The 72089-nt window shown below is 37.0% G+C and overlaps 1 protein-coding gene across 1 annotated transcript; it reads left to right on the top strand.

The window, feature by feature from the left end:
- The first annotated feature begins 38677 nt into the window (after nucleotides 1–38677).
- LOC126830208 (uncharacterized) lies at nucleotides 38678–69619 on the top strand. The gene is made up of 17 exons (XM_050560546.2): nucleotides 38678–38769; nucleotides 47413–47793; nucleotides 48266–48428; nucleotides 48704–48912; nucleotides 49279–49605; nucleotides 50539–50913; nucleotides 52832–53155; nucleotides 53814–54188; nucleotides 55318–55665; nucleotides 58756–59082; nucleotides 60380–60742; nucleotides 61214–61549; nucleotides 62734–63120; nucleotides 64177–64482; nucleotides 65361–65463; nucleotides 66930–66994; nucleotides 68349–69619. The coding sequence occupies exons 1-17, from the start codon at nucleotides 38727–38729 to the stop codon at nucleotides 68432–68434; spliced, it is 4518 nt and encodes a 1505-aa protein (XP_050416503.2). The 5' UTR covers nucleotides 38678–38726; the 3' UTR covers nucleotides 68435–69619.
- The last annotated feature ends 2470 nt before the right edge of the window (nucleotides 69620–72089 follow it).

Genomic DNA, 72089 nt, shown 5'->3' with positions numbered 1-72089 from the left:
ATTAAAATTTCGGCTAAAACTCAGCGATTTAATTTAGTTGATTGTATATTGTAACGGTTCTCGGTTCAGCGTCAACTCATGTAGTTTCGTCCTGTTTCTATCTTTTAAGCTCAATCTCGCGGCAACGTACCGACACTGCAAGACTGTGAAAGTTATCTTTATTTAACCGTAAGACCCTGCTGTTAGCTGCCAAGTTAGTGATTTTAGAAGTTACATTGTTGCTAGCTCTAAATACGCAGAAAAAGATTGAGACTGGAAATTGAACGAAATGTATTTTGCTTAGTCTCGGTTAACCAGACGTGCATGATTCTAATCTTGTTAGGGCGCTGCGAATTTGGCTAGAATTGAACGAAATGTATTTTCCGTAGTCTCGTTTAACTAAACGTGTATGATTAAAATAAAATTACGGTACTGGGTAATTTTGATTTGATAATATTAGATTGATTTTAGTGCTTAGCCAACAAAATCGAAGTATCTACTAAGATATGGATTTTATCTTTAGTTAAGATTTAGTCACAATCACAAGACTCGAATTCTAATCATGTTAGGGCGCTGCGAATTTGACCTCCGGTTTGGGGTCAAATTTAATAGGATGATGTGGTGTACAAAACGCCTATGCCATTAATTGTGTTTAGCATGCTTACGTTTTCGCGCGTAAAAAGTGCATTTGCAAAGACGCGCATTGATTGTTTATTGGAATATCTGTCATTGAGTGTAGTATTTCGTGGCTATGATCTGAAGCGTGTGCGTGCCTAATTTCGATAATTGTTTGCCAAGTTGTTACCTAGCATTTGGCCGAGACGGTTTTACCAACATTATTTATGATGTCCATAGTAGTTTATTTCCAGTTTGTTCAAACTGTGTTTCTAGGTGTTTGGTCTGAATAACCCGTATTGGGGTCTGGGAATCGAACCCCAATCGTATAGACCTCATGGACAATCTTATCGAGATCTTAGGTGGCGAGTTAAACATTTTGGAACATATTTTATTATAGATTTTTCGTAAAACTAATTTTCATCGTGTGCAATCTTTAAACAAACACAACTTTAAACAATCAGACCACCAGTAGGTACAGTGCAATTTGTTCAAGCTGCATTTTGCAACTAGCTGAATGAGGTCCAGTACAGATGAATAGCAGTAGACTGGCAGGTTCATGACCCAGTCCGTACGTCTTATCTAACCAAGAGTACTATACAATATAATAATTGCTACATTTTGGACAGACTAGTAGGTTTTAGCAATATTTGACCACATCAAAACGTGGGCCTATAATATCAGATCTATCGTATACAGTGATTAATACAAATGACGACACCTATCTGATTTACTGTGTAATATTTGTATATTGTAGGTTGGGTTGTTTACAGTAAGACTAGTATCGCCACCTACCGGATTTACAGTCTATGAATTGTTTGCTATTGATACGGCAACTATACTAACGGTAGGTTGGAGTTCATAAATAAATAACTTCAATAAGAAGGAAATGATATTTTATTCACTACTACAAGAAAGTATTAACCGGGTGTAAAGGATATAATATCTTAGATGTTTTTTCTATTTAAATTTTTGTTGCCGCGAAAAGCATATTTTTATTTGTTTTATACTATTAATTTTAAGACATTGTAACTAATTATTGTACCTTTATTTGTATTGTACGATATGTAGCTAATTAACATACTGTTATTTTCAGATATTCGGCACGTTTTTAACGTACATCGTTGTTATGATACAGTTCGCTCAAACACCTGATGATGGTACTGTATCCTGCTCAAATGGAACGGGAACCTTCTGATAACAAACATTCAAAATGGTTCTCTACCCAGTTCAAACCGAACTTTGACGATCTTATTCTAATAAAAATAGAAGGAGAAAATAAATGTATTTTGTAAATCTGATTTTGAAGATTGGAGCTAAATTTCTTATTCTTTGGGACCTAAAATGGGTTGCAAAGCACATGTTACTATAATATGACTGTATACAAACTGATTTTCATTCAATTTCTATGCGTCCACATTTTAATGATATGTGAACGTATTATGCCGTCGCCCCTGTGTATGTGTTGGGGGCGGGGGCGACTACAGGGCGCAATTCTTAAAGGATTGTCTGGAAACTGTGTATACGTATTCTATATACCCTAAGGGTGACCCCTATTGCTTTTGAAGAAAGCCCAATCCCCAGTGGCAGAGCCACGCTCATTTATTTTTATCTGTTTGTCGTTTACAAACCATAATTCTTAACAGATCCTTTTGGAACTTTGCATACTTATTCCTTATATCCTAAGAATCACCCCTATTGTTTTGCATGCCCTCTATCCGGGACAGAGTCACGCTCGTGTTATCCTTGTGTGTCTGTGTGTCGCCTATAGACTGCAAGTCTTAATGGATCGTCTTGACAACTGTTCATACTTATTCCTTGGTGCATGATCCACCCCCGTGGACAGAGCCACGCCCAATATTTGTGTGTGTGTGTGTGTCTTTGTGTCGCCCACAGGCCGCAATTCTTAACCGATTTTTTTTTAACTTTGCATACATATTCCTTATACCTTAAGGATGGTCCCAATTGTTTTTGGCGAATGTCCGTTTCCTAATCAGGGGCTGAGCCACAGCCAGTTTTCTTTGTGTGTCTGTGCGTTGTGTACAGGCCACATTTTTTTTAATGGGTCGTCTTAGAACTTGCTATATGTATTCTTTATAGTCTAAGGACGGCAACTATTGATTTCGTTGCATGACCCGACTCCCAGAGACAGAGCCACATCCAATTTTTGTGTTTATCGTATATTGCCACATCCACTTTTTGTTAATATTTTGTCTGTAAATAATCTGCAGGTTGCAATTATTAACAGATTTGGATCCAATTCACAAACATTGGGTAGTACCTATTTACATTGGCCCATGTCCAATCCTCAGGGGCAGAGCCACGCCCAATTTTTGTGTTTTCTATCTACGGGCTGGAATTCTGAATGGATCATCTTGGAACTTGGCATATTTATTCTTTATACCGTAAGGTTAGCAACTATTTTTTTTCGTGCATGTCCCAACCCCCAGGGTGTGGTACCACACCCACTTTTTTGTTAATTATTTGTCTGTAAATACTCTATGGGTTTCATTTATTGACAGAATTTGTTCAAACTCAGCATATCAATCATTCCAATAACATTGTATCTATTTACATTGTTCCATATCCAAACCACAGGGACAGAGCCACGCCTAATCTTTGTATTTATCGTCTACAGACCGCAATTCTGAATGGATCAGCTTGGAACTTTGCGTATTTATTCCTTATACCGCAAAGGCAGCAACTATTTATCTTGGTGCATGCCCCGGCCCCCTGGGATGATGTGACACCCACTTTTTTTAATTAATATTTGGTCTATAAATTTGGCAAAATAAATCCAGGGCCAAGCCTGCTTTGCCTCTTGTCATATTACAGTAATTGCAGCCATTTCACATTTCATGCTGTTCAGTTTAAAAAGTACTATATCAATCGAAGCAGGAATGTGGACGTATATTACAGCGGTAGCGATGCTCTTGTTTTAAACAAATTATTGTAATTCCGTATCAGTTATATTGGGTGAAATACTTGAGTCATGTTTTTAATGACGAAGATTATAAATGTATTGAATTAAAGATTTAGCTACTTTAAATATGCATGTGCTTCGCTAAATTGTAAATGTTCTAGTTCAATTGTATAAAGTTAAATTATTGTCACCCCTGTCAGATTATTGTGTAAGGATTTGCCGTCATCCTTTTCTCTCATTTTTTACAGGCTCACCTCACATTTAATATTGACATGTATTGTCGCCACTTAAGATAGCTTGTTAATTGGCCAATTGTTGTCAACTGCCAGGTGGTGTAGAGGTTGAACACCGTGAATTAGCATTTAACGTCCGCTTCCACCGAAGTCATTTCATCACTTACACTGTAATAATTATTATGTATTTTTACGCTTTTTTAACTGGCAGAAATGTTGCCATCGTAATAACTGTATTTTAACATTGCATGTTATTTCACAGTCTGTAATGCAACTTTACCTCTAGCTTTTATACATCCAAGGTGAATGGAATATATTTAAATTGGTACAATAACATTAAAAAAAACATGTGTATTTTGAGAGTTTATGAATTAATACTTCATAACTATTGTAGAATTACATAATATGTAATTTGCCACGGTAAAATTACTAAAAGGAATATGTTTGTCCCTGCTTGGCTAATTATTCTTAGGTTCGATCCTGGCGAACACAGAAATTATTGCAGACCTTTCAGTCAAGCATGTGAAACAACATTCGATAATGGAAAGAAATTAAATAAAATGGGGTTTAATGTCCTACTGTTTTGCTACTTACAATGGAAAGAGTAGGTGGCATAACACAGTCCAAGCAAAATGTCCCACACAACCGAATATATGGCACATGACTGCCTTTATTAGCCAGTTCGGTGCATTCAGATTTTGAATTGTCTATTTCTCTAAAATGGATCGACTAAAATGACTGACAAAACACTAAATATTTGATATGTAACCAAAGGGGAATAACTGATGTGACCACTATTTGACAGTAAATTTACGATTTTCTGTAAAAAACAATATTTCAAATGACATTTCTGTTAATATACAGATCACATAATGTAAACTGACATATTATATTATGATTGTATTACAAAATTCATTTTGATGTATCTTACATACGCCCTGTATTCATATGCATAGACATCGTTTTAAATGTAAGTTAACAAACCATGTGATTTAACAAATCCGACACTGTATTTTTGCTATACTTATAACTGTAAATATACATTTAATTTAAACAGTGTAAAACGCTTATTGTTGTTGTTTATTAAAAACTTAACGTCCATTGCATAATATATAATATTATGGACAGGTAGATTTAATTAAGTTATTTACAAATGAAGGAGTAATATATAGCAAATGGGTAAAACACTAAAAATAAAAAGGTTCTTGTGGATCAAATAGTTACTTTAATACACAGTTTTAAAATCGCTATCGTTAGAAGAAAGGGTGGGTCATCTTATCTCTTTGTCATAATGAAAACAGGAGGTGCAGTTGATTGGTGTTATCAGTGCGGATTGAAAAAAAAACCTGTGGGAAAAAGAAAACGCTTGTTTAATATGGAAAGGCGAAGTGCTCGCAGTAAAAACACACATAGCTGTGTGGAGTATTTGCATATAAAAATGTTCATGTAGTTCTTTTCATATAATTAAAAGTTAGTTAAAATTCCTTTGCCACAGATCACAACTTCGTGTTTTAACACAGTTTTACAGCACTGACATGTATATATAATTAACCCTCTTAATTATATAGTTTCGGGACTAACTTATGGTATATTGTTAATTTCAATAACTCGTGGCAGAAATTAAAAATGAAAGTATACAAACAAACATCCCACAAAGATACTCATCAAAGAAAACGCTGAGTCGGGCAACTCTTCTTCTTGTTATTATTGTTACGTACGGGGAAGGAGGAAGGGGGGGGGGGCTACCCATGCTTTGCATAGAAAAATTTAACGTGTAGGTCTATTGTCCTATAAACTTTGCCATATTGAGAGAAATTAAATAAAATGTTTTTATGTCATTTCTGCACCGAATGGGCAAATGAAAACGGACATACATCGTGCAGTAAGGGGGGGGGGGGGGTCACGGTTAGACGGGCCCGGCATCTAAACACTAAACTACATAGGGGATTTGTACCAAACTGGCAGGATAGTGGAGTAAGGGGGAATCACGATCAGACGGACTCGGCATCTAAACACTATTCCACCAAAAACAGACACCAAACCTACAGAGTGGGATAGTGGAGTAAGGGGAGGTCACGATAAGACGGGCCTGGCACCTAAACACAAACCCCACAAAGATGACATCTACCCAACTAGTAGGATAGTGGAGTAAGGGGGAGTTACGGTCAGACGAACTCGGCACCTAAACACTATTCCGCAAATAAAACTGATACCAAACCCAGAGAGTGGGATAGTGGAGTAAGGGGAGGCCACGATAAGACGGGCCTGGCACCTAAACACTAACCCCAAACGATGGCATCTACCAATCCAGAAGCAGACGAGATCATCTACCAAACGATATGTTTTATATTAAATAAAGGGAAGAACTTCCCACTAAACCAAATCCATGGCCTAAGACCAAATGGAAAGATTGCAAAATCATATTCTAAAAAACAGGAATCAGCTTCGGCTCTCCTATGTCTTGTCTGCGATATCATTTATGTGGAAGCAGACGTTAAACACCAAGAACTAACTAACTATCGTTGTCCAGAATGCAGCGTTACGGCCTACTCTTTATTTTGAATTCCATCTGTCAATGGTTCCGATAGGTGTGCACACGGAACCTTGGTTGTTCGTCCCATCCTAACGACTAGACACTATCTTTGCCAGGCCACCCAAACCTGTCAAGAGAGAGCCACAGTGGGGAATCGCGAGATTTTGATATCCAGCTTGTGCTTGACATGGAATAGGGACGTATGCCCAAGCTCGTGGGTTGTCTGTCGGTCCCCCGGTTTCCTCCTACTGCTAAAATACCCTCGAATTGTTCTCAGGTCCGCCCCCATTTCGCATTCCACTTGTTAAGGGCTCCTTTAGGTCCAATGTCCATACGGAACCTCGGTTGGTCGTAACCCACAGCGGAAAATTCCGATATTTTGATTTCCAGCTGGTGCGTGACATGGAACTGGTGCAACGTACAGAGGTGCTCATTCTTCAATTGAGTTCACCATTATTTTCTAATTTTTGAAACAATTAATTTCACATATGCATATTTTATTTGACACATTCAATATACACTGTAACAATAACATCGATAACAATTAATAATATTTAACAAATTCAATTAACTTGCATCCATCTCAATAATATCAAAAACCTTGCTTAACATTTAAAACACGTGACAATTATAAATACAATAAATTGTACATATATTTCGTCGTCATTATTCCTGGATAGAGCAAAAAAGTAGGACATGAAACCCCATTTCATTATATCCTTATATTGACTTTATGTAAGTATTCACAACACATTTGTTGTGAATAGTTAGAAATAAACGTTAATTAAAATGCATTTTTAAATATCTTTTTGATATGTTTTACTTTTAAATTGTTACTCTGTAAACTGAACACATCTACTTTCAAATGCCATCTAAAGAATTATTTATGTAAGCTCCGTTTTTTATTTCAGTTGGGTTTTTTTTTATAACAATAGTCAATTTTTACATCATGTTAACAATATTTTATATAAATAGCACTTTGTGATTTTACGGTTATAGTCTTTTTAATCTAATGTCTGTACCATTTGTTTAAACCAAAACCTATCTTGGGATTAAAAGATGGCAGGATTTCTTCCTCTTCTATGCTGTCACAAGTAGCGCTGTCATTCTTCTTGGAAAACAAACTATCGACCGACATGTTATTTTTATCACTGGACAACTCTGATTTCGGTAGACTCGGTGATGAAGTAAAATCCTGCTGATTGTCTTCATAAAAACCACTGGTCTCTTCGCTGGATGATGCTGTTGATGGCGTTGGTTCTTTTACATATTTGATAACCACATATTGTTGACTCGAACAAGAAGACCAGTTTGTAGAAGCAGTTGATTCTTCTGAAAAGTCGCTAGAATCACAAGAAGTATCAAACCACGTTTCTTCGATTCGTTTTAACATTTGTCGTCTGGTGTTGATGCTGATTCGGCGGCATCGTTTGCTAACACGTGTAGGATGTAATCTGCTGGTTGTGGTGGTTGATGGGATATCTTCACTAGATGACCATTCAGGGATATCATTTGCTTGATGGCGTCCTGAACTGTGCGAAGTTTGATTTATTAACCATTGTTGACATTTTTCTCGACATCGCCTGGTTCTCGGACTGCAATCGGAATCTGGACTTTTGTTTTCGCTTGGTGTGCTGTCTTTGGCGTTTATCTCTGTGTAAATTGGTTCACATTGATCAACATTGCTACTGCGCGTTGAAATTGTATCATCTTCCGTTTCATCGCGATCGTCTTCTGAAACATTTTTCTCTTGTTTCTCGCCAAAATCCAGTTCTATCTTCAACGTCAAGCAACTGATGGCTTCGGCCAGTTGGTCGATAGCACATGGCGTCACAGTGACGTCATCAATTTCTGCGTAGGTGTGATCTGCAGGGTCATCAAATGTGTTTTTAAATTCTTCAATGTCGGGCTGGTGATCAAGTTCTGTAACTGCAGCTGGCTTTTGTTTTCGACAGACATATCCATAATCACAATCATCGGAAACCCAGGCGTTTCTTGTGGTATAGTATCGACTGAAGGCGGGAGTATGTTGATGTCTGCATCGTTTCTTCAACCAACTAAACATTTTGATATATCCTGTAATAATAAAAGTAAGAAATATAATAAATTTATGCGAAAATTAAAAACGAACTAAATTAGTTCGGGAATAACATGGTAACATTGTATTTCAATAATTCGTATTTGTCTGTAGCAGTTGGGGGGGAAATCAGGTGACCCGGTGAAAACCCACGATATCAGACTCTACGCCTTTTTACTTGACTAATTACAGACCTTATGAAAGTAGGTGTGCGACGCGTTAGAACATTGGGGAACCCAACACCTTTGTATACATATCTACACCAGGACAGGCTATATAGCCAACTGCCTATAAAAATATCATTAAAAATTATATATCGAAATTAGTAGATAGGCCTATATATTATATATTCTGTAATTCAATAAAAAAAAGTAGACTTTAAAATGAATCCAAAATACCCGAATAATAAGAGACGTCTTGAAAAAATCTGTGAAAAATTATAACTCTGTGTGGTACAAGAAGTAAATCCAAAAGCAGAATGATAACTTCTTTCTAATTACTGTCGATTTTATATGCCCATATCTATTTCTGCCATTATTACCTCACATCCAACTGACGTCATCGAGACACGACTCCATCTTGTGCATGTCGCCGTCTTGTAAAAACATCATTGAGTGATCAATGATGTTAATGACACGTCTGGTGTTCGTAACAACATTAATGATTGGGTAATTGCGTTCATTATTGTAAAGGGGAGAGAATCTGTTACTTGATTGAAAGGAATAATCGGTTGAGTGGTGTCGTCCGGATTAACTAATCCTCAATTAACGTAATCCTGTCAATAGTGGGTGGCAAATAGAACGGTGGCATGCCGATTTTGTTTGTCACCAAAGTGTGCCGTGTATTGCCAAGAACAGGGTAGATAATCTGTGTACCGTGTATTGCCAAGAACAGAATTGATATGTCCCATGAGAAAATTTTAACGTTTCCAATTCAATAACTTAATGATATGAGATTATTGTATTATCATTTATTTGTGAAAGACAAACGATCCGAGTATTTTTAAAGTTCATTAATTTAATAAGTTGATTTGTATAAAATTGTCTGCGATATAACTTAATCGTGGAAGGTAACCGTAAATGGCGATTTTACACACCTAAATTGTTAATATTCATTAGAATAAGTTAATGCTATCAATTGTCCCCTGTTTTTCCCGCCCATATGTTCTTACACGCAAGCATATTTTTAAATATTACATTAAACGTTTTTCTATTGAAAACGACTTACTTAGATGTTGTTTAACTGGCATATTTAATGGTAACGATAACTGGATTTGTAACCTTAAAAGGCAATTAGATTGTTTGGGATTGGGGTATAGGTGGCAAAATGTTGACACACATTCATTGTTAATTTTTAAACAGAGAATATTTGCCAGTCTTGTAGAAGTTATATTTGCCAGTTTCTTAAAGGAATCTATTTTCAACATGTTTTAAACTTTACACTTCAGTCTTACCTTTTAAAACCTATAAAGCCTATATTTTTTAAAAATATTAACACGTGTACGCTTTTCAGCCCATAAATAATACATAGAAACTGGCCGATATACTAAAGTGCTACGTGATCAACGATTATGTAAATTTTGTCTGCTTGAAGAACCAAAAGATGAATTTCACCATGGTTTTAATTTGTCCGTCATTTGAGGATATTATGCACTATGTTTATCAACCCGTATTATTATCCTGGATCTAAAGATAAGAAATATTTGTTAAAAATAATATAACTAAGATATATTATGGAAAGCCTATGATTATCTCCTAAACAGTGTTCTTCATCGTATTTGAACATATTTATAACATTATAGTAGATATACATGTATATAACAAAAATACGAAATTCCCCTTTTGTATTATAATTTAAATTACCACTCTCATTTTTTTTTAAATTTGTTATATTGAACATACTGTAGATTATGGTAATTTTGTAATTATATGTATACTAATGAGTTCCATACTCAAAGTAAATAAAGAACTTGAACACGAACTTCTGGTTGGGTTGGGTGTCAGACCATCATTAAAAGGTTCAGAAACAATACTCAGAGAATTATCAGTAATAATCATTTTCCTCTGAAGATGAAGTCAACTGCCACCCAGATCTCATTATTGTTTAATAAATAGGATAAGAAACGGGATATAATAGTTCTTTAGTTATCAATATCGTTTAATAGACTTTTTTTGTAGGTCATTAAAAGAATATTAGCGGTGTCTCATTTCGAGAAATAATATTAAAAGAAATCAAGGAAACTGTGTTTTATTAGTTGTCCATGGATGAGACTGACACCCGTTGACAACGAGTGGTTAATAAATTGGATTACTCGAGAGATATAATAGACGTGCACGCAATGTAATGATCGGAGCCGTATAGTTAACTGTAGAATAAGCAGATTAATCAATGCGTTTTCGACTGGACAACCGCTTACTGTCAACGGGGGTTCATCAAAATATTTTTAAGGAAGATAACCAGACGACGTTGATTAGATCTGAGTTTTAAGAAATGTTTAATATAATTTATATTAATTTCTAAAATATAGACTAAAGAAGGATATATTAAACAAGAATAATTCAGTAGAATTGTTATTACCCCCCTCCACAATCCCCCCCCCCCCCAACAAAACAGATATAATATATGAATATAAAGTGTATCAGATACTGGCATTATACTCGGCTTCGCTCGGGGCCTAAATCTACATTCACGGGGTCATGCTATTTAGTTTGACAATACATATGTGGGGGTGGGGGGGGGGCGACGAAGCGTGATGTCCGAACATGCAGACATACCCACTTTGATTTTATTTATACAGATATATCAGTATTTATAAACCAGCAGTTGCCACGCAAGATACATTTCGCAAGAGATGGATAGAGAACTAACTAATAACAAATGCGATTTTTCGTATAATCAGGAGCCATAATCCAGAAAGTTATGGTCTGAAATGCACAAATACTGAAAGGAACCAAGATCTTTGGGTTATAAACATACATTTTAAGTCTTATTAAAATTGTGACTTCTAGAGGAGGGTCCACAACCTTGGTATTACATACTTTAACATTATTTGTGTACAAAGAGCGGCCATTTTGTCCCGCAGTTCCAGTCCAATTTTCAAGAAATTCCAACTCATCTGACCTTATGGTTTAACGGTGATATATTCGAGCATTGTTTTTAAATCAGATGGAAATTGTGACCATAGAGTGTCCACAAGCTAAGAACTTGATTTGTCGTACAATTAGGGGCCCTAATCCATGAAGTTATTTCCGATACATGCCAATATCGAAAAGACGCTGGCTCGCTAGCCTTACGGTCGGGTGTTAGATCCCTGCATTGGTCGAGAAAGTTCATCTAGATTTTCCGGTATGGTTCCCGCTTGTCAGTGATGCAGGACAGGACGGAGGGCATGACAAAGACAGCAGTCTAGTCGTTCGGATGGTACGAAAAACAAAGGTCCCGTGTACACATTGGCGTGCACGTAAAGGATCCCTTGGCAGTTGGAAGTCGCTATAAGAGTAGGCCGTAGTGGTGCTGACCGGGCAAAATTTCCCTCATAGCACACTGTATGCGGTATGCCCATCTTCATTAGCCCAGTTCGGAGCAGAACAACAGTAGCGCGTTAAACCCGATTTCATTTCATTTCGAAAGGAACCGAGATCCGTGGGAGCTAAATCTGTATTTAAAGGTTCGTCGTACGGACTGACATCCGGACAGACATATTATGATACGTCCACATGATGAAGGTGATTGAATAACAGTTTTTAAAAATGATACATACAATGTGAGATGTCAGATATCTAAGATGTTCTACACATTATGTTGAATAAATACTTAAAAATGATACATATAATGTGCGTATAATAGATGATTAAGGCAATTATTTCTTCTGGAAGCGGCCATGTTGGGATATTATATCTAGAATAAAGTTATGTCATATTAACGAAATTTTTGAATAGGCTTTAAAGTTGTTTGTTTTGGGGTTTTGTTGATCTTACCATTTTCTTAGGGGTAAACCGCATTTCTATATGTTTTTTGTGATAGTCATGTAATACGGATACGTTTTATTGTGATAGTCATTTAATACGGATACGTTTTATTGTGATAGTCATGTAATGTGGATACTGATACGATAGAAAATCTAACGGGACTTTCATGCAGTGGATTAATTAAACTCGTAGATTAAAACACCACTTAGGAAAGGTAATCAATTAAAATGGATTAATTAATTCCGCAAATTGTTTCTCAATAGTTAACTAATTAATTGATTGATATTAGCCTATTATTACAAATATAGCCAGTACATGGAAAAGTAAAAAATTTGATTACTTAATTAAATCAACCTGTCTATATTATCAAATTGTATAATATATTGGGCGTTAAATTTGTAATAAACAACAAAAAACAACAAAGTAAAAATACTGTTATTAATTGATTAAAAGCCGCCCCATCCGACCCATTCTTTGAATATGTGTAAAACATACTATCTCATGATCATCCAAAATTACTGAATATTACACATATGTTTAAATACAAGATTGGGAAAATTCTAATTCTGACACAATGCTTTTTTTTCATAGTACATGTAATTAATCAATAATATTGCAAGAGCCGGAATTTAAATTTTTAGAACTGTTAATATGCATACATATATTATAATATGCATATTTATCATTAATTTAAATTTCATCAAAGGTTGATTAATGACAACATATTAGATGAGCTGGAATATACTTATTGTGCATTAATACATTTACCCACGATACAACTAATAACCAGTAAGTATATTCCAAACAATTGTGACCTCTGTTCATCCTGGATAAACGGGATAATCAGGAAATGGCGTGGTTGTCAAAATCAGAATCAAGTCTGCTATTCTTAGTGTCGTGTGCAAGGCAGGGAATGCTTCCACTTTCTAGAACACATAATACCACATTTCATATCAGAAATTCATATAACGGATAGTTCCCCATGTATTAAATTTCACTGACATTTGCCCTAAGATTATCTTTTAGTCCAAACATAACCCACCCTTCTAGTTAGCTTAACATTTGTATTGTAAAGACCACCTGAATCGTACAGACATTGTCGACGCCAGTCAATAAAAACAAACTATAAAATTATCACAATATTTATCATAATATGTTATCAAAGTATCAATTTATATACTTCGATTAAGATGTAATGTGATTTATCTGATATTGTCGGTGTCATTGATGTATGCTTATTGCTATGTACCTAGGTAAATATTGATGTACACCAATATAAACAATCAAAGGGATTTCCAGTTATTATAAGTTGGGATTATTGGGATTATGTCGACCAATCAATTAAAGTAAGGTTTACATCTTTATTGGGTATAGTTTGGTTAAGATAATTGAATAACCTTCGTGTAATTTAGTGTTTGTTGATGAAGGTTTGCTCTTGTGTTTAATATATATTAGTACAGCCCAGATAGATAGATGATTGTTCAGAAAATATTTCAGAAAACGGATAAGTGAGACGCGACATTAGATTATAAACTGACGTATGGATTAAGCGTTTGGGGTTCGATTCCCCAGCGTGACATTAAAAATCATTCCATTTTATTCCATTTTATGCCCACCAAACAGGACAATAAGTCTCCAGATTACTAAAACTTTGATGTCAACGTTTCGGCTTAAAGGGTCTAAATCGCCAATATTCGGGACCTAGAATTTGACACAAATGGGTCGAAAGGTGTATAATAATGTAATATGAATGTATATGAACTGATTTACATTCAATCGTTTCTGTTTTACTGAAATTTCTAATCAGTTATGTACGGCGAAATATGCCAAAAGTGTCAATTAAAAGGCAATCTCTAGCGTCTGATTATTCCAGTCTACATCGATAGTATTTATTGCGCACGCTCTCCAGATAAGGATATACATGTATGTCGTCACGGTTTGGCATGACTTGTGGAGAATATATCTTGTCTCGTTTTTAGAGTCCCTTGTTACCTATTGTAAAATATTTATTTTGTCTTAAATATTGGATATCAGAGCCTATCTTTTCCCAGTAAGATCACAACATCAATGTTGATTGAAATTGACAAATAATTGACAATGTTTTAAATATCGAAGACCTTGGATGATACTGAGTTAAAGACTTAGCTACTTCAAATCTTGTGCGTTATTATCTCAGCAACCTGTAAATGACAATAAACTATAACATATACCTATGAAAAATAGCTACTAATTTAACTGGGCGACATATTTCGTAGCGCTTGATAACGTTGAGAGAATACCGTTCGAAAAGTCGCTCAAATAAATTTGTAGCTGTTTTTCCATAAGCACGTGCTATAGTCTATTAATCTATCCAGTTACTATAAGTCTCTAAAAGATTATTGTAAATGACAGTTAAAACAATAACTTAAAAAGAAGCCCACTGGTGATGCCTGTCCCACCCCAACCAGATAACCTTAACAGGCTCTCAGACCGGACATGTACCCTTTTTTTTAAAATTGTATTCGTATTGTTATTGTACACCCGAAAAAAACAAAAGTAAATGAAAGAGTTCAGTTTCAGTGTTCGACCAGAATAGTGTCCAGCTTGGTTTCAAATTGTCAACCATGCTGTAACGAGGGTCTGGTAAAGAAGAAATGAAATGGGGTTTAACGTCCTACTGTTGTGCTGCGACTGGGCTAATGAAGACGAGCATAAGTCAGGCAGTGTGCTATGAGGGAAATTTTGCTAGGGCAGCGGCACAATGACCTACTCTTATATCGAATTCCATCTGCCAAAGCATCTTTACGTGCACGACAATGTGTACACGTGACCTCGGTTTTCCGTACCATCCGAACGACTAGACAGCTGTCCTTGTCAAAAGAAAGCCATCGAGGAAAATCGCGAGATTTTGATACCCCAGTTAGTCGCATGTCCAGCCTCGTGGTAATTCCCGGTGAACTTTCTCGGTCAATGCAGGGATCGAACACGCGACCTCCAGACTAGCGAGCCAGCATCTTACCAACTTAGGCACCGTTGCTCCATCTGTTGAGAAGAACAATCGAGGTCTCATAGTCTGTATGCTTAGTCTGTCAGGAAGAAATGTTATCACAAGCATTGTGCGTGGAGTATGACATCTTTATTAGCATATACCGGGGACGTGCAACTCTACCTCATTTGCTCTTTAACACGGATGAGAAACGAAACCATGCGGCAAAATGAAATGAATTGGGGTTTAAGGTCCTATTGTTCAGTTCCGATTGGACTAATGAAGAACACGGACGACAAATATGTCTAGGCAAAATAATTATTTACAACGAGATCTTCACAAAATAGTAACCATACGCCCAAGAGCTAATTAACGGACACACATTTAAATCACAAAAAATCTGTTTCATTGCTTACATTTTAATAGGTGGACAACACATCATTAACGATCAAATGTTTTAGAATTAAATATAAAAATACAATGAGATGACGATTAACAGAGACCTTATTCCAATCATCGATTCAAGCCATTAAACCAGCCGCTTAATCACCATAAGAGACGAACGGTCATTGGAGTTATTATTTTAATAATATAAATATATACATAAATAAACAAATCGAATAGAATCGAATCGAATAGAATAGAACATAATAGAATAGAATGTCTGTTACCGTAGAGAAATCCATGTATTATTATATTATACATATACGGTACAATATTTCATTTAATATATGATTTCTATTATTCGTGGAAGATAAGGCGACAACAGTATTATCCAAACTGTGTAATCTTATTCGCGCGGTTTTCATGTTTTCAAGTTCTGTTTTCTGGACTAGAATCCAACAATGTCTAGACGTAATTATAGAAGATGGCGATTTATTTACTCAGTAACAGCAATACAACAAGAACGAATTTAATCACAAGAGATTATAATCAAATTCAATTTTAAAACTAAATAAATAGGTTACTACATCAATTAAACACTTTAATGCTTACACTTAAATGGTTCGTCTCTAGTTCATTAAAGATCAACTTTTGAATAAAAGGCGGCAAATATACAAAAAGGTAAACATGTTTTAGTTAAATACCTCATTAAAATATTGGTACAAGGAATTACTTAATACCTCATTATCCGAAAAATATAACTTTGTTTTTCGCGGCAATAAGCCCGAAAGAGTTAATGAATAGCACGTGATCGTTAGACGTTGATTTATTGGCTGAAATGTTAAACATCGATTAGCTAAGCGGATTATGGCTTACGTTTGGTATTTGAAGAATATGTATATATAATAGTTAACTGCGAATTTTCAGTATATCCATTCGATTCCATTTCCTAAACAGTCATATAAATCTACCAGAATTTGTTGTATTGTTTCTGATAGAACCAGTTTCATAAGTAAGTTTCAAGTAGATTTCAAAATTAATGGGCTGGGTTTTTTTTTGCAACTATATGAATGAATTTTGTATTATAAAATTTACGGACAATTCATGTTTAGTTTAATTATCTAAAAAAAACAACCTAAAACCGAATCACCCTGTGATAAATTGGATAGATTAAATTCAATTCGGTAATTGTGGTTATTTCGGATTTAGGAATAATAGGCCTATACACGACCGGTACATGGTAAACTAACATAAGAATAATATAAAAGGTTCAAATTGCATGTAACTGAAGGAATAAAGCGAACAGTCTTTTTGTACAAATATCTTATCATTATATTTTGTTATTTGTTTTAGCTTGCCAAGATGTTAAGTTGGATTAAGAAACGATGCCGACGCAAATCAGCGCCATCTGGCGGCATCAAACTACGTCGATCAGAGCCGACATATTTTGATCTGCAAGAAGATTTGACTCATCACGACTACGAAGAAATAGACGACGTCATTATACCCAGTGATTTGGCGTATGCGATAACCAACCTCACAGATCGCATCATCACAGAAAGTAGACAGACCGAAGCTTGTAAATCATCAAAATCTGTGAACATTTGTCCCATGTGTCGGAAAACAAAAACGGATGGTCAGGGCAGAAAGACTACACTTTGTTGTTGCATTAGTAAAGAGAAAGAAAGCGAAACAGATGATTACGAAATTCCCGAAAGTTTTATAGGCTTGCCGTGTTCAACACCCGAAAACGTTATACCCCACGTGACCAAAATGAAAAGGATGAAATCCGCCGATTTCTCAAACCGACCGTTGCCGGAAGTACCCGATGTTCTCCGACCAAGGTGCCGACAACCTATATGTAACTTCACGAACTTTGCCGAATTATCATGCAGTGACGAAAGCAGCGATAGTAGTGGTTACTTCGATTCGTCCTTCATGAGCCAAACTGAAACCAGTTCGGACGATAGTTTTGTTATTGGGTTTGAAAAGATGGCGATTAAACACAAAGAATTGTTGTGTCGACGTCAACAATCCAGCAGCAGCATGTGTACGCCAGCCCCAATACCTAGGATGGGATGCCGAGCCTTAACAATACCACAAATCATGCACAGAAGTCGTTCAACAGCTCGCGCCAATCAAGGTCGATTTAACACATTTGTGAATCCAAGATCGATTAGAATGGAAAGGTCAAGTCATTCAAATCTCAACCAGACTAGATATCCGAAGATATTGCCACGATCTATGTCTTCATCAAGATTACCATTGCTTCATGCTAGATCATCAAGACTTACGCTGTGCGCAACTAAACAACACGACGAGCAACCTTATGAAGATATATATTAATGTTGCCATTATTGTAGAAGTTCGAATATAATCTGATTAAAAGGGACATCAGACAACCAAATAACAACTACCTGAAATTGTTATACGGCAAGCTAATTTAGAAAACATTATTTATGGTGATATTTAATATTTATAATAATAATCGTTCATTTTACGAAACTGTGTTCGTAACGCTGCTTGAACACAAGGTTGGGTGGTGGAAAATTATCCGACATTTTTGAGAATGTTTCAAACGCCACTTATAAAGACTTTATTTAATAGACAATGAAGCAGCAACCCACAATTAATGAAATAAAATATATGATGCATTAATAGCGTGCATGTCAACAATGTTAAAATTACTGTTGATTGTTAACTCTATATTATTAGTTGGGGAGATAGTGTTTTGATTTAAAAAAGATAATGATTAAATAGCTAGTCAATATTATCTATTCAAGCCGCTACAGATTTTATCTAAGGCATAATAAGGCTTTTAACATTTATTATTTTGTTCCACCAAGAACCTTTTATTTGTGTGTAGCGATTTATTATAAAGCGAACAGCAATTATAACACAAGCATTGCTTAATTTGTGCTGAAAGTCGTCGATAAGTTTATTGTAAATTACCTTCTATTAATTGCTGTTAGAAATTGTAAATTATGTACATAGTTGTAACCCTGTTCCCTAGTGCTTGTTAATTTAAAATTAATGTATTGTATAAAGTGCTGTTCAAAATGAGATTTTTATAAATTAAAAAATTCCAATCCTGATTTTCGTTTTATTAATTGCTATAATATAGGCCATTGAGATGTTTGCATAAAAAGCAAATACTTCAAACGCCTGTATCAACTATACTCGGATATAATGATATTATGTTAAATTAGGAGAGAAAGTCTGCAGTGGAAGTTTGTGAAGAGGCAATATTCAAATTCCAACTATTATAGTAGGGTGAATTACGACCCAATAGTAAATGTTTAATATGTCGTGCTAATCCGCACAGTATTACTTAATTCAGTAAACTATATTTTAATGGATCCATCAAAGGTGATATCGTAAATAAACTGACATGAGTGAATTCTATGGTGTCTATTTCGGCCACTGTATACCAAGTTTAAATTATGATAGCCATATCAGTCCATACGGTGATGTGTTCCTAAATACAATTGAGAATAACGCGTTATGAGTTTCCTTTGATTTTGTCTCGAAAACGCCTCGATATTAAACCAAAATAACCTATTCAAATAGCATGATCGAACTCGGTCAAGACATTCACTGAATAACCACCTACACCAAGTTTCAACATTTTACCTCTACCAAAATTTGCCGGTCTGGACTTCCAGAGTTGGTCGATCAGCACCCTCGGGACCTTGTCAAATCCTGCCATGTATTTTCGAATTGGACAAAAAAAAAAAAAAAAAAAAAAATCTCAGCTGCAATTCGCAGAAAATAGCTTCCAGTATTGTAGAATGTATACAATGTGCAGATACACTAAGCGTAAGTCAGTAGTCATTGTTTGTTAGGATTTCTTATGTATTCTTTAGTCGTATATGAAACAATCTCCGCCCTATAGCCCCAGGTGCCCAATGGCTAATTAATCGTTTATTAGTTATGCTTCAAGTTCATGTTCGTTATTCCTTTAAGTAAACGACTCATCGAGTATAACAAAGTAAAAAAAAACCCAAAACAAACGATTAATTAAAAACAATAAGTAAAAACCGGGCTTAATTGGCTTCCAAACTTTATGCTGTTGGGTAGGCATTGCCATATATAATACATGATTGATAATGTTAGCGCTCGGATCATATTCTGTTTATGGTAATTACGACTTTATATTACAAACATAAATAAAATGACGTTTAACGTCTTACCTATCTGACACCTGCTTCACAAACTTGAAAATGAAATATGTTAAAAACTTTAGCCTCTATCACGTTCACAAGATATTTAGCTTAAGGGAATAAGTCTGGAACTTATGGTCGCGGAACGCTGATTAAAAATATCGATTATGACCCTATTCTCCATCCCAGAGACATGTTTACCCCTTGTTTATCTCTGAGAAAACTCACTTGCCATTTTGAATGTCTCGTGATGTATCCTTCCGTCGGTCACTTCACAAAGATGCAAGATGGCGGCTCAAACTTGATTTTCATTAAAAATTTCACGCATTTAGTTGAATCACTCGCATTGTGCGCTACAAATAGTTCCCAGTAAATCATCAAATCGACTGTTTTCGAATGAACTTTTGATGTCAAGACTTGGAGAACATTCCAAGGATCATAAATATGTAACTCAACCTGCCAATCAGTAGCCACTGGGGCGGAGCTTAGGGGCCGTTTTCACGCTGATTAATGGCCGGCGAGTTTTACCACAAACGAGATTGCCCAATTGTTTCAAACCAATTTTGAATAAAAATCCGTTAAAACTACAAGCTTTATTGCATAACAATTTGTCGACTAAGCGGAGTAACTCCGGAACATATGGTAATGAAATGCTGATTTTCTACAGGGTTCATGCTCTCATCTTCCAAATTCATCAGGCTAGAACCCCACAAACTGTGTTAAAGGCATGGGCTATAATCCAAGAAGTTGGGGTAATATGTCATTTTTGAGCGTTGTCGATCCATAAAATATATTTAATGTATCATCCGAATCGGACAAAATGTATATATTTCACATTTTGGGTAACCGAATAAAAATTGTGACATCTGGAGGCCCCATAATCTATGTGGAGGCAGACCACCATTGATTTCCCCATTGACTTCAATGTTAATTCTGTCCTCTTTTCCCGGCTAAACTTTTCCCCAAATTTTTGTTGGGCTGAATGCTTTTCACTACAGACAGAGAAACAATGGTCATATCTTTGACCAAAATTTGTATGAGGTTGACCACCAAAATTTTGAGATGACAAACTTGAAGCATATTGAAAACATGTAACTATTCGCCGTACATATAACCGTAACCAACCTGATAACTTTTTTATCCTTCCGCCTCTAAATCATGAATATTTACCAAAACCTGTAAGAAAATGTTAATTCAAACCCTCTTCGTCCATCCTAGACCAAACAATCAACAAAAATGGGCATACAAAAGGGGATAAAAGAGACAGAGAGAGAATTGCTATAGACGAACTACAATTTGTGAGATGATGAAATTTAATGGTGGTCTGCCTCCGTGTGTGTGCATGTGTGTGTGTGTGTGTGTTGGGGGGGGGGACACATACTCAAACGCGAGGGCTTTAGTTAATAAGATCCGTCAATGAGTCAAGTGGCATGGTTTGGATATTTGGCAGTAGAGTCGTCTGTTAACCCGGGTCCACCGGTTTCCTCCCACTGCAGCTAACGCCCCAGCTCCTCCTTCCAGAGGCGGATCCAGGGGCGCCCCCCCCCCCCTAATTTTCGACAGTGCCCTTTTTTACTGCTGAAAGTGCCTTTTCTCAGACCCAAATATGTCCGTTCCCATCCCGGTGCAGGGATCCGAAATGACTCAAACCATCCACTCAAACACACCAGTCTGGTCTAATTAATGCTTCCACTATCAAACAAATTCTTGTTGTTTAGCTGACGATGCCCTAATCTTATAGAGTGACTATAGACAGACATCAGTGATAGCATCTTGTGGAATCGGCGGCGTATACACTCATGCCCATCACCGACGCGCATGAGTGCAACTTGATGTAGCATTGTTTCATGTGTGGACAGTACACAGCACAAGTTACAGGGCTTAAATAGTGAAGTGGCTAGGGAATAGATTCGTCTTTTTTCCCATCATAATGCCTCGCTCGCCTTTACAATTTTCGAGTCGCATGTTCAACTGGCTTTTTTGCTCGATTTTAAGGCTCTTTTTAACGATTTCCGAACGTTTACTTAGACGAAAATATCAGCCAAATAGCTCTTGGAATGGCTACAGATGCAAGGAAATGACGGATAGTTTTCTTGGGGGGGGGGGGGGCACTCCCCACCCCCACCCTCTTAGTGGCGTGCCCCGTCTCCGCGGTCAGTGCCCTCATTTTGCGGCGCCCCCCCCTTCCTTTTCAAAATTCCTAGATCCGCCCCTGCCTTCGGTGTTTAATTAAACAAATTAAAACCTGGCTTGTTATTAGTTGTATTTTCAGTTTTAAAGATCTGCATGATAATAGCGTGGTAACGGATATTTACAAGTGGATACACAGCGCAGTTGTATTGAAGGATGAATGCGAATTGATATGGTATCTAGAATGTTTTATATATCATAGGAAATCAAAACTATACAATTCATTGAAGACTGGCTATTAGTATTTTGATATAAATCAATTTTATGGAACAATAACGTCATTTCAAAGGAGATTGGTTGTTTGAGAGGAGTGGGGGTAAAATACCCTCGACACAAACACGTTCATTTTGGGCCTGTAACGTTGTATGCCTTTGTAGCTGTTGTGAGGAACTAACAATCCAAGGCTAGAAAAACCAAGACGTAACGCAGGTTACCGTACTACTTGACACGGTTTTGAAACCAATATACGGACGGTTTTTGTTCTCCCCCTCGACACGGATTCGTTACTACCTGTTTATCGATAAACATAACGGCTGTTTTAATTGAGAATATTGTAGTCAATAATAAATCTTCAGATTTAAACGACTGTTTGTAATTTTCGCCTTGGATTTAGAATACCCTTCTTGTTCCTGTAACGTTTTGTCAGGCAGTTCACAAGTTTTTAGCACAAAATGTTTTTGACAGCTAATAGTGTGAGTTCTATAAACTATCTGGTTTTGTGTTTGTGTATAATTGGGTGTTCTAGTATTATTACACACAGACACTGGATGAAAACTTACATTCCTTCCAACTATCCACTCAACATATATTATATCTTACAATCAAAATCAAAAGGGGATTGTGCATTATGTTGTCAACAATATCCACAATGTTCAGGATTTACACTTTATAAAGCAAATGGAACAAAATCATGTTATCTGTTGTCTAGTGATCCTGGAGATAATTTGGCACCATGGAATGGTGGGTATCAAGTCTTCTTGTTGTCCGGAGGTAAGTCTTGTTTCCAACCACTGATAAAGACCCATTTGAAATATTGAAATATAATATACTGTATGCTAGTCTGAAAATGACCTAGTTTATCTTTTTCAATTATTTTAAGAGTTATTGTCCTTGTCATTGGAACCTTAGAAATATTTAAAACAATTCCAAACTGTTCTGATATTCTAGATCAATTCTCGGACATTCTTTTTAAAATTTCAAAATCATTCAAATACTAACCTGTAGGTAGGCCCTGGGCGTGTCTTTTTTGTCCACCTATGTTTTTGTGAAGAAACTTGAGTCATTTTTCCTGCTCGAAGCACAGTGTTGCTGGATTGATGTTTGGAAATTCCAAGCCATTTAGGACTTTAACTGACATGCGATCTGGAATATGTTTCAACTCTGAAGTGAGACTAATTAAACTTTCTTAATCAACGCTTATACGTATACATTGTAGCACAGAGGTGTTTAGAAAAGGGTTACATTATCCATAACGACTTAAATATTTGTATCAAGAAGAGTGATGTAATGATGGACTGGTGGGCTGGAAGGAATGTGTGTCTGGCTGATGGTGGTGACTTAATCAGCGTCAATACACAAGCCAAAGTTGACCTCTTCGATCAAAGTTATTTTACAAATGGTGAGATTATTTTGTCGCTTTCTGTTGATTTTACACATGCTTTTCAAATCCAATTTGATATCTGTAATTCGATTTTTCGAATGGAAATCAAATCATATTCGTTTTTTGATAGTTCAAAACAGGAGACTGAATAATGGAATTTGCGTCCAACTTGAAACTGCGAAGAGACACCCAATTTGGATTCGTGCACCCGTACTATTTTATATTCAATATTTTTGTAATTTGTTTCACTTTATTTTTCTGTTAAGAGGTAGAATGTTGCACAGCACAGCTCTACAGGTTTCAGGCCTCGGTAAAGCTCTACCGGTTTCAGACCTCGGCATAACTCATTGGTCATCCAAACAATATGTGACACTTTTCCCGTCCATTATTTGTATATTTATATCTTTGAAATTCGGTATGACGTCTTGTTGAGATTGACGTTCTGCACATGGAGAACTACTTCCTTATCATATATTCATTATACTGCGTTATAATGCGGTTCTATACCGTTTCATACACACAAAGACTAATTAAATCTTTTCAATTTTATCAGTGGAAGCACAATAAATACTTCTCAAAATATACTTAGTGTTTTCGACTAAAATCATCGATTTAGGACTTTTAAAAAATGCCGGTCAACTAATTTACTGTCTGTTCTTATGCGGAGCTAATTGTACACAGCGTACGTTTAGTATGGCAACGGTCTTAAATAAATCAAACAACTTTGATTGAGATCTGTAGCAACACGAGAGCGAGACAATAAGTAATATATTGGTGTTGCCTGTCCAATATTACGCAATTTGTCTTAAGCCCAAGACTATTAAACAAATTTAAAATACAAACACTTTCCAGTTCGTGCATTTCAATGAAATGCGTCACGTGTGTCCAATATTTCATCCAGTATAGATAGTACGATTGACAAGTTGCCCGTACATTATTTGAAATAATGGTACACCAACATCAAAGGATGACGTCACATCTGTATTTTAATACTATCTAATGGACCTATATATAATAGTACAATATGGTAATACAATTCGCGTAATAATTCCTAACATTATTCTTCAAGAGCTAAATCTATATTCTTTGAAATATAAAATAGATGAAATGGGCCAAACAACCACTACTAATGTAATATGAGTGTATATAAACGGATTTACATTCAACACATATCAATGTAATATGAGTTTTTTAAAGTTTTTATTGTAATTTCTAATCAATTTTGTTCGTTGAAATACGTGGGTAGTTTCAAATAGTAGTTCAGTAAATACAGAAAATGCGGTCTGATATGTCACTTACTCACTAACATCTACACACGTTCGTTAAAACACCTCATTATGAGAGTAAAGAGTACACGTCCTCGTTGACTTATTTTATAATTATTCACAGTGTAAGAAGGTGATTATCAACAACAACAATATTGATAGGAGCAACAATTCACGTGATTATATTTTCACGGTAAGATAACAACATCACTATTGTACAAATAATACGTATTTGTAATACTGGTAATACTGTGTAGGGGTTTACGCCCTTTAAATTTAGGGGGTTTGCGTGACCGAATGATTTTACGCATGTCAAGGGAAAACAGATGGGCGTACACGTAACAAAACCTTGGCAGTTGGAATTCGATGTAAGAGTAGGCGGTAGTATCCGTCTCCATTAGCAAAACACCATTCATTTCTTATAATGCAGTTTTGTTTTCCGATTTTTTTATCCTGTTAGTCACAACATTACAAGTCGATATATGAAAACAAATACAGCATTGCGAGCAAACCGAAATCACAAAACAACTCTTGTCTTAGACAACAAAATATAATTATATAACTCAATAAGACGTCAATGTCTATAAATGTCAATAAAGACTCTGATTAACGGCAAGGGTTTATTTTTAATGGTCTCAACATATACCATTATATGGTTTTATTTTGTATACGTCCACATTTTCATGTTGGCGTATTATGCCGTCGCCCCTGTCCGTCCGTCCACAATTTATTTGTGGACACTCTACAGGTCACAATTTTTATCCGATTTTGACGAAACTTGAAATATACGTCTATCGCCCAAAGATCTCGGTTCCTTTCAATATTGGCATATATCGGACAATAGCGTCGTGGATTATGGTCCCTGATTGTATGAACAATCACGTTTTTAGCTTGTGGACACTCTAGATGTCATAATTTTCATCTGATTTTGCTAAAACTTGATATGCATGTTTCTAAAGATCTTGGTTCCTTTTGATATTCGCGCATATCGGATCGTAACTTCCAGAATTATGGACCCTGATTGTACGAAAAATCGCGTTTTGATCTTGTGGTCGCACTGCGGTCACAATTTTTATCCGATTAAAAAAAGCGTTCGAATATATCACCGTTACATCATAATGTCATTTGAGTTCGAGTTTTGTGAAAATCGGACCGAAACTGTAGGATAAAATGGCCGCTCCTTGTACACAAATAGTGTAAAAGTATGTAATACCAAGGGCGTATCTGCTGGTTTTTATCAATATGGACATAAAAGAACCAAAACATTCGGATCAATATCAATAAACAATGAAGAAATTACTCTAGTGCGAAAAACCAAACGTGCTCATAAAACGTTTGTTAGCTCTAAGTCTTTTGTCAATTTTTGTAATGAGTTTTGAAAGATGAGTTTGACAAAGACGTCACAAAACCAGGCCCCTCCAAAAAGTTTGTTCCCCCCACCCTGTGATAAATTTGTCGACCATAAAAACAATAGATATACATTATCCGTCAATTTTACAACTCCCCCTGAGAACACTTCCCACACCCCTCTTTGTTCTGAGCTGCACAAAACGCAGCTTAACCGGGAGTGAATACCATCTTTCTGCAGCGACAACAGCAAGTTTCCACTTTGGTATCAAAATGAAATGAAATAAAATGGAGTTTAACGCCCTACTGTTCTGCCCCGAACTGTGCTAATGGAGACGGCCGTACACCATACTGTGTGCTATGAGGGAAATTTTGCCAGGACAGCGGCACTACGGCCTACTCTTATATCGAATTCAAACTGTCAAGGGACCTTTTACGTGCCATCCGAACGACTAGACAGCTTTCCTTGTCATGCCCTCCGTCCTGCATCAATGACAAGGGGGGCGGGGGGCACGCCGGAAAATCTGGATGAACTTTCTCGGCCAATGCAGGGATCGAACACCCGACCTCCAGGCTAGCGAGCCAGTGTCTTACCCAGTTAACTATCGTGATCCCCCGCTTTGGTATCACTAGCTGTTTGAGGTTGTTAGAACGCAGCTATCTTTTGGGAATATACGGTTAAAAAAATCACAGAGGTAATCGGGAGCTTCTTTACTGACGCAGCAGGGTCCTAATATGCATGAATAACGGTAAACTGACTACTGTCTGAACCATGTTCAAGTGCTTTTGCCCCGTATAAATTAACTACTTAATCATGGTTACCCATGTATTCCTCTTAGCTTTAACAAAATTCTCACCTTGTGAGAAGATATTATTTCTTCGGTCCATACTTTTAGTTTAGCTATGCGAAAATGGAGCGCGACACTTGTTTTTACATCCAATAAACTACTTAATTATATTTACCCATTTGGGAATTTTGCGAACGCTGCTTGTACGCCAAATATGGAAACTGTCTACCAATTCATCAGTGGAAAACCTGTCCTACTCATCACGGGCGAGAGTGTTCTTTTGTCAACGAGACCCAAAGTATTGCACAAAGTGACCGACAAGGAAATATATGCATATTTTACGCATAATATCAAAATTTACACGGTTTTATACACAAATTGACAAAAAATAATAATAATAAATATTGACAAAACACGCACTTGTAGGTGATCAAAATGACTCCTTAGATACATATGTTCTAGATGTACACGCCGTGCGCTTGTAATCACAAGGTCTGTCATTGAATCAAGTGGAGTGGTTTCAATTCCCCACTTGTACGTGACAAAGAGTATGGTCGCCTGTCCAACCTCTTTGGTTTTTTCCGGGTCCTCCGGTTTCCTCCCATTGCTAAAGACCACTAAGCGCAAGCGAATTGTTGTAATAAAATTGAACCATATGTTAGTCCTGAATTGACCTAGTTTATGTCGAGTGGACATTAAACCCATTTTTTTCTCTCTCTCTTCTTGAAAGTGATCATACCTCTTCAATTTATTTATTTTCTGTAGGTTGGTCTCGTGTGTTTCTAGGAGGCATTGATAAATTGGAATGGACATGGGTAGATGGTACAGCGGTTAATGATTCAATTTGGGCCCCTGGGCAACCTGATGGTGCCAATGAAAAATGTATAGAGTTTAGAAAGCCGAAGGAAGCTAATGATAAAGAGTGCACGGCTGAATTACATTTTGTATGTGAAATTAAATTCACTAATTGATGTTTATATACAGATGATAAAATATACTCTTCAAAAAAAGTAGGGGATATTCAGAAACAATACAAAACTGCGGAAATGCACTGCTGTTTTTATTAGAGGTAACCAGTGTATGTTAATAATAGGTCAATTGCCTACACATGAACATAAACAGTTCATATGGGCGGCTTATCTGACGGCCTCATTTCACTCGCAAAGAGATACATTGTCAAAAGTGAAAAATTGACGTTTTTGATTTTTGTCTTAATAATGAGTAATTGCTCCATCAATCCTCAGACATTCAGCAATTCGTCATGGCATGCTCCTAACCAACCGTCCAATCACGATTTGGGGCAATCTGGCCCACTCCTCTTGCAGGGCCACGGCCAATTCTTGCAGTGTTGTCGGTTGACGTTGACGTCGATGAGCACGTCACCCGATCAAATTAAACGTAACACACTAAAGCAAAGATCGTATACAAGAACCGATAGGAAAGCAAACATGGATTGGATAAACCAGCATGCGGCAGTTTTCATCAACCCTGTCAAATTTGACAATGAACCCCTCCCACGTGTATGGCGCTATTGCGTGTGGCACATGCAGCTCAGTGCTTCTGTTGGAGCGATAAGTTCTTCATCTGTGAACATACTCTCAAAGCATGTCTAGTGTCCATGACTATTTATCATATCACAACCTGCATAGGTGTTTGCATTTCAATATCCCCTACTTTTTTTGAAGAGTATACATGGAATAAAATTTTATTAGATTTATCTGCTGCTTTCGACACGGTGGATCCTTCTATTCGTTTACGTAGACTTCATTTTAAATTCGGTATTTGTGACTCTGCATTAAATCTTCTAGCAAGCTATCTTGTGGTTAGAAAACAATGTATTTTAGTTAATTGGAAATCGTCGACTGAATCTCATCTGGGGTCCCTCAAGGTTCCGTTCTTGGTCCGATTTTATTTACCCTTTATACGTCACCATTTTGGTGATATTGTCAGAAAATATGTTCTCAGCTTTCATTTGTATGCCGATGATACTTAATTATATATTTCGTTTACACCTAATTGTCCATCTTCTTTCAATTTATCAAAATTGCAACTTGAGAACTTATTAGTGAAATTAGAAATGAATGTCAACGAAATTTTTAAAATTGAATTATGATAAAACCGAATTTTTGTTATTAGGCTCAAGTCATCAATTAAACATGCATTATGCAAGAGCAAAATCTGCTTATTACAAGTCTTTCTTTAGGCCTGAAATGTTATCTAAATTATCAATTAAACATAATAAACTCTCGATGTCAAGGCTAGCCTTCGATGCTGGCTGGATTAGATTCCTATATGCCGCTAACGGCTATTGATAATTAAATCAATAAAAGTGGATAATCGAGACTATGCTGTTTATATTAATGATTCTAGTAATGATGACCGAGACTATGCAAAAATTTCACCGGCTTGTTTCTCGGCTCATAGTGGATCAATTTGACTGAAATTTTCAGCAAATTACCTTTACATTATCTAGTTTTTAACTATTATAGTGAGAACTGCCATCTCTTTATCTTATCTCCCATAATGTATCTTTAAGTAAATTTGCACATGATAACCCCCTGTTGTAATTGGTAATTGTGATACATGTGTATTTTATTCTGCTCGTAATACATGTATTGGCACAATCTTTGATAGTTTTATGCTTACGGGAGCTCAAGTAAATAATATTTGTAAATTGTGCTATTTTAATATCAGAAATATAGGTAAAATACGTAAATTTGTAACTATAGAGACCATTAAGTCTCTGGACACTTCTCGATTAGATAACTTTAATTCACTTTTAGTTGGTTTACCTTTAAAGCTTATAGATGAACTACAAAAAGTACAGAATACTGCAGCTAAACTTGTTACTTTAACTAAGAAATGCGACCACATAACTCCTGTTTTATAGAATTTACACTGGTTACCTGTTAAATATCGAATTGATTTTAAGATTTCATTACTTACTCTAAATGTTTAAATAATTTAGCCCGTGTTTACCTCTCAGATATTTTAGAACTTTATACACCTGGCGGAACATTGCGTACATCAGATAAACTACTTTTAAAGACCAAAACTGTTCAACTAGTCTCTTGTATTCAGCGCTCTTTTAGTTATCAAGTACCTGTTTTATGGAATAATCTACCATTTAGTTTAAGATGTTGTACATCTCTATATTCTTTTAAAAAAAACAACTTAAAACACATTTATTTAATCAGGCTTTTAACTGACTCTGTATACAATCGTTTATGTCCATAATCGTGTTGTTTATTTATATTTATGATAACATTGTCACTTTGTAAAGTGCCCGTGAACATGTTATATGAAAGGGCGCACTATAAATATGCTCTAATAATAAGAATAATTGAAATACTGGTTGGAATATTTTTAGGTTCAGGTTCAAGACCAACTAGTTTCAGAAATGAAATGAGGTTTAACGTCCTAGGGTTCTGCATCGACTGGGCTAATGAAGACGGGAATACGCCATACATTGTGCTATGAAGGCAAATTGACCCGGACAGTGGTACCACGACCTACTCTTTTTTCGAATTCCAACTGTCAAGGGTTCTTTTACGTGTACACGGGATATCGGTTGTTCGTACCATCCGAACGAAAATACGTTGCCACGTGCCAGACCCTCCATCCGGTACTACTGACAAGAGGAGGTAGATAGGTATAGAGAAATGGAGTTTAACATCCACTCGATACAAACTAGGTTATTTCAAAAACTCGCTAGCGCGTACGGATCATTAGAAGTGAGAGGAAATTTGGAGAAAACCCACGGGGTTGAACAGGCGATCCCACTCCTTGTCACGTACAACCGGGTAATAGAAACTACGCCAGTTGACTCAATGACAGACCTTATGATACAACGCGCACGCGCTAACCATTCGGCCACCCCCACCCTGACAAGAGGAACCACGCCGGAAAAACCTACTGTGAAGTTGATTTCTGATTTAAAGGACAATATTGGTGCCAGTCATTATAACATATGTGTTAGAGCTGGTTAATGACATTCCAAATATACTTTTAACACTGAGATCATTGCTACGATAGCTGAGTAATACAGGTTTCCCGAATCGGAAGTGACGAACGCCAAAGGAAAACACGAGTCACCGCTCTATATAACTGACTGAAGCGACGAGTGATAACAGATACACGGCCGAATTTTTGCTCACTAATAATTCCTTCAAAGACCAAAAGTTGTTGTGTGAGACTGTGAGAGGATATCTGACAATTCATAAAAAGAATTGACTGCCACTAGATAAGAGAACGCGAAAGAAAAAACGAAAAAGTCCGTGCATTACCATGTTTTTATAAGGTATAGAATGAATATAAACAAGGGAATGTACGGACTATTTCTATTTTTCTCGTGTTCTCTTATCTAATGACATTCAATTACTTTAATTATGAACCAGTACCTTTTTTTTTCTTTTTTTTTACTTCTTGTAGATATATTTATTCACAATATATATATAAAAAAATACTTAATTCATTTTTATTCTACAAAAATAATCTCACAGGATATTCACATAAATAAATACATACATGCCTACATACACTTCCGTAATAAACAAACATACAGAAAAATATAAAAAAAACACTATTTTTCGGTTGATATATATTTTGTTTAGGTTAAAAGGTTTTTTTTAACAATATTTTTAATCGAGAGATCTGAAGGGTCTGGGGGAGTAGCTCAGCCTAAGTAAGTAACTCACCCACTGAGCCACCGTGACTCCCTGAAATTTTGATTGTTTATTTTTTGCAGTGTTTATATTCTGTCTTGTCTGCGGGCAGTGCCGGACTGGGCCTAAGCCTATAAAGAAAAAAGAAAAAGACCTGAATTACTTTGGCTATCCTTGAAGCTAAAGAAATAATTTGTTACTTCTTTAGAGAACAATTAATTATGAGTTATCATCACAGAAATAAACAGATATCATAAGCTCGTGAGGTTCAGGAGCTTATGATGATATTCGTTTACTTCTGTGAGTTCGAAGATTCTCGCTATAGTCTGTGATGTGCGTCAACATAACTGTCAAATACGTGTACTGTATGTATATTATAATTTGCATTATTTTCATCACGGAGAATAAAAGGTTTTTTGTTTTTGACACTCAAGAGAATTCTCAAATTCATATAATGATAGTGCTCTTAGGTCATTCTGTTATCTTATTGAATCAGGAAATCAAAAATTTGCCTTCTTCTGCTTTGGTCTGAAATGCTTGGAAAATGGGTTTGCGGTTGTCAATTTTCAAAATTTTCCTGGGGGGAGACCCCCCCCCCCCAGGTCTGTCATTGAGTCAGCTGGCGTGGTTTCCATTCATCGGTTGTAAGTGACAAGGAGTAGGGTCGCCTGTCCAAACTCGTGGGTTTTCTCCGGGTCCTCCGGTTTCCTCCCACTGCTAAACATCCCTACGCGCAAGCGAATTACTGAAATAAAAATTGAACCATGTGTTAGTCACGAAATGACCTGTTTTTTTGTCGAGTGGACGTTAAATCCCATGTATCTCCCTCCCCCTCCCCCATCTCTCTCTCTTTTTCTCTCTAAACACTTAGTGCCAGTAGTGATGGAGGCTGTATTCATAACACCTGCAAACATAACACAAGCGTTTATTTCACATTGTCCACTACGGCTAAGCAGAGATAGGCAATTTGATTGGCTGAGACTTTGGAACACGATAACTTTGGTTTTAATTGGGTGAGAGCGATGAAACTGCGAGTATAGATTCGTTATATAAATACCTTGACTACGTTTGATGATGAGAATTTGAACGGAGACTTTGGAACATACCAACGCGGCTTTTAAATGAGGCGGAATGTTTAAACTTGATGTAGATGTTCATTACGTCAATGCCTTGATGGAGTTCGATCATGCCTATTTTCCACTCAGGATAAGCAGAGATAAGCAATTTGATTGGTTGAGACTTTGGAACGTCACAAGTATGATTCTGCTTGATGGAAGAAAGTGCTGACACTTAGTGTCACTACCAGGTACTTCAAAACCTTGACTGAGTTTAACAGTGAAGATTAAGTATAGATAATCAAATTGTTTGCTCGATACTTTTGAAAAAGATAAATGTGCAAATAATTAATATCTGTCATCTGTTTATTTGGGGTTTTCGGCGGGGGACACCCGCCTCACTGTTGGCTTAAAAAAATTTTCCCCTTCTTCTGAAATCCCAGATGGTAGACATATTGCTCAGGTGGTGTAGGTGCATGCAAGGGTAGCGTTGTCAATATTTTAATATTTAACGTTAGTTAGTTTTTGCACACACACACACACATTAAGCAGCAAAAGAAACGTCAGGTTGGTATGTTACTTTGAATAGACGCATTGCATAAAACTTGCCAAATGTTTTTATTGTATATTTTTGACCACATCTCCAACTTTACCTGAGCAATAACGTTCCTTAGCAACCATAGAATTGAACCCAGGAAATGTTCTCAAAAATGCAACCTGATTTCTGAGATGGTAATGTGTTCTCCGTGACTTTTATGTAACTCATGCTGCACGGATGATCGCCCCCGAACTGGCAGACCAAGGGTTACCAGAAGGCGAAAAAACCGCCATGTTGTGCGACAGCACGTGCAGAATCCCTTCACACCGGCATCTGAGACAGCACGTCAGACAGTGGGAACACACGGAAGACCCATCAGTACCGACACAGTGCGCCGACGTCTCACCAGAGAGAACATCCATTGCTGTCGACTTTACCGTGAAATGAAATGAAATGGGGTTTAACGTCCTACTGTTTTGCTCCGAACTGGGCTAATGAAGACGGGGACTTTACCGTGAACCGATGCTCACCCCATGCCATCGACGTGAACGTCTACAGTTTGCCCAACAACACCAGAACTGGCGACACAGGCAATGGAGAACTGCTCTGGTATTGCGTATCAACTGCAAATAGCAGGATCAGATTATGGTGTCGACGTGGCCAGCGTTATTCTGACCAATGTGTCATGGAACGAGGCTCATGGGGAGGTCCAAGCATAATGGATGGCTTGGGGTGGAACCGGCCTGAACCAGAGAGACGGGTTCTGTGGCGTTCCAAAATCTTGGTCCAGAGAGAGGAGGCGGCAAATCAGCAGTGCGCTACATCCATCATACTCTCAAACCCCACCCCATACCACATTTCGCACGTCATCGAAACAACGTTTTCCAGCATGACAACGCCCGTGCCCACACCGCCAGAGTTACTCGGGACTTAAACCCGATTGAACATCTTTGGGATGAAATTCAGAGGAGACTTAATGACGCCGTACCGAGACCAAACACGGCCGATAGATTGCGCCAGACTTCTGAGTGTGGTTCCAGGTGCCAATGGCGTGCATCAATCGTCTGGTCCACTCCATGTACTGACGCTGCCCTGCATATTGACACTCGCGGTGGACACACCAGATACTGATGTATAGACTGTGTACAGACTCTAAACCTTCTCGTAATGTCTTGGAATTGTGATGAATTAATCACTAATGTGTCAACATACTGTTCCCAATAAATTCTTTGATCCATTTAGCAAGTAATTTTCTAGAACGATTTGATTAAAGTGCCTCTCAGATGTTGAAATCGTACTGACGGGTCGTTTAGTTTTGCTGTTTAGTATATTACAAAACCATCGGTTCCATATAAAATAAAGAACACATCTTTTAACAATCATTTTGTTTTGTCAAAGTTTTAATAGTTTCACATTGGTTTCACATTAAAATTTGAGATAGTAATATATCACATTAACCTAGGTTTCTAGCATTCTGAATATAAGACTAGAGACGCGCTTCCTGGGCAAAGAACATCTAGCTATATTTAGTTTTCGGTATGTAGGTGATAGATATTATGGGTTCCCAGCAAAGATCTCTTTTTGTAGTCAATGTTTCATTACATATCTCTTAGAAATATGAATATACTAATGTTCTAGGCGCTAATTCAGCATATTCACACTGGATGATAACTCGACAATAAAAATCATGGACAAGTTTAGAAAGTAGTAAATAGTTACATTTCAAGCTTCAAATTGGAGATTTTAGGTCGACATTGTAGGTTTGTCATGTGTAATTCTTTGTGTATGTTGTGGCCCCCTGCACTTGACCTTGACCAAGGAGAAATAGGAGGATACAATGAACACATGAATCTTATCTTAATTTAAACTTTTGTTGTAATGACCAGTCTGTATTTAAATGTCTAGCAAGCTGATATTCTGTTCATACCAAATCATTCATTGTATACGGACCTGCATACTGTTCGAACGCGAGTGAGTCAGACATACCATTGTATAGATGGCAATCTTCATAGATCAATTTGTGAATGACAACGAGGTCTCACATAGAAACAAAATCCACAAGACAAATCCACAGATAAGACACAATACACATAGGCATATAAAAAAAACCCTCGCATATATCGAATCAAGTGAACGGATATGACAATAAACAAGTTATTTTAGTCACAATTCACCAATATAACCAACAACTATACACATCTCAAAATATTGACGATAACCTAATAAAGTCCTATATTGAAAACAGTAACATAAATACTCTAACCAACACGGAAAACGATTCCCCATCACATTTCATATCTAGAGATGAGATCAAACTCTTAAGGCCCTACAAAGTTTTAGAACAAACCATACCCCGGAGTTCCTGTGGTGTCAAAGAATTTAATATAGAAATCACCTGAAATACTGTCTCAATAAACAACATCTGTTTACAGGGTGAATTATCAAACACAATGAGAACTGATATAATAACAATCAATTATAAGAATAAAGGAGACCACCGATTACTTAAGAACTATAAGCCTGTGTGGACTATAAAATTATCACAAAAATACTAAGCATAATTGTCTACGATATCACCTTAGGTGAAAGAGGACGTAAAACTCTAGAAACGAACGAACTAAGCACAAGAATTAATAGAGTTATTAACAAATCCATCTCTAAACCACAAACTGGAGCCAGACCAAATAAAGGCATTTTTGATAACCTATATTCAATTGATACAATCTTAAATTATATAAACACAAATGAGACCTGTGCCTATATTCTATCATTTGATCAAGAACAGGCTTTCCATTGCATTGAACACAATTATATTGAAAATCTACTAAAACATATAAATTTCCCAAATTACATCCTTAATTGGTTTACAATATTGTTTAAAAACTTGAATAGTAAAGTCCAAGTAAATGGATCCCTTTCCCAAAATATTAAAATTAACCGTTCAATTCGCCAAGGATGTCGATTATCCATGATCATTTACTCCTTATGCACCAAGACCCTTGCTTCATGCATAAACAGCAACATCCTCATAAAAGGCATCAGAATCCCTAACTACCCATTAGAGATTAAACTTTTTCATCATGCTGATGGCTGTTCTACAGTAATATCTAGACTATCTTCATACAGTACACTTCTCGAAGAATTCAAAAATTTTGGCTCAATATCAACTAAACCATGATAAAACCGAAATCCTTCCTGTTGGCAAACCATCCCACTCCTCTTATCCTGGAAATATAAACATAACATTAAAACGGACGTTATTAAATCATTAAACATTTGGTTTGGCACAAATAAAATGGAAAAAGACTGGCTAACGCATGTCAAAATAATCAAATCAGCCACCCAGACATGGGAAAACCACTCGCTATCATATAACGATAAAAATATGCTTCTTAAACACCTACATTCTCACAAAACTATGGTTTGTTGCTAGGATAGTTCCTCCGTCAAATTCAATTACTAAAACATAAATACATTAATCTACAATTTCATCTGGGAAAAAAATAAAACAATTAACAGAAAAAACCTTTACCTAGACCATAAAAATGGTGGCCTTAAAATACCAAACATTGGACTAAAAATCCAGGCAATGCAACAATAACTCATAGTAAATGCTATCAAATACAACAAAAGTCCTTGGGTAGGCCTATACATATACTGGCTAGGATTTATCACAAGGGATACCCTGCCCAGATATGCAGCCAATAGCTATACCCACTCAGAAAAAAAACCTCCCAATCTTATATAGATATAAAGAAACTTACAACAGCCTCAAAACATCAATCAAATATACATGCAGTACAAAACGTAAAGACATATACTGGTGTCTAATGACATAATACACACACAACCAAAAATACCTCATTGACTTCTCAAAAGTTTGGACAAACCTATACCAATGTCCGTCCTTGTCTGAAAAAGATAAGGATTTCATGTACACAACCATTAACAATGCCGTGCTAACAAAATATATATATAGCTATAAATGCCACTATTGCAACATATTACCATCACCTATTTCTAAATTGCCCTAAATTATAATTCTATAAACGTTTCATTACTACACACATGAATTTGTCTGCGATATCAACTCGGTGGAAGCGGACGTTAAATAAAGCTATTTCACACACACACACACACATGAATAGTACTCATTTCACAAAACAATTCAAAATTAACAAAATGACACCATCCATCTACATGATGTTAAATCTGAATACATTCACGATATATACCTATACCTATCGATCATATAGACTAACCGGACACACCCATTATCCACCAATATTTCAAAAGATCTCATATACCAATTCTATACAAAAAAAAACAACAAAACTAATGAATTCACACTAAAGCTTCAACCTACACTGACTTATTTCTTTCCTTAAGGCGAGGTTTTGTCATGTATGAAGCTTTATTTTACTATTACTCCCCTTATATGAAAACATTAACTGTGCTACTATCACTGTAAGTTGTCGCAACCAAGGACATCGTATTCCTGTTTCGCTTTCGTAAAATAGCACTGCTAAACATGTTTTATATACAAATTATATACAGCCCAGATACTAACTGCGATATCAATCTGTTCAAAACAACCCTACCTTAATTTTATTTACTGACACAGTAACCAATGGTCTACTGGTCTAACGCATGTGACCTTGATAACACGCTCTATATCATTTAATGTAAGATCAGTGGCATTGAATCCATATGGGACAATGTGTAAGGAAACCTGTCCAATCTCACTCAAACTGCTCAGACCACTACGCTCAAGTGACTTTTTGAAATGAAATTGAACCATAGGTTAATTCTGAAGTGTCCTGGTTGTGACGGTCTTATGCCCATGTGCCTCTTTAGTATGAGGATTAACCCAGTATTATCTGACCGCGTCATCTCTATTTTCGGTATGTTGGGGAATGGTACGTGCATCTCGATCAACCAGGCATTCTAGGCTACAAAACAATTAAAACTAGTATTTATGTTTATAGTTGTATAAATCTATCATGTATTTTACACATTGTACGTATAAGAATATTGAATTTGAAAATGTAAACAATTAAATATTAACTCTCAAGGAAATGTAAATATTTAAATGCTATAATATTAAATTGTATATTGCATTGTATATAGTTTCATAAGTGTAATTATATTATTCTTTTTTTAAAAAAAGGATGTCGTTCGCGCCCATTGTTCTTTAACCTACTCCAGTGATACAGGTACAGGATTCACTGAAAATGAAAAGCAATTCCTCTAAGGACAGTTTTAATTCTTAAATACAGTGTTATGCATCAGTAGCTGGTTGTGCGGGATTTAAATCTGATATCTTGCGCAATATTTACACCGGGAGAAATTTCTTGTCTATAGAACAGTGATATGAGTGGTTAGTTTTATCAATGGTGTTTTATACTAGTATCGGCCTGCAGTAGGTCAGGGGACATCATGTCTCTCGTAAGGTGTATATTCTTTATCTTCTTAATGACAGGTAAGTACTTTAACTGTTAGGTTGGTTGTATAGATAATGTAAGGCTATGTAGGTGATTATGGAATTAATAGACAATCTCTATATTAGTATCGACCTGACCTAGTTCAGAGTGTACATGATGTATATCGCAAGGTTAATAGACCCATGCTGTCCCGTCATAAAGCGGTAGTAAGTCTATGAAAGGTAGAAAGATTTGACGTCACCAAACTGCTTTTAATCATACTAATTGTTGAATATCAATTGAGAACTTCTTAGTTTAATCTCCCTTACAGGCATTCTTCTTGAATAATACCCATTGTTTCTCGCTCTGCAATGTCGACTACTGTAAACTATGGAAACCTGTTGAGGTCTTTTTTTGCAATCTTAATTTCTCGCTCTGTCATCCTCGACTTCTCGACGTTTTGCTTTTTAGGGTTTGAAAATCCTTGCTTTCTCCAGATCTCTTCCCTGGACTTCTCGGCTCTCGACTTCTCGCAATCTGATGTTTATTGCCCTTCAACCACGTGCCATATTCATCAGGCCACAAAATATATATTTTCTTTCACTCTCATAGTTTTGTTATTCTCATATTTGACAATTATTTTCACCTGACACGTCGACCTATCGCTGTTCAGAAGTCGAGATTATAAAATGGACGCAAACTTTATTTTGGTAGCCGACTTCGCTACCAGTTTAAGAATTGGAGTTTTCAAACGTTGTACTTGAGTACTCTGGGTGTTTGTTTGCTTGATTCAAAACGTTTGGCGTGGTTGATTTTTATAAATTAATAACAATATTTCTTCTTTTGGTAAGAATTAAATGTCGGTGTGGATAGACGCCCATTTAGGTGATTGTAGGGCAATCTATATAATAACGTGTGTATTGAACTGGCAGCGTTGAAAACGTACAATCGAAAGATGGAAAACTAAAGTAGATATGACGTCATGATTTTACGATCGGAAACCTTGTAGATATGACAATAGGTTAGCCAATTTAAATAAAATTTTTGCAGTGAAATTAACTTTTAGATATATAAATAGGTTAGCCAATTTAAGTAAATATTAAAATCGTGTTATATTTAAAGAGTATTTTGAAACAAAAATATATACCAACAATCTCAAGTAAATTCACCACCATTGCTAATAAAATGCTTACAATTTCAAAATGTAAATTCGCCGAAACTACTAGTATTCGTTTAAATTAAAGATATTATTTTAGACTGGGTATAAAATCCTTAAATTAAAGATGTTATTTTAGACAGGGTATATAATCCTGTATTTCTAACGTAGACCTCTATGTCTCCTCGTATGTTATACTGATTAATATTTCGTTTCGTTATCCACGTAAAGGGCGTGGTCTAAGGACTCAAACGTGCGCGCTTTAGATCATGAGGTCTGTCAAGTTGCATTGTTTCGATCCGATAGGTGACAAAGAGTAAGGTATCCTGTCTAACCTCGTGGGTTTTCTATCCCCTTCCCATTCCATCCCGCACTCGCGTTTTCTCACACGAACACAGTAAACAAAAATGCCGTTACTATTGTATGGATTTAGGATATTGCAATATCACCATCAAATGTTTGTATAGGTTAGTATTACAGAACACGCCCTTTCCTGTCTATTGAAACGCCAAGGCGAAGGTCCAATACCTATCGATTACATATAAATATACGTGCAGTATCACTCAAATTCAAACCAGTAGTGCGAATGAAAATTAAATGGGATTCAACGTCCTACTGTTCTGCTCCTTCTGCAGTCAGGGGTTCTTTTCCGTGCATGCTAATGTGTACCCGGGACCGCGGTTTTTCGACTATACGCTGTCCCTTGCCAAGCCCTCCGTCATACGCCACTGAAAAAGGGGAAATCACGACGGAAAATCCAGATGAATCGGGATCGCACACGGGATGTATAAGCTTTAACGAATATTTGGTCGATACATTTGGTCTAAGTAGGTTAGTCGATGGTTATCTTGAATATGGTATTAAGCTTACATTTGCAATAATACATTTATTTAAAAATCCCCAATAATAACAGTTGAATTAATTACTTTCTCGGTTGCTATTATTTGATGTGGGGGTTGGATTGCTGAATGGTTAGCGTGCGCGCGCTGTATCATAAAGTCTGTCATTGAGTCGACTGGCGTGGTTTCGAATTCCCGGTTGTACGTGACAAGTGACACGGAGTAGGGTCTCCTGTCCAACCTCGTGGGTTTTTTCCGGGTCCTCCGGTTTCCTCCCACTGTTAAAGACCCCTACGCGAAAGCGAATTATTGAAATAAAATTAAACCATATGTTAGTCCCGAAATGACCTTGTTTGTGTCGAGTGGACGTTAAACCCCATTTCTCTCTCTCTCTCTATTATTCGATGTACGCGTATCATGACTTGGTAATGCATTAAAACTGACACAAACTATTAAATTTACTACCATATGCACGATTTATAGCAAATATAAAATATAATACACTAATTATATTTTGTATATGAAGTGTACATTACAATTGTATTTGTAGTATATTTATTAAATAAGGAGACGAATTGATATGAGCCTTTGGCTGGTCTTTGAATCCTTACGTTTTGAAAATGTTTGTATTTAACATGAATCTCATTTGAATATCCCGGTTTCCTCCCACTGCTAAAGACCCCTACGCGCAAGCGAATTATGTAAATAAAATTAAACCATACGTTAGTCCCGAAATGACCTAGTTTGTGTCGAGTGGACGTTAAACCCCATTTCTCTCTCTCTCTCTCATTTGAATATCAATATAATGAAAAGCAACGGCATTCAAACACAGCGACAGCAGGAGGGTTGGAGTAAGATAGCCTCGTGTTCATATGCCATAAACAGAGCCGTTTATACATCGGAAATAGGTCAATTTATTTATACAGGTGAAAATATGTGAAATTGCGAAATATATAATCCATTGTGTGTGTGTGTGTCTCAATGGGTTTAGAATGTTGATAACCTTTATAACCACACTGGGTGTACTCTGTGTGCTTTCACGCTTGTATTTGTTCAGTCGGTCATCTATTCATTCATTCATCCATTGTGTTGGGCGACCGGAAAGTCTAAGACATGCGCTTTAAACCATATAGTCTGTCATTGAGCCCAGTGACGTGGTTTCGATACCCAGTAGGGTCGTCTGTCCAACATAGTGGGTTGTAGACGAGTGATTGGAGTTCCTCCTACTGCCAAATCACCTAGTTTCTGTTGAGTGGACGTTATCCCTCCCTCTCTCCCCCTCTCTCTGGAATTCATTGACTTACAATATTAGAACCATTGACTCCTTAAATGCATTTAAATCTCTCTCTCTCTCTCTCTCTCTCTCTCTCTCATGAATGCCAATTTGAATATTTATTGATTATACGATATACCCGTGCGTGTAATCGGACGTTACCCCGCATACTTTTATATTTATTTATGTCTTATGACATTCAGATACAGAAAATGTACATTGATGGGACAATAATACAGTCATTCAGAACAATAATAATAAATGATAATCAGCTACCGAACCGTAAATTAAACTTTATCCTAACTTCAACACATAGCTTGTTTAAAAAAATACTTAGATTGTTCGAAACCTTTACATTGTTTGGTGCGAACAACTGTGTGAGTTTAAGTTCTTACAAAATAATACCGTTCAATGTTTGGTTCTCTGATCGATTTATGAACAGGACACCTCAGGACAAAATGGAATTCATCTACTGATATTATACAGTATCGTCCACTTTTAATATTTAGAAAAAGTGAAGACGTGCGAAATTTAAATTATACTTGTTTACTCTGATTTGACAAAGGCTTTCTTAGATAATATTGTAAACCAAAATGAAAAAGAAATGAAATGTGTTTTTTGATTGGCATTTAGTGATTGTACATAACATTAGGTACAAATTTCTGAATACACAATAACTGGGTTTAATACTAAGCAACGGAAAATTTACCCGTGGAGTTAAAACATTTAAAAAAACTATTCACAAATAATAACAGTTACCCCACCCAAACCAACTGGTTAATGATGTCATCACCACCTGTCCACCACCATAGAGAACGAACTAAGTCTGGAACGCCAAATACTGTCCAATCTGACATCTCCTATTTCAAGGCCAAATCTCATACACGATTAGAGGGTTGATGAAACAAGACGTGGGCATAGACGTCAGAACCATTCAGAATATATTAAATAGCTAATAGTAAAACACAACAAATCAACCCAAACAGCCCAAAGGATGTATATTATATGAAATAACTTGCTCGTGCAATGAAAAGTATGTAGGTGAAAAGAAGCGTCCACTTGATGTAAGAATAAAGTCACCATGGCCTCCACAAATCATCCAGCCGTAGCAGAGCATATTATCGACAACGGACATCATACAATTCTATAGGACCAAACAAGAACCCTTGCAGTAAAATCATCACCAGAAGAAAACCAGGAAACTTCTTGAGGCCATCAATATAAAACGAATCAAGCTTATGACCAACTTATAGATTGATTCCCATACTTTGTTCTATTTCAGTGCTTATCCAGTTTTTCCAGTCTAATAAAATATTTTACATTTCTTGATTTTCAGTACTTATCCAATTTTGCGGTCTAATAATATATTTTACATTTCTTGATTTTCAGTTTATTGAATTATATTTACGGTTTCCCTCATTCAGTTTTATATTCCATATTATGATAGGTTTTATCTTTCATGATTTCCAGTTTATTGAATTAATATATTTACGGTTTCCCATGTATCAGCGACCACTCTTATTCATTCAGCCCCCCCCCTCCCCCAACCCCTCCCCACATTCCTTTTAAATTTATTTTGTTTAATTGGTTTCCCATTAATAGTGTTAATACATTGATCTTCATAAATAATAAGACCCCCCCCCCCCCCACTAAATACCTGTAAGAGTTTCTGCTGTGTTGGTTTAGTTGTAAATGGCCCCCTAATCAAAGGTGTTAAGTTTTAATTGTATTTAATTGTTATTTTTGTTGCATATTCCGTACATATTTGTCTACTATTCACATATATGTATCACTTGCTTGATAAAGACGAGAGTATTCTCGTCAAGACGTCGCTTAGTATTATTAAACTCAGTAATTGTGTATCCATGAAATTGTACCTTGTGTTAAATGAAATGTTGTTTAACATCCTACTGTTCTGCTCCGAACTGGGCTAATGAAGACGGGCATACGCCATACAGTGTGCAATGAGGGGAATTTTGCCCGGACAGCGGCACTACGGCATAGTCTTATATCGAATTCCAACTTACTGTCAAGGGATCTTTTACACATGTGTATACGGGACCTCAGGTTTTTGTCCCATCCGAATGACTAGATAGCTGTCCTTGTCAGGCCCTCCGTCCTGCATCACTGACAAGAGGGGTAGGGGACCACGCCGGAAAATCTGGATGACCTTTCTAGGCCAGTGCAGGGGTCGAAACCCGACTTTCAGGCTGGCGGGCCAGCGTCTACCCACTTAGCCACCGTGACCCCTCCAGAATACTAATACTTTAGTTTTATCTGTATAGTAGTTCACATATTCTTATAGGGTTTAGGATGTAAAATGAAACTGAAGTTTGTGTCAGGACTGTTAGTATTGTTATGATTGGTACAAACTGAATACACTAATATTGTATGTATCAAGTGATCTAGGACAAACATGTCCATTAAACATACATTGTGCAAGAGCTAAATCTGCCTATTGCAAGAGTTTATTTAGGCTTCAGATGTTATAGAAATTATTAATCAGACCTTTATTTACACGACAAGCTCAAAATCAACCCTGTAGACCCTCGGGTGATTTGGATACAGCTTGGATTTACTGTTAGTTGCTTACGCGTCAGTCAAATATAAAATACTAACATTAGTGTATAAATGTCGCAATAATGCAGCTCCTCAATACTTATCTGAACTCTTATATGACTACAACCCTATTACATCACTTCGCTCTCAAAATAAACAGTCACTAGTTGTTCCAAGATGTAATTTAAAGTCATATGGGTATAGGTCTTTCAGTTCAGCTGGTCCTAGATTATGGAACGAACTTCCACAACAGATCAAGAATCAACAAACTTTTAATCAATTTAAATCCGCACTAAAGACTTTCCTGTTTCAACAGTTTTACCAGTAGAGCCATTACTAAAAGCGTTTTGAGCATGTGTCAACATGGAGAAGACGCTATATAAAACTTCATTATTATTATTATTATTCACTGATGTCACTACCGGAAACTGGTGATGAAAAGCTTGCCTAGCGAGGCTACCATAGTCATTGAGCATGTTACTTGATAATCGACAATATGTGTATGGAGTTATCGCTTGTCAATCAAACGATCGCCAATTCTCGTAGACGGTGCGGACACAATTGATGCCTATTCCAACAGTGACAATTCCGTTCAGAACAAAGTAATTCTGAAATTTTCAATATTTTCCTTTTTTATCATCTATTTTTGAATTATTATAGCAAGAATGGCCAACTCTTTATTAAACTCTTAACTAATGTATATTTAAAGGAAAAGACAACACGCGAGCAATAGTAATAGTCTAGGCAGTATACAAAAAATAAACAGGGGGTTATCTCCATTGTTCGGAGGTAGGGATTATTACCCACTGCTGAATAGGACTTGTTGTCGCTGGTTACAAGATGGGTGTATTGGGTGTAGCGATCGAATGGAGGCTATAGCGATGGTAAACTTTCGAAGATGAATCTCGTGATGAAGAGGTTATGGGGATGTCTTTTCTTAATCGCTTATACAAATAAAGGTAGTAACACAAAGCGTGGAAATACGCCCACACATGCAGCTATATCTTATCAGTAACTTATGTGAATGAAAAACTTGGATGTTGACCAAATTTAATAATGTTATTCTTCCCGAAATCTAATCTTCACAAGATTTTCCGGACAAATACTATAGCCCTGTAACAGAAAATCTTAGATTGCTGAGAATCAACCGAGTTCATCCTTCCCACTTTAGTGATTCAATAGGGTTAATTTTTGCACAGTCCCTAACGTTTCACACACAATTGGAAAAATCCCAAATCTTAAAAACTGTAGTGTCTGACACGCTAACGGAACAGAAGGTACCAGAACACTGAACACCGATATAGGGTTCATCAGTTCATGACACCAACAAAATCTTTAAAACAAAACTGAAACAAAATTACGAAATCCTTTAAAAACTGAAGTCACTATCGCGTAAACAAATTTATTAGAGAATGGGGGCGGGGGTAACAAAAGGCAGGATAACGCTGAATATCAGTAGTGGTCGTCATGTATACAATGTGTTCATAGATGATACATTTAATTCTAGGCGCATACTATAAATAACGTGATGCGTTCTGAACTGTATCATTACTTCATTACGTCGAACGACAACTTAACCGCGGCTTCGAAACGAAATTGGGGCCGTGGGGGCTCTTTCCCAGAAATCGATGAGTTTCGGATTCGTTCACAGTGTTGGCCAAGACGTTCTTTGGTATGTTTCAGTCTGGTTTCTTAGCGGCCAAGGGAGGAGGACCTTGCAAAGAAGAGCGTCTACACATAGCCCTCTTCATTATCCCGGTTGGTGCAGAAAATAGTATTGAAAGGTTACTGGAAAAGATTATTTGATTTTGAAATGTCTTCGAAAAGAAATGATGTGTTAACTCGCAAGACAATATGGCACATACTGACGAATTATTTGAAAACGAGTCACAAAACATTCTAAATATTTCACAATAGCTATCAGTACCTCGTGGTAGTGTGATAGCTTACGCAAATTTATACAGGGAACGATATCTTGGGCTATACAACAATAGGCGTGGTGGTGGATTTCAGTATGATAACTTGCGTAATATTTATACTAGGAGAGATACACACCGTCTATAAATAATAAGAGGGTATAATGTTTTATATCAGTATCGGCTTGCGCTAGGTCAGTGTGGACATGATGTCTCTCGTGGGGTTAATATGTTGTCTCTTCTTAACCATAGGTAAGTAAATGAATTAAGAATGGGTGATTTGCTTTGTATGATTATTGCTTTACTAAACAATCTGTATCATGCATTGCCCGACAGGGACGAGAATGTACAGACGACCGATGGAAAACTAATATAGTAGATATGCCGTCAGGATTGTCAAGCTTAGCTGATCTTACACCCAAACTAAATGATAGACTGGCCATTTTATATACATTATATAATCAGATAACTGATAGATTTGACATCATGATTGCCAATCTCAGCATATTTTAATAGCATACAACTGGCAGATATGACGTCATGATTGCCAAGCTTAGCATACTGGCAGATATGATAGCTTGGCCAATTTATATACATTATTGTATAAAGCTTGGGTTCATGGAATATATATATTTCTCCGGCACTACTTACAATTGCCACCTTGTATCTACCATCTATCTGTTGGCCATCCCGGTTCCCCAGCACTTCTAAGGACCCACACCTTTAAACCACTCATTCCGTGGACAACTGCGCACCGGACTTCGAATTTTGATGTGATCGCTACACAAATACACCTATCATGTAAACAGGGTCAATAAGTTCCATCCAGTAATTGGTACCACACACTACTTTCAGAGAAGGGAGATAACTCTTTTATACCGAGGAAGCTCATTGTATTCTGCTCCGACTATGACTACTCCTATTGACTTTGGAATTATGTTATTGTTTGTATATTTCAGGAATAGACACATCGCAATTAAGTATTCGGCCTTCCGCAGATGTACCAACTGGAACAAATACACTGACAATATCTTGTTATCCTACGCTCGCCGATGACTTTGCCACATTACAATATTTATGGATACAGAAAGACAACGGGACAAAATCGATAGCGTGGGTAGATCCTTACAGGCACACATTAGAATCCGGCATCTTCGAACCTAATTATAAAGTTAGGGCTCGTTGGTTTGCAAACCGGCCACTAGATTCATATTTAGAAGTAGAGATTCACTACCCAGACCCTCGACATGCTGGCGACTATAACTGTATAGTTCGTGGATATAAACGCAACGAAGAAGTTATGACAGACGAAAGATACGACAAGGACGTTACGTTTAAAGGTACATTTGTTGTTATTTAAGTGTTTTACTTCATCCATTTTGGTTGCGACTAAACAAAATCAAATCTATGAAATTCTAAAAGAAAATGCATAGAATCAAATTATGTAACCATGCAAGTTAATAAAACTGACTGGCGGATGGAGACCAAGATCTTAACCAGTGAGGAATTAGATATCAATCTGTAGGAAAATACAAATTCAAGAGTATAATACAACCCAGCAGCTATAAGGGAATACACATGGCTTTATGTTTAAGAGTCAAATCAAACCCCTTAGCTATACGGGATACACAAAACGTCCCACCCTGTAGCTGCAAGTTCAAGAGTTAAATTCACATCCCTAGCCACGGGGAAATATAAATGTCTGGTGGGTCTTTGGGAATGAACTTAGTTTAGTTAACGACTTTATTTACCCAACATCCATTTGTTCAGATCATGTCTGTGTAGTATGATCTTATTCTTCTATTTTAAAAGGTGTTGTAACCACTGGTTTGTATGTAACACCGTCGCCACATTTACAAGAAGGTGATTCATCTCTAACTATTAGATGTTCGTCAACTTATGAATCCGAGTACATGAAAATATACAGTCTTTATATACTGAAGAACAAAACAACTGAGGTTGCACACACAAACAGGTATGACAGTTCTTATTGTAAAGGGGGTGGTGGTAACACGTGCACTGTTATCTAGTCCGGGACTGGGTACTTGGTTTGTACGTGTAGGTTTCTTTCCGGAAACTCTAATAAAGACTCCTAAAAAGTTAGAGTTCAATGGACGTTTACATGGTATTGAACACTTGAGTGGATTGTCGTCTGTACATAATTTATTTTACCTGGAAACCTTGCTCCACATTTCAACTATGCTCAACAATCTTGTCGTTATCTACGTGTCGTTGCATTTGTTAATATAGGTTTGGTCATGTTTCTGGGCCAGGATTTGACAGCCCTAAATATACAGTAACTAGTCAGTTTGATGAGGACGCCCCTTGGAATTCTTACATACAAATCATAATCAATAATCCGAACTGTACTGATGCTGCTATATATGAATGTGTTACATCTGGTGATGCACGTGTTGGACCTGATAGTTATCGATATAACCAAACAATTACAATTCGAGGTAAGAGTGATATTTTGTAAAGGTAAAATTGAGCAATTGATAGCCGTTTAGTAATTGAATATATTAACACAATGTATAATTTTATGGATACACAATACTGGATAATATCATATGCTTGAGTATCCTCGTGGAAATGATGCATATTAATAATCAGTATTTGTATATCTATAAAATCGTACCTAGTTTCGATTAATATTTCTATTCCGAATGTTTGAACTGGTTTTTTGCCAACTCAGTGTTCGAAAGAAAACAGTTTACGTTATAAAATCTATAAACATCACAGGTTTCGCGAATTGATGTGGTCGATGTATCGATAATTACCAATCAATTTGTTAAATACCTATCTATTGTAATTGCTTTTACCAGGTAACATGTCAATGGCAATCAGCCCCAACAGAAGATTCCTCAACATCAACGAAACTCTAGAAATAGAATGCAGTGGTGAAGTGGGAAATCCTCCACAAAATATATCTTGGGAATGGAAACTACCGGATAGTAATAACTGGGTTCCCTATCCTAGTTCTTCTGATATAAGAGACGGTGATGTCATTCCCCCTAATTCTACAAGATGCAATTATTTTACAAGAAGTTCTTTAAGCTACAAGGTTAAAGAAGGGGATAATGGTAAAGAGGTCAGGTGTATTGTAGAAGATGTGGACGCACTGAGTGTAAAGACGACTATTGAATTAGCCAGTAAGTTGTTTCGTTTCAGTTCATTTTATTTCTTTGTTTCCGTCATATAATAAGATGTATTGCTGGAAATGTGGACGCACTGAGTGAAACGACAACTATTAACCTCGCCTGTAAGTATTTTTATACGCCCACATTTTCATGTGGACGTATATTGTCGTCGCCCCTGGCCGTCCGTCCGTCCACAATTTGTTTGTGGACACTCTACAGATCACAATTCTTATCCGATTCTTGACGATTGAGTTCGAATTTCGTGAAAATCAGACCGAAACTGTCAGACAAAATGGCTACTCCTTGTATGCAAATAGTGTAAAAGTATGTAATACCAAGGTTGTGGACTCTCTAGAGGTCACAGTTCATATCCAGTTTTGATGAAACTTCAAATATATGTCTATATATTTGGGTTCCTTTGGATATTCACGCATATCGGACCGTAACTTCCTGGAATATGGCCCCTGATTGTACGAAAAATCGCTTCCTTTTTTAGCTTGTTCTCTGTCCATCTCTTGCAAAACGTGGGCGTATTTTCCATGGCAACCGCTGCTTATTTCTGTCTTTGTTTTCGTCATTATATAGAAAGCAATCGTTTATCTATGTGATTTCGGCTTCGAGTCTGCGGTTGTCGTATAACCAGTCTGATGACAGCACAATTTCAAATATTTCCGATGCTGACCTTTGAAATCCTTGCCAAATTGTATTCATGGTTATCGAATTTAAGCAATTTCCAGTATTTCCAGGGTAGCTTGCAGAATCTCGGAAACACTATTCTTTATAGTTTGACGACATTATCCTGACATTAATTTTTGAGTTACTTCTTGTACGTCTCTGGAATGCACCAGTGACGGCATTGGTCAGCGATAAGAATAAAGCTATTAAAATTTAAAATTTTTCGGTCTGGGTTTTCTATGGTTGTTTGTATTGATTATTCCATTACAGTTGTTGACGCGACACGAATTCATATTTCACCATCAACGAAACTTCCAGTTGGGGCTTCATATTTAACTATAAACTGTTCACCAATAGAAACAAGCGGTTATACTTCGCTGGAATATATAGAGATAACAAGACGTTCTGTAAGTTCGCCTGAACGTATAGCTTTTATTACGTCTTCTGGTATAACTCATGGTCCTGGTTTGACACAACCCAAGTACAACATCAGTGGGGAGTTTATTGGAATAACAGAATCATATCTGCAGATCGATGTAGTGAACCCCGATTGTATGGAAGTAGCTGAGTACCAGTGTATTACGGTGGGAAGTTCTGGTTCGGAGACTCAACGTCTACAAGCTACAGTCACTGTTACCTTTGAACGTAAGCCTATATCTGTTATATCGATTTCATAACAATTATGCTAAATTGAGTTGCTGCCTTTATAATAAAAGGACTGCTGATAAATGCAGGAAATACGCCTCAACGCAACATTGTTGTTAATTAAATGTTAACACAATGTCACGGAGTGACATCGCGGTTTCCCTGTTTCGTTGCCAACGTTCGTCAGTATATAGAATTTTAGCAGGATACCCGGCTTCGCCCAAATTCGCTCGGGGCCCAAATTCGCCCGGGGCTCAAATTCGATGGGCAAAACCATTCACGAAATCATGCTGGTTAATTTGATACGACATATGCGAGGATGGAGCGCGGCGACGAAACATTCACCGGGTCATGCTGGTTGATTTCCTACTACGGTGGATCGCGGTGACGAAGCGGTCGTTATGGGCGAACACACCCGCACAAAGACAACTTTAATTTTATTTATATATAAGATGTAGGGCCAGTGACCAAAAGTTGTTTAACTTCACAAATAAATATGCACTGCGCTGTAAGTAATGTGGCTAGAAATTAGTGGAATAATATGTTGACGTGCTATAACACTAAATAAGAGGTCATTAAATATGCGTCACAGCGGGGTAATTACAATACATGATAGTGGTATCACGTGCAATAAACTAGACTTGGTAATAATCTGAATATGTTAAAGTAGCTAAGTCTCTAACTCAATATTATCCATAGTCTTCGACATTGAAAACACGAATTAAAATCAACATTGATGTTGTGATTTTACCGGGAAAAGATGTGCTTCTGATATCCAATATTTAAGACAAGATAAACATTTTACCATTGGTACACGAACCGTGTACTATAACGCGTTTCTGTCCCATTTGTATGGACTCGAAAAAACGATGCTAGATATATCCCAAAAGTCATGCCAAACGGTGACGACATATTCTTATCTGGAGAGCATGCGCAATAAATTCTATGTAGACTGGAATAACCAGACGCTAGAAATTGCCGTTTAATTGGGACTTCTGGCGTATTTCTCCGAACATAACTGATTTGAAAAATGCAAATGATTGAATGTAAATCGGTTTAAATACATTCATATTACATTATTATATGCGTTGCGGCCCATTTATGTCAATTTCTAGGTCCCAAATATTAGCGATTCAGCTCCTTTAATTCCGTTTCTTTTTATTTTTAATATTGTACTGCGTTAACATCTGACATAAAAATAAAATGAAACCAAGCACGAACAAAGCAAACCATTAGACAAACTTCGGCGTCCTAAAAACGGTATGACAAAATAATCTTAAAAGGGTTACGCCCAAACGACTCAATATTTTGTGCTGAAATTTTGAGACAATATAAATCCACCATTCCTCGATATTTTGGCCTTAAGTACACGGACTGTTAAAATCGAGATGGTCTCTTTAAGCGAATTTAATTTCTTCATGTTTTGTTATGTATTCACTATTTAAAACGTTACATACAACTTTGTCTAAATAGTTCAATTACTAAATGCCATTTAAACAGTTTATCAGACATCAGTATGGAGATGTGGCAGTCAAACTCATTGATCAGATACGAAGAACAGAAGGAAAATATGTACATGTATGTAATAATCTTACTTTCTTGATGCGATGCATGGATGCCGATATAGTACCCAAGTGCCTAATTATCAAATCACCAATAATTAAATTAGATTACCTTTAGGTACACGTAATTAAGGGAGATCTCTGGTTTGTCAGCATTAACTAAGTATTGTTGTGTACATGTATATATTGTCCTGTCATATTTTCATTTTTCATCATAGCTTGATAATGACTACAGAAGCCTAGTCGAAACGTCGCTTAGTAATAAGCAGTAATTGTATTCCATAGAATTGTGACCTGTATACTCTAGTTCAATTACTAAATGCCATTGAAACAGTTTAACTTTGTCTAACTCTAAGGTCCTTTAACAATGACAACCAGTCCTAACAGAAGATTCTCTAACATCAACGAGACTTTGGATATAGAATGTAATGGTGAAGTGGGAAATCCCCCACAAAACATTACCTGGGAATGGAAATCCACTGATGGTGACTGGGTTGTTTATCCTAATATGGAAAGCGTAAACAATAGCATCATTGAAGCACTAACATCTACCACTTGTGAATATTTTACAAGAAGTATCTTAAAGCATAAAGTAGTAACTGATGACAATGGAAGACTTTTCAGATGTACAGTCGGTGGTCCAGAACCAGCTAATAGGACGACAACAATATATTTAGCCAGTAAGTCAGTTCATTCCCGTTTACTTGGAGCTTTTGTTCATATAGGCTACATCTATCATTAACTTGTTTTGGTCGTGGCATTACTATGATATACAATATTCTTTTGGGCTTTTAAGGCTTGTTTGTATCATGTGATTGAGCAGGCGAGGGGGGGGGGTATTAATGATAAGGCAACGGGGTTAGTTTACCGGATGACAACATTATCACCCTGCATTGCAACTGAACTATACTGTATCATGTGATCGAGCAGGCGAGGGGATGGGGGTATTAATGATAAGGCAACGGGGTTAGTTTTCCGGGTGACAACATTATCACCCTGCATTGCATCTGAACTATACTGTATCATGTGATCGAGCAGGCGAGGGGGTGGGGGTATTAATGATAAGGCAACGGGGTTAGTTTACCGGATGACAACATTATAACCCTGCATTGCAACTGAACTATAATGTATTTCGTAATCGCGAAGACATATATATATGGATCACATTTATTCATGTGTGTATGTGTGATACTGGCTTATAGAACGCCCCCTTCCACAGAAGTTAAATCATACAATAATTTTAAACAGGACAATTGGCTTCAATAAAATAGTTAAAAAGATTACTGTCTGACCCGTAACAGCAGTACTAATTTAAATTATGCATTTTTTGTCTAATAGATGTGGATGCCGCACGTGTTGAGGTAACACCAATAGACAGTTTACCAGTCCGAGCAGCGAATGTAACAATAAAATGTTCTGCTATTGAAACATCAGACTTTACATCCCTGAACTACATCCAGATACTAAAACACAATCCAGAATTTCCAACAATCTTAGCATCAATATCTGCAGCTGGAGCTACTCTTGGATCTGGAATTATTCAACCCAAATATAATATTAGTGGAGAATTTAAAGGAATCAGGGAATCATATGTTCAACTGGTTATAACCAATCCTGATTGTACAGATGCTGGTCAGTATATCTGTTCTACTAATGGTGTTACCGATGATGGTAATCAAACTCTACAAGCCAATACGGTTGTTAATGTTCAGAGTAAGTTATAAATTACCTAAATTAATTGGGGGAGAGAGAGAGAAATGGGGTTTAACGTCCACTCGACACAAACTAGGTCATTTCGGGACTAACATGGTTTAACTTTATTTTAATAATTCGCTTGCGCGTAGGGATCTTTAGCAGTGGGAGGAAACCGGAGGACCCGGAGAAAACCCACGAGGTTGGACAGCCGACCCTACTCCTTGTCAATCGCTTGGGTGAATCTTCTATATTGTTTCTTTACACTGCCAAGAAATGTTTTAAACCTCCACTCAATACGATTTTATTTTATTCCAACAATTCATATGCGCGTAAAGATCTTTAACAATGGGGAGACCGAGAGAAAACCTATGGGATTAGACAGGCGACCTCACTCCTTGTCACATACCACGTCACTTGACTAAATGAGAGAACTTCATTTTATTCCGCTATCACGTTTACAAATAATTATCTAAATTAATTTGATTTCCTTTATTTCGAAGATAACGAACAAATTTTTAGAATATTTTACAAATATTTTCTTGTCCAAGGTTGCATCTCATCAGATGTATGTCAAGATATATTATGTTAATCATATCCGGATAAAAGCATTACTTTATGGAGATGGAAACTCACACCTAGCCTGGATCATTCAAATTTGAAGTGGCTCCTAGACAATATGATAACAACTTTAGGTACATTGTGATACGAAGATTTTATTTGGTCCAGACTTATATTCGTCGTCGTCAAAATGTTATCGAGAGTTTCTAAACAATGTGCATTACTGCACCGATAGCACAGACAATAGAATTAGAAATAAACCAAAATGTCAAAGTAAGAAATTCTATGATATATATATATATATCATTGAATTTAACTGCGACGTGGATTGATGAGCACCTTTATGTTTTTTTCAGTCCAGATGTCCATGGGGCGGGCAGAAAGATTGGGGACCCGTATATAAACGAGTAGTAGTACATATAACAGATTCCCTGCCCCCCCCCCCAAACCGATCCTCGTGGCACAGATAGCCCCATATAGCCACAGATATCAAACTTATGTCAAATTCACGTTGGCCAATAGCGGCCTACCCCTTTTCCATTCATCATCATGTGCACTTGCATATTTTACTTTATGTCTTCATTTCAAGCTGAAGCCAGAGACCTTGACATAAAGAGAGAACCAGAAATGCCGTTCTACTCACGTGGCACCACGATAACCCTAGAGTGCAGCGGATATACAGGAACTTATCAAGATCAGTGGTCGTGGGTGTATTCGAAATATTATACACTCTCCAATTATATATCCCAGTCTAACATTCCACCACTCTCTGATCAACAAGACGTAGTGAACCAGACATCATATAATCCACAATGCGGTAACTTTTCACGCACATCGTTGACTTATGTGATAAGGGATGATGACAATGCCCTGCGATTTACATGTAAACTTGGACAGTCGACTTCCCATTCAAAGAGTATTAGCATCTGCATTGGAGGTAAGTAACTTTTCTCGTATTTAAACCAATTAAGTTGTTGTATGGATGGAGTGTAATAAATTAAAATCTTTATATATTAATAATACAATTCATGATGTGCAATATATTAAACCGTATATCATCAGTAAAATCGACCAACACTGTGCTGCTATTTGACGATATTATGTTATTATTTAATAATAATGGGTAGTATTTGGTAGTATTGGGTTATGATTTGCTTCTTTTTGGTGATATAGGGAAGCAAATAGAATAGCCAAACATTGAAATACATTTCCTACGATATAACTCACCATTTTTGAAGAAAATCAAGTAATATGCCTATTTTGCACCATTATGTTCTAGTATTGTTACCTGAAGCCCATCTTCTACAAGCGTGGGATCAACACGCGTAAGACCAGACCACGCGCCAAATATCAAACAATTTGTAACGTAAATAATGATCGACGGATTACTGAGGTGCGTTAAACCAAATGTATTGAGAGATTCACGTAATATTAATATTTACTTGATATTAATATTCACTTGATATTTACATTTGCTTGATATAGATATTCGTTTAACTTGATATAAATTTTCTCTTGATATAAATTAGTCAGCTTATATAAATATTCACTTGATATAAATATTCAGCTTATATAAATATTCACTTGATATATTCGTTTGACCTGACATAAGTATTGGTTTGACTTGATTTAAATATCCACTTGATATAAATTTAATATTAACTTGATATAAATGTTCACTTGATATAAATATTCGTTTGACTTAATATAAGTATTAACTTTTTTACCTGGACGTATTTTTTAAAATTTATTTATGCATTTATCTTCCGTAAACAAAGAAGTACTCTAACCTCTTTAATGTAACACATATATATGGTAACACACACATATACTCTTCCAAAAAAGTAGGGGATATTCAGAAACAAAACAAAACTGCGGAAATGCACTGCTGTTTTTATTAGAGGTAAGGAGATCGCGTGACTAAGTGGGTAAGACGCTGGTTCGCTAGCCTGGATGTCGGGTGTTCGATCCCTGCATTTGCCGAGAAAGTTCATCGAGATTTTCTAGCGTGGTTTCCCCTTGTCAGTGATGCAATACGGAGGGCCTGACAAGGACAGCCGTCTAGTCGTTCTGATGGGACGAAAAACCGAGGTCCCGTGTAAAAATTGACGTGCACGTAAAAGATCCCTTGGCAGTTGGAATTCGATATAAGAGTAGGTCGTAGCGCCGCTGTTCGGGCAAAATTTACCTCATAGCCCACTGTATGGCGTATGGCCGTCTTCATTAGCCCAGTTTAGGAGCAAAACAGTAGGACGTTAAACCCCATTTCATTTCATTTTCATTTCTATTAGAGGTAACCAGTGTATGTAAATAACAGACCAATTGCCTAAACATGAACATAAACAGTTCATATGGACGGTCCCATTTCACTCGCAAAGAGATACACTGTCAAAAGTGAAAATGGACAGTTTTGATTTTTGTCTTAATAATGAGTAATTGCTCCACCAATCCTCAGACATTCAGCAATTCGTCGTGGCATGCTTCTAATCAACCGTCCAATCACGATTTGGTGCAATCTGATCCACTCCTATTCCAGTGCCACTGCCAATTCTTGCATTGTTGTCGGTTGGCGTTGACGTCGACGAACACGTCTCCCGATCAAATTAAACTAACACACTAAAAGCAAAACATTAAATCTTATGCAAGAACCGATAGGAAAGCAAACATGGATAGATAAACCAGTACGCGGCAGTTTCCATCAACCCTTTCTTGAAGTGTCAATTTTGACAATGACCCCCCACCCCCACGCGTATGGCGCTATTGCGTGTCGCATGTGCAGCTCAGTGGTTCTGTTGGGGCCATAAGTTCTTCATCTGTGAACATACTTTCAAAGCAAGTCAAATGTCCATGGCTATTTATCATATCGCAACCTGCATAGGTATTTGCATTTCAATATCCCCTACTTTTTTTGAAGAGTATATGTAGGACCAAATCAGCCAAGGATATAATAAATAAACATATTTATTTATTAAGAAATAGTAAAAAATGTCTGAAATATGGGATACCACAAAGATTATAAATTCATATACTCACTCCTTCAAAAGTTGATACTGAAGTCACAGAACCGAGTATCACAAAGTTTGGGGACAATAGATGTAAAACTTATGACGACATTATTGAAGGGAAAACACTAAAAATTAATGGAAATGTAACTTTTCAAGTAAATCAATCTAAGACCTGTAAAAGTAAAACTGTCATATTATTATATTTGATAATATGTCCGGGTTGCAAAGAAAACTATATAGGTAAAACTGAATCACAACTCAACATAAGGATGAACCTACACAGATCCCACATTGCATATCCCAAAAATAGAATGATTCCACTAATCGAACACTTGGATACACGTGGAAAGGGAAAATCTAGTCTACCACTTCCGGTTTCGGAGTTATGATCCCCTAGCGAAGCTGGTCTGTTCGGGGTTGGCGGCTACACTAGGTCTGCCCCGAGTCTGAAATTCGGGGTATAGGGGTAGCTCGGACCGGGGAGTAACATAGGCCAGGTGGCGTTAGTCTACCACTTCCGGTTTCGGAGTTATGACCCCCGAGCGAAGTCTGTCTGTTCGGGGTTGGCGGCTACACCTGCCCCGAGTCTGATATTTGGGGTATAGGGGTAGCTCGGATCGGGGAGTAACATAGGCCAGGTGGCGTTAGTCTACCACTTCCGGTTTCGGAAGCCGGTCTGTTCGGGGTTGGCAGCTGCACTAAGTCTGCCCCGAGTCTGAAATTTGGGGTATAGGGGTATCTCGGACCGGGGAGTAACATAGGCCAGGTGGCGTTAGTCTACTACTTCCGGTTTCGGAGTTATGACCCCCGAGCGAAGCCGGGTATCCTGCTAGTATATAATAAAAGTATAAATTTCAGCTCTCAATATTAAATATAAAAAAAACAATAGTATGAATTGAACAATGTATATCATTATATTAGACAGTGATTAAACAATTAATAATGATAGTTGTTCAATGGTGTGTGTGTTGCAGCTGATCCAGGTATATATTAAAGTTCACCCCTCTGTATGTATTTTACAGCTGATCCCCAAAAGCTAAAGATGTTATCAATCCCAGAAAGACATGTGCATACTATCAATTATCCAGTAGAAATTACGTGTTCGGGACAGGTAGGAGTTCCCTTAAAGAATTGGACATGGCAGTGGCGAGACGATCCGTTGAATAAAACGTGGCTGCCTTATCAATATCCAGATAACATTAACAATGTGTACAGCTCGCGCAACTTTGATTGCGACTCGTTCACCTACTCAACTTTGAAACATACCATGACCGAAAGAGGAATAGAGTTCAAATGTATTTTAGGAGATTCCGAGGCCTACAGTTTGACAACTACTCTTTATCCTAAAGGTAAGAAACACACCAGGACGTAAACGCATAGATGTGCTATGGTCTGAGATCATGTATCAACAGTGTTTGTAAATCCTACTTGTGATTCATCTGACAGTATCAATCATCCCTTTATCTGTAGTACTATGCAATGTTATGATATGATATGAATCGCTAGTCAGATGTGGAAAGACACTAAGCCAAAATATCCCCACATCCAACGTGTGACGCATACTCTCTTCTGCTACATATTTTAATAAACTTGTATATTCTTCGTACTATCTCAGTAGTTAATCCGTTTGTCTTACCAGAATTAACAATGAAACAGTTCGTTTCTATATGAGTATGTGCGGGACTGGATACATAGGTTACAAGCATAGTTGCAACACAATACTTGAAATTAACATGTCTTTCTCTCCATCCCCTAATTTGCAGACCGAGTTTACTGACGGAATGCCAAAATCATATGGCTGTCCTACAAATCATTGAGGTCTATTCCATCCAGCCGGTGTCTCATGAACCTCGGCGTCCTCTCCCGAATTTAGCAGTTGTCTGTCGAACGCTAAGAGCTCTGTTGGTTCTTTTTACCCTTGGGTTTCAGCTTTCAATTATCTAATTGGTCAAATATGATGTAATTATTGGTTACCAAGCCAATTTATGCAATAGGAACTGGTGATTTGGTGATATTTTATTTTCACAAAGAATCGGCTTTGTTTTGGTTTTATAAATCTTTTTATGTGTCAACTACTCAATCATTCATTTGAGTTCGTGAGATATGACTCGAATACAATGTGTGAATCTAATAATTAGTTAAAGATACAATATGGTCGCAATAAAGACCATAGTACTACATATCTTAAGAATCATACGAGTGATTCCCCAGCATTGTCCATCACCTCCGTGCCTTAAGACTCATACGAAGGATTCACCGGCAATGTCCATCACCATACGAAATTTTGTTCATCGATCTTGATCTTGAAAGTTATCCAGGGACCAGTTTCCATTTGGTGTGTAGATATGACTTCTATACAATGTGTGAATCTAATAATTAGTTAAAGATACGATATGGTCGCAAAGACCATATTACTACATATCTTAAAAGTCATACGAGGGATTCCCCGGCATTGTCTAATTTCTCCGTCCTTTGAGAGTCATACGAAATTTCGTCCATCGATCTTGATCTTGAAAGTTGTCCCCGAATCAGTTTCCATTTGGTGTGTAGATTGTAATACTTTTCATCTGTTGAAGAATAACTGTTTGTTGTATGTTGGTATTTATTTTGTTGCCTTATTTATAAATTACTGCATATATTTTTTAGTGATCTCGTCCGGTCAATTACAAATTCAAAATTTACCAGGCGCCGATAACAAAAACCGAAAATTTAAATTGAGATGTTCACCGCAAGTCGATGGTGGTTATACAAGACTAGACTCAATATGGATTACACGTAATAGACGCAACCAAGGGAGGTTCTGGAAAATTGATAAATTTGGGCGTTCATCATCTTATGAAGGGGTTACTGTCACGGGTTCCTTTGACATAGCAGCACCACTAAATTCGTATCTAGCAATTGAATACAGTCCGTCGTGTGGAGTCCACGACCAATATGTGTGTACTACAACCGGGAGCATTAACGATAAACTACAGCGCTTAGAGGAAACTAAAAATGTCACAGTTGACAGTAAGTATCTGTTTTTCTTCCACCCGAACTACTAAACGGTTTCATTTGGCCGACCCATGATCCTAAAGCCTTTGGTCCTGCACTGCTGACAAGAGGACACCAACCTGAATAAATCGCTAAGAACTTTCTGCGCCAACCCCCATACCTGCAAAACTCTATTATAGTTTTTCCTACCAATACTCTGTTTATTACAGTTTTTCCTTGCAAAACTCTGTCTATTACAGTTTTTCCCACCACTCTATCCATTACAGTTTTCCTACCAATACTCGTACCAATACTCTGTCTATTACAGTTTTTCCTGCCACTACTCTATCCATTACAGTTTTCCTACCAAAACTATGTCCATTACAGTTTTTCCTACCACTACTCTATCCATTACAGTTTTCCTACCAATACTCTATTACAGTTTTTCTTACGCTTTTTTATTCTCTGTCCATTACAAATTTCCTTTTAATACTCTGTTTATTACAGTTTTTCCTACCAGTATTGGTACAAGTAAAATACCCAACACGTACTTTTCTACAATCGGCGATAATCTACAATTAAAATGCGAGGGGGATATCGGTAACCCCCCACAAAATACCTCCTGGCTATGGAGACCTAATTCTAACTCTTCATGGAGGGCTTACGTTCATTCCGAGGAGGATATATCCACAGCTATTGTTCGACCGAAACAAGCAGGATGCCAATATTCGACAAGAAGTTTCTTAAGTTATACTGTGAAAGATGAAGATAATGGTAAACAATTCCGATGTACAGCAGCAGGTTTGGAGACGTATAATCGGGACATTACCATCTATTTAACTAGTAAGTTGTTTTTCATCAATTTTAGTTAATATACCATTTTTATATGTCACCGATTTTCATCCCACGATCCGTCCGTCAACAATAGACCCGTTAACGTGTTAGTGGCTTCAGTTTTAAACGGATTATTTTTTTTTATCAAATTTGGTGTGAAGCATTAGGGTCAACCCTGAGTTATTTTCCCTTTTCATAAAATTATAAAGGCTACAGTTTTTAACGGGTTTTTCTTAAAATTTGGTTTGAAAATTTGGGCTCATAAAAGGATGAACCCTGTCGATATGTAACGCTATGTGACCCCACATTCCCGCATTACTACTCCCATTCCCGGAACACCTTGTTAACGCATATATATAAACATAGAATATATGTTTATATCCCAAAGAACTTGATTCCTGTCGATATTCGCGCCTATCGGACCCTAACTTTAGGGGTTATTATGTCTAGATCCTATAGATGTCACAGTTTTTATTTGATCTTGATGATACTTAAATTATATGTTTATATCTGAAAGATATTGGTTCCTGTCGATACTTCGGACCGTAAACTTCTGGATTATGACCCCTGATTGCATGAAAAAAAACGCTTTTCTTAACTGTCCATATCTTGCAATCGCCTGTAATATTTTTAAGGGTGATGTGCAAATGACCTTTGTGATGATCTTTATTTAGGAATCTGGAAACAGTCTTTGGTTTTTTTTCTGTGTTGGTGTATGTAAAACAAAATACCGTTTACCAAAAATATAGAAGTAGGATGATGTACGAATGACATTTTCCTGTGGTTTTGTGGTAATCTTTATTTTGGGACCTGGGAGGCTGGAGTTGGTTAAAACAGCTTTGGCTTTTTTTTCTGTGTTGGTCCTCAGCATTTTCACAGAGCCAAAGGTGTGTTTATTGTATCATGCAGCAATTACTTTACGCGACTTTCTCCGACTATGATAGAAGTAAATAGCCTCGTGTGGTCTGTGGGATATGGTTGTCGAGTGGTAAAACACTGCTCTGTAGATCATAAGGTCTGTCAAAGAGTTACATGTGTGGTTTCTATCTCAGGTGTAGATTGTTGTACAGGTTCTGCCCCACCCACCTCCTTCCACCGTCTTCTGCTATATGCCCCTACGCATAAACCTAAATTGTGTGGTGCGTTCGCAAAACCGTATGTCTGTCATTAACAGACTGATCTTTTATTTACAGATGTTGATGCCAACCGTATTTATATTTCTCCGCCAGTTTTCATCCCAAACAAAACTAGGACATTAACCGTAGAATGTTCACTAAGCGACCACTCTCGTTACGACACAATGGAATCAGTTGAAATACAGAAACTGCCACTAAAAATAACAGAATCTAGTATTTTGTTAGGGTCTGTAGGCAACGGTACTGCTGTTCTTGGACCGGGGATATCACCCAACAAATATAGCCTTCAGATACAATCAACAAAACCTGGTGTTGCTACTAAAGCAAACTTGACAATTAAACAACCAGACTGTTCAGATGCAGGGCAATACAGATGTATCATAAAGGTTTCGAACGATGCCGGAATTCAAAACTTGCAAAGTGATTTTCACTTAAAAGCAACAGGTAAGTTTATGTTTTATGTACTTAATATCAATTCTAACCACTTCACGATCAACGACGTTTCGATCCACTTATCAGCAGTAGTGACGAGAGAGAGAGTGAGAGAGAGAGAGCGAGAGAGAGATGGGTTTTACGTCCACTCGACACAAACTAGGTCATTTTGGGACTAACATATGGTTTAATTTTATTTCAATGATTCGCTTGGGCGTAGGTGTCTTTAGCAGTGGGAGGACCCGGAGAAAGCCCACAAGGTTGGACAAGCGACCCTATTCCTTGTCACGTAGAACCGGGGATTCGAAACCACGCCAGTTGTCTCAATGACAGGCCTTGTACAGGACTTGTACAGGCCTTGTACAATGATACAGCGCGCACGTGCTAACCACATGATCACGTTTCGATACACCTATAATCGATCTGGATCCAAGCACTAACACTTACATAGGTGTTCCTTTGGGGTCGTTTATGAAGAAAATCATGTTACTTACTCACATACATGACACCGCGAACCTTTTTGTGAACCCTACACACCAGTTTTACCATATTCGGAACCGCGTCATTTCACCATAATCTAAAACGTTCGGATCAATTCATGAACCGACCATGCCATTTGATACCATCAGTGAATAAAGCTGTTGCTTGTGCATGACCGATATAAATTGGGTATCATATCATTCTTCATTTTATTCTTACAATTTAAAAGGTACACCACCCATGGTTGTCCGTCAACCCGAGCAATCCATGTATCCAAAACCTACCAGAATTAGCCTGGGATGTACTGGTCTCGTAAAATATACAAGGTACACCATCCATTGTTGTCCGTCAACCCAAACAATCTGTGTATCAAAGTCCTATCAGAATGAGGCTGGAATGTAGTGGTCTTGTAAAAACTGGACTTGGCATTGGTGACTTCCCGGGGACAGCTGTCCTCGTTAAGCCCCCCGTCCTTCACAACTGACAAGGAAAAACCACGCCGGAAAATCCCGGTGAATTTTATCGACTAACACTTAGATCGGGGGCGCTACCTTACTTAATAGTAACAATATGGATATTATTTTACAGTTGAACCCAGCGACATGAAAATGGAGGTGATTAGAGACACTGACCATCGTCCATCGTCAATTGTATGTAGTGGAGTTACTAGAATTATGAGTGAGGAGTGGCGATGGGAATGGCGATCACCCCCATCTTACCCCAATTGGTCAGCCTATCACAATAGAAGTGAAAGTAGGAGAACACTCAACAGTAACAACTGTTCTTACTCTACATGGTCAACTCTAAAGCTGACTACAGACACCGTTACAGAGCTGAGATGTATTTTGGGGAATTCTTATAATCATAGTCTTAATCTCAAGTTTAACATGACAGGTAGATAGATATCTTCATATACAATACTAAATGAAATGAGGTTTACCGTCTGTCCTACCTTTCTACACCAACTGTCATAACGATTTGTGATATAAGGGAACATTTGTATTTGCACGTCAATGTGTACCCAGACTCTTCGTCCCATCATAACGACTAGGCGCTGTTTCTTGCCAGACCCTTCTACCTTCAACATTGACAAATTCTGGCCAACAATGGGATTTAACCACGAACTTTCTGCTCAGTGAGCCAGTACCTCAATCACAGAGCCACCGTGGCTCCCAGTAGACATGACATAATTTTATTTTATATCTTTGATATCCCTGGACGCTAAGTTCAAAGGTCAATATGATTATCAGGTCTATTGATATGCACCTCGCTTGGGTGAATCTTCTATATTGTTTTATTACACTGCCAAGAAATGTTTTAAACCTCCAATCAATACAATTTTATTTTATTTCAACAATTCACATGCGCGTAAAGATCTTTAACAATGGGAAGACCGAGAGAAAACCTATGGGATTAGACAGGCGACCTTACTCCTTGTCACATACTACGTCACTTGACTTAATGACAGAACTTGATTTTATTCAGTTATCACGTTTACAAATAAAGACATTGGTGTCTGTATAAAACAAGGCATTGACATAATAAACACCTACACCAAGTTTAAACATGCAAGGTCAATTAGAAGGAAAGTTATTGTGTCCCAAAAAGTGTGACGGACAGATAGACACACAGACGAACCCATTTTAATAGTCCCCCGCTTTCTTCGAAAGGCGAGGAAGAATAAAGTATATGTTGAAAGATTCCCAATTATAAGATCAACCATCCAATATTTATAAATATCAAATGATTAAATTTATGTTTAATTTTAACAGATAAAGATAAAGTTGATGTTAAAGATAAAGTTGATGTTGAAGAATGTTCCAGCTGCGAGTGTAAATCAAAGAAGTTATACTCTACTTCCGGTAATCATTGTCCGTAAGTTAAAATATTTATATTATATTTTGATATTCTGCTATTCGACCAAAAAGGTAGCTTAGCAATTTGTCCCGGACAAATACGATTTTCATTTATGGTAGGCACTCCTTCCTCCATTATATAATGTGGCGTCAATCTTGGATGTTCACGATAAAAACTATATTCACCAATATATCTACTTCTAATCCTACCACTTGTTTGCCCTTTCAACGATGTTAACCTACTACCCAATCGTGTTTACTACTTAGCAATGTTAACCTACTACCCAAACTTGTTTACCCTTTTAGTGATGTTAAACTACCACTTAAACTTGTTTGTCGTTTCAGCGATCTTAACCTACCTCCTAAACGGGTTCACCCCTTCAGCGATCTTAACCTACCATTTAAACTTGTTTACCCCTTCAACGATGTTAACCTACAAACTAAACTTGTTTTCCATTTTATCGACGTTAACCTACCACTTAAATTTCTTTGTCCTTTTAGTGATGTTACCCTACCACTTACACTTGTTTGACCTTTCAGCGATTTTAATCTACCATCTAAACTTGTGTAATCCATTATAAAATTGTTACAATAAAAATGTTAACTTCTCACCAAAATCAATTTATCCCTTGAGTGCCAGAGAAATGTTAGCCTCTCATTTGAGCCATTCGGCAATGACACAGACGTTTTTGTAATAAAACTCTTTCATGTATAATCATTTGAATAGAACAGACTATGAACATATTTGCTGCTTTCATCTTGGGATACCCAGAGCTATGACTTCGCTATGGCTTGATGTTAAGGTTTCAATAGAATTATTATCTCTGAAACGTAATGGACGAAGATGAACATTCATTTTATAAATAATTAATTCCCCTTAGACATACCGCAGTTATGTCCTTGTTTTGACGTCAAGCTATTGTGTAACTAAGCGAGGTAAAACTAAGCGACATCATTGTCTTTTGTATTAGCCCTGAAGACGCCGTAAGACCGAAAGATCTTGGCACTAATGTAAAAAAATTAAATATAGATTATTTCATCCAAATATTAGTATTTTTTGGTATATATATATATTTTCTACAACTAAATACAAATACAAGCAAGTATCATTGAATACAGCCATTGGATAACCTATGGTTGTATTCAATGGTTTGGACACGTACTACTTTAGTCCAGAATGACATCACTTTCATAATTACGTCAAACTGTAATACTTCACCACTAGGCAACCACAATTTTGGTAAAAAAAAAGAGAAAGAAAAAAAGGGCGGAAACTTTGATGAATTTCAACGTTATTGGTGATGATTTGTTTTTTTGGTTTTTTTTGATAATCTGGATAGTACAGTGTATTTTGAGATTTGCATGTAGATATAGAACATACACAGAACTCAATGACCATTGAATACCGCTCGGGTTATTCAATGGTTAACTCGAGTGTATCGCTGCCGCATGTATATATATATTTGAAATGATTGATTGTTTCAGGGACTTGTTGAGGCTTTATAAAGATTGTTTATCAATAGAAGACTTAAATAAGTTAGGTTGCCCAGGTAAGTTGTCAGCTCAATTCGATGATGGGGAGGGGAATATTGTCCTATGTTGTGATACGTCGTAATATCTTCTTATGGAGTATACTCCACAATTGACCACGCTACCCTAACGGTTTTACGAGCATGGCATGGCTAAGAGGGGATCGTCCAAATTGACGATACCCTTATTTCGATTTCGCACAATGTAGCCTCGATCATCAAGTACGGAATACAAGAGTTCTAAGCGATTATTTCACCTTATGGGTAACTTGCAATGTGGACAGTCTAAACCATGTTCACGGCGTCCATGTGTGGTTGAGTTCACTGAACCTGCCTCGTAATGCCGAGTGACTTATCTAGCACTCAGGCCTGTAACCAGCAACATCACGATTGCTGAGAAGATTAATATTGTGATGGATCCAGGTGTCTTATTACAATCATTGGTGTAAAGCTGTGATTATATCGATACACAATAATATAAGCGTCATAAATTTAAAGGTGTAACCATTTACAGAAAGTTCGGTCATACCGAGCGTGACGTCATCACAGGCCCCAAGAATAAGAACAACTAGGGGATCAGATCCTGATCTAAAATATTCTGTAGCCGAGTGAGTAGCAATCAATGTTAGCTTAGTGACTAATAACCAGAATCTCTTGGAACCCAAAACAAAACTGTCAGATCTTTTTATTATGAACTCTTCTTTCTAGAAACAGTGTGTATACTGATAGCTCATTGAAGCTAGACCACTGTATTTTATGATCAGTAGTGGAATACCGCATTTTATCAGTGAAATAAAAGTGTTATTCCACTGGCTAAAGTAATCCATGTTGTTTTTACCTAAAATGATTGTAAAATCATAAAATAAATAGAACATTTGTCGTTTTGTCGTGAATAACATATTTTATTTCATCTCTAAGCAAAAAAACGTTTATATTTTCACTCATGCTACGCATTCGTGAAAACATAAGTTTTCTTGCTTCTCGATGAAATAAAATATGTTATTCACTCTAAAACGACAAATATCCTCTATTTATTGTGAACCCCTCGTTCTAGAAACAGTGTGCATACTGATAGTTCACTAAGGCGTATTTGTATTGTGAACTTCACGTTATAGAAACAGTGAGCACACTGATAGTTCACTGAAGTTCATTTTTATTGTTAATTCTTTTTCAAGAAAGAATGGGCATGCTGATAGCTCACTGAAGATCTTTTTTATTGTGAAACCACGTTCTAGAGACAGTGAGCATACTGATGGGTCACTAAAGCTGGACAGTTTGATTGTGAACTCCACGTTCTAGAGACAATGAGCACACTGATAGCTCACCGGAGATCCTTTGTATTTGGACCTGTATTTTGAATTTTTGTATTTTTCAGATCCTACTGGAGTTGGTATATTGACATACCCATCTGTTCTACTGCATCTCGTCTCGTTTGTGGTGCTCATCAATTGTAGTTTATGACTTAAGATTAATTAATAGATCAATACAGATATTGTGATATGCAAAACGATTTGCAACTGGAAAGAAACGACACCAATTAAAGGGGCATTATGAAAGAGTAGCTAAAGGGCTGGCAGTTGTCATTATAATAGCTAAAAACTAGATAATGTAAAGGGAATTTGCTGAAAATTTCAGTCAAATTGATCCACTCTGAAGCGATATATTAGCTTTTGAAGTTTAGGCCTAGCCTCGCCCATCATTACTAAATCGGTACGATAAACAAACATAGTCTCGGTTATCCATTTTTAGATTACATCATCAGTGAACGTTGAGCAGCAAATCGGATTCAAATCCAGTAAATATCGCAGGCTAGCGATGACATCGAGGGTTGATTATGGTCTGGATAATATAATTAATGTCTAATTTATAATTTAGATAACATTTCAGACCTAAAGACCTGAAGTAGACAGATTTAGCTTTTGCATAATGTATGTTTAATGTTAAAATTAAAATAAAATATAACTAAGCAACAGTTGATTGATAATTCAATACAGATAGTGTGCTAGTCAAATCAGTTTATAACTGGCAATTAATGGTATTAATTAATATCTTTGAAAGGCATTTAGTGAAAGTGATATATAACAGACATCTTGATGGATAACATTCACTAGGTTTATTAACTACAACGTTTCAATGATGATGCTCTCACCGGTTATCCGTAAAGCTGTGTGTTTATTGATATTAATTAATGTTAAAATTATATATAAAATAAAAGATGCAACATATTTACTTGTAATGTATCAATCTAGTTAAATGTATGGCGTGTAACGCTCTGGGGCTAGTTACCACCATTCGGTAAATCAATCGTTTCCGCCTATAGGCCACCCATTGTCTGTGCTTCGACAACAACTAATAATAAAATGAAATGGGGTTTAGCGTCTCTTTTTCTCCACAAACTAGGCTAATAAAGACGGGGGCAAAAGTCATGTTGTGTGCTATAAAGGAAACTGTGCCCGCGCAGCGGCGCTACAACCTATTCCTATATTAAATTCCAACTATACACGGGACCTAGGCTTTCGTCCCGCCCTGCTCCATATTACCAACACACCCGGGGTCGAATGGTGGTCATCATACCTATCGCCTACATGTCCTTATAACATCTAAAGACGGCTATAGAGAAGGGACAGCATGGGGATGAGGTTTGGGTTAAAGCACGAGTTTAGCACATTGATCAAATGTAACGCTAGAAGACACATCTATACCCACCATCAACAAGTTATTATGATAAATATCTAGAAAGTTTCCACGAGACACACCATAGCATAAACTAAACATGAATCAATAGTGGTTTGGACGGTTTCAAAACGAGTAAGTTTCCCAGCTATTTAAAGCACATTCTATGGCGTGGCCTTGTGAAATGAGGTTGATTGTCAAAGTAGGCACTAAAACTCTTTCCCAGATTTTTTGTTATAGATATACCATATTCAAAATTTTATATGTATATAATGTGCATAATGTATTACATATCGCCCCTTATCGGTCAAATTTTTCAATTGTTTGGGCGCTACTGACAAAAACCTACCATCTTATATACTTATGTCCTATATGTATAAATCGCCATTATATCGCCATAAACGGCTAACATTTTCTGCAGAAAATAACATACCGAGAATTTATTACGCATATAATAGTTTTAAATAACAATACATTTTCTGTGTACATTTCAAAGTGACCTGTTTTCGCACCATAACTTAATGCTGAACTCCGATTACAAAACTACAGAAATAATTAAATAATAAAAAAAAAACAGTTAACACCCTGAACAACCGCCATATTTGTAGAACCAATTTGTAGAACCAACATGGCGATCGCGTAGGGGTAAAAAAAAGCACAGACAGGCCACACCCACATCCAGTTTATGCCGTGTCAAGCAAAGTGTGCATTTCCGGTTAGCTAGTCAACTACCAAATACCTCCTGACTGATTGAAGTTTTTTCACTATCACTACTATCAGCTTACTGGATATATCATTGCTACACAATTATTATGTCTGATCAGGTATATATTATTTTACTAATTAGATGAAATCAGCCAACCACGAATGTCCACGAAGAAAATATCACCATCCAAAAATGTTTTATTTTAATTATTTCTGTAGTTTTTTAATCGGAGTTCAGCTTTAATAGCTGTAGTTAAATGATATCGGAAACAATTAATATCGCCGGTTTCAAAGTATCTTTATGAACCCTCATGTTTTTTGTTTCGACAAAAAGGGACGTGAAGTTAAATTGAGGGAAGGGAGACATCTACTACGCATTTAACTTTAGAAAAATAACCCAAAAGAATAAGAAATATTTAAACGTTTGTTGTCTGAGATATTGTGCATTTGCTTTGGTTGGCAAAATTTACACTTCTTGTTGACCCCCCCCCCCCCTTTGGTGGCAAATTGTGGATTCTCACAAACATCCGTCATATTTCAGTCTCACAACAGGACGTCTCCTTCAAATGATGTATTAATTATTCTAAATCTTAATTTTTAATGTAGGATCTCATCATTAAAAATGCCTATAGTCCCGCCCTTGCAAGTAGGATCGACATACAACTAGCATGTTTTGTCGTTCCAGTCACAATGTCAAGATGGCAGCGATGACGTCAAGCTCCGTTCTTGGTCCATAGTGCTTGTTTTACTAACTTGTCGATTGTCGACTTTATGTGCAGTAGCAAACATATTTTTGCAATTATCTTGTCGATTAAACAAGGGAATGGCAGTTGTGCACGATTTGTTATTGTGTTTAAGAACACTAATGACTACTTATACAGAGACTATTGAAAACTCATATAAATATCAATTATCTTTGACCGGCACTAACCAAACAGTCAATATAGAGCTGCGGGTTATATCTCTCCGGAGATATTATTTCCAAACGGAAAAAATATCTGGCTCATTTTAGGGCTAGTATTATTATTAAATACTCATAATATGCTGCCAACCCTGCTCCCCAAGAAAAGTAGACAGATCACCTGTCAAATTTCCATCATAATATTACTTTGCACTGCGTAGACCCTTCTTTAACACCACAGCTGATTCAGAAATGTAAAACGTTAAACCCTATTGCATGTTTGAAGTCATTAGGGATAGGGTGGGGGTATTGGTCATCTTTCTGGAGGAACATCATGTTGCACGAGAAAGGGCGTGCTGAAAGATGACGATACTGTTCCCTGAAGCGTTCCAAGCTATTATTTCGGCTGTCAATGTGAAAATTCTAAATCCAGTTCACTGTGATATTAGTCACGAACGGGGCCCCTGGGTCGTAGAGCGCACTTAACCTGCCTTAATATTACTGGAGCTAGTAATATTAATACCACCAGGGTCATATGTACGTAACAAATCGTAAGGTGTAACCATTTACAGCAAGCACCAGCATAACATCATCAGAGCCCCCCCCCCCGCCCCAAAGGAATAACGGGGTGGATAGCGCTCGGAGAACAGATCCTGGTTCAACAAATTTCAAAATGGAGTGAATCCTAATAAAATATATCATCAACCAACTTTTATACTTATGTCCTATATGTATAAATCGCCATTATATCGCCATAAACGGCTAACATTTTCTGCAGAAAATAACATACCGAGAATTTATTACGCATATAATAGTTTTAAATAACAATACATATCC

This window comes from Patella vulgata, chromosome 8, assembly GCF_932274485.2.
Source record: "Patella vulgata chromosome 8, xgPatVulg1.2, whole genome shotgun sequence".
Taxonomy (NCBI): Eukaryota; Metazoa; Mollusca; class Gastropoda; family Patellidae; genus Patella; species Patella vulgata.
This window is presented reverse-complemented; position numbering and strand designations above follow the sequence as displayed.

What these genes read in the sequence shown, in the direction of transcription:
- LOC126830208 (XM_050560546.2), top strand. Translation starts at nt 38,727, where the DNA reads ATGTCTCTCGTAAGGTGTATATTCTTTATCTTCTTAATGACAG. An exon ending in GAGGTTGCACACACAAACAG is followed by an intron (nt 48,429 to 48,703) that starts GTATGACAGTTC and finishes TTGTTAATATAG; the next exon opens with GTTTGGTCATGTTTCTGGGC. An exon ending in CATTACCATCTATTTAACTA is followed by an intron (nt 61,550 to 62,733) that starts GTAAGTTGTTTT and finishes TTTTATTTACAG; the next exon opens with ATGTTGATGCCAACCGTATT.